General features: G+C 26.2%; 3 protein-coding genes across 3 annotated transcripts in view; 2 read left to right on the top strand and 1 right to left on the bottom strand.

The window, feature by feature from the left end:
• The window catches only part of LOC145837787 (pro-cathepsin H-like), a 10,634-nt gene extending 3,774 nt beyond the window's left edge, over positions 1-6,860 (top strand). The window contains exons 4-10 of the mRNA XM_082945231.1: positions 425-612; positions 1,033-1,190; positions 2,671-2,752; positions 2,957-3,025; positions 3,597-3,703; positions 4,318-4,446; positions 6,217-6,860. Of these exons, the coding sequence (XP_082801357.1) occupies positions 425-612; positions 1,033-1,190; positions 2,671-2,752; positions 2,957-3,025; positions 3,597-3,703; positions 4,318-4,446; positions 6,217-6,289 (806 nt within the window). The 3' untranslated portion in view covers positions 6,290-6,860. The remainder of the gene's footprint in view (positions 1-424; positions 613-1,032; positions 1,191-2,670; positions 2,753-2,956; positions 3,026-3,596; positions 3,704-4,317; positions 4,447-6,216) is intronic.
• Positions 6,861-19,923: 13,063 nt separating this feature from the next.
• On the bottom strand, positions 19,924-28,626 carry LOC145838488 (uncharacterized). The gene is made up of 3 exons (XM_082946092.1): positions 27,190-28,626; positions 20,867-21,031; positions 19,924-20,128 (listed from the first exon to the last, which is right to left on the bottom strand). Exons 1-3 carry the CDS (start codon positions 28,623-28,625, stop codon positions 19,936-19,938), a joined length of 1,794 nt encoding a protein of 597 aa, XP_082802218.1. The 5' UTR covers position 28,626; the 3' UTR covers positions 19,924-19,935.
• Positions 28,627-42,850: 14,224 nt separating this feature from the next.
• Positions 42,851-53,479, top strand: LOC145838000 (tyrosyl-DNA phosphodiesterase 1-like). Its single transcript, XM_082945515.1, has 4 exons — positions 42,851-43,225; positions 49,087-49,142; positions 49,210-49,333; positions 52,063-53,479. The coding sequence occupies exons 1-4, from the start codon at positions 42,859-42,861 to the stop codon at positions 53,451-53,453; spliced, it is 1,938 nt and encodes a 645-aa protein (XP_082801641.1). The 5' UTR covers positions 42,851-42,858; the 3' UTR covers positions 53,454-53,479.
• Positions 53,480-72,089: the final 18,610 nt, after the last annotated feature.

Raw genomic sequence — 72,089 nt, 5'->3', positions numbered from 1 at the left:
AAAGTCATACGAAGGTTTATTTTGCCATTTTAGGTTACTTCTTAGTTACTTTAACTCTCTAAGTTTGGTCCATTATACCTCAAATACTACTTTTGTTTTTTATAAGCAGTAGAAGAAAAGTTGTAGCTTTATCAAAATCTGCAAAATAAAATCAAGCTGTAAAAAAATTTTAAGGCCTAAATGTTTAAAGTATAATAAAATAAAGTGTATACAAACAAACATAACAACTTTACCATGTTTATTTCTTTCTATATATATATAAATTTTTTAATCAATTTTTTTCAGGTTTTTTGAATATGTAATTTTATAAAATTGGCTTCTAATAACTAAATAAATAGTACCCATATTTAATAAAAACTTCATATTATGCATCTTTTGATGTTGTTTTATTATGTTAAATATTCAAATGTATACTTTTTCACAGTGGAACTGAACGAGTTTTCTGATATGACATTTGAAGAGTTCAAATCTGCTCGCTTGATGGACCCACAGAAGTGTAGTGCAACTAAATTAGGTAACCATGTAATGTCGGGAAAGGCAATTGAAATACCAAATGGCAGGGCGCATTTCGATTGGAGTATGTTTGGTAAAGTGACCCCTGTAAAAAATCAGGTTTAAAGCTTTTTTAAGTCAAAATAAATCCTCCTCTATACTAAAAATCTTTTTAAAGATAAAAGTAAGTAGCTAATAAAAAAAAATATTTTATAATAAACTCACTGTTAAAAACTGTTGTATACATCTGTTCACAACCTTATTTATGATAGAACTTTCTATAACTTTAAAAATTGACATATCTCATTTTCATGTATTAAACATAACTATGATTAATGGATATCTTAGATAACTCAATAATGTGTTTCTTGTTCATCTACTTCAAAAACAATTATTTTTTTCAATTAATAAAATATTTGGGAATAAAACAATTTCTTAATATATTATTCTACTTTTGGAAAATAAAAAACTTAAAAAAAACCGGAATAATTATCAGTTTTTGTAAGCAACCTCTGGAATGTCTGTTTAAACTTGTACCAGGCATCGTGTGGATCTTGTTGGACGTTCAGCACAGCGGCTTGTTTGGAGTCAGCAACTGCCATTCACAAGCACAAGCCTTTCCACCATTCATTCTACACGTTGGCCGAGCAACAGCTGGTCGACTGCGCACAAAATTTCAACAACAACGGCTGCAACGGGTATTTTGTTGGTTTTACTTGAGTCATTTTTATAGATAAACTAAGGTAGTTTTCCATATGACTTTTTTGCTTAAAATAGTTGTAAGTATAACAAAAAATAAAAGTAGTTTTTAAACATATATTTGAGTTATTGCAAATAAAAAGTGATTTCGTACTAGTAAAATAGATAAAGCTTTTTTTTATTGCATTAAACACCATTTTAAATACAAACACATTTTTGAGTTACACAGTTTGTATTCTAAACAATTATAAAATTAAGCAATCTGTTTTCTATTTAAAATATATTTTGTTATTGGCTGAATATATTTTTTTTTAGTAGAAACGTTGTTTTGAAGACAACATCTTAAAATATTGGGATTAAAAAATATAGATGAAATTATTTAAACATCAATAGTTTATTATAACTTATATTTAAGTTTCCACAGTGGTTTACTTTTAAGAGTTAGTACGCAAATTAATATAAATCGTTTTTGAATTATTTTTAAGGGGTTAAAGGTTTATTAAAAAAACTGTAAGTATCGAAAAATATATATTCTTAATTAAGTTATGTTTATACATAATAGACCGATTTTGTATATGTTTAATAAATTTATTTTGTATATATATATTAAAGACATGGAATAAGTTCATTTAGTAGTTAAAGTTGTACAAAAATAGGAACTAGTATAAAGAAAACCCAATTAGTTATTTAATGGTAATGATTTAGTAAAAAGTATTTTAAATATATATCTTTTTCGTGATAGTTCAATGATAAGAAAGACAAAAGCTAAAACTATTTTAAGGTAAATGCGGTTGCTAAAGATAACATTAACTTTACAAGCTTTAATTATTTTAATGTATGCACTAGTATTAGTTTTTAAATAAAGTATAGAATTTTACAAAAAAAATCACTTATAGAATTTTTCGTTGACTGTGTAGTTGTGCTTATGAGTTACTTCCTGTATAAAGCTAGCTATTCATTATTGTTTTCCTTACTCGAAATTTTTTTTGATATAGTTAGTTACAATTGTTTTGTTTTTTTTTTATATATTTATCTTGAAAAATCCGCTTCAAAAACTTAAATTCTTAGTTTTAACAACTAGTAAAATCCATTTATAACTTAATGTTTACTTTAACATACTTAATTATGTTCTACTATTCAGTTTTGTTATGAAATGAAATAAAAAACTAATATACTAAAACAAAGTATCTATTTTGTCTTATTTTAAGAAACACGGATCTCGGAAATAGTTAATAAGCAAAACAGTATATCATTGAAAATTCGATTAATCTTATAGTAACAAAAACACCTTCTACATAGTTTTGGCACCAATAATATTTTAAAATCGTTGTTGTAAAAGACTTAAAAACTTAAAATAGTATATTTTGCATTCTTTAAATTTTCATAATCAAATGCTGTTCAAGCTAAAAAATAGTTTTAGTTATAAAAATAACAAAGACAGTTTTGAAACTAGTTGACAGTTTGCTGAATTTTAAACAGAGGTCTGCCATCTCAAGCATTTGAATACATCAAATACAGTGGTGGCCTTCAAGACGAGTGGGATTATAAATACACTGCTAAGGTTGTTATAAATAAATTATTTCAACTTAAATCTTCTTCGATAATAGTAATGAAGTTAAAGAACCCCAATGGTAATTTCAAATTTCCAAATCTATAATTAGTCTTTTTAATTTTAAACTCATATTTTCAGTGTTTGACTTTTATATAGCTTTTATATTGTAACAGTTTATGTATTGTGATCTGATAAACTAATATGCTTTTAAAGGACGGTGAGTGCAAGTTTAACAAGGAAAAAGCAGTTGCATTCGTCAAGGATGTTGTCAATATTACTGCTGTTAGTTTTCAATTTAGTAAAACATTCACTTTATTAAACTTCAATGTTTAATGGTAAATGTGTGTATGGAAAATGCAAAACTGCGGAAACATAATCACACAGATAAAACGTTTATTTTTTTAAGCGTTTTTATGCTTTCAATACAAACAAATACCATCAAAAATTTGAAAACAATTTTTTGTGTTAAGATTTTTTTGATATGTCAACAAAATAATAACTTGATCCTTTATTTCACATGGACTTTTTTTTAAACAAATATAGGAATTAGATAAAATAATAAAAGTACAAATTAACTATTTAATTTTTTACCAGGTTTCAGTAGGAAAAAAATTATTATTTAATTATGCTTATTGCTTTACAGTAAACTGAGCAATATTTTTAGTTGAGACAAATAACTATATAGGAATTTGATTAACAACTTACTTAAAACGCTAAAATACATAATTGTAAACAAATTATCAAAAAGAAATTTTTTTAATGTTCTAAGTTTAATACTTAAACTTTGTTAGATACAAAACTTAAAACGTTGTTAATTTTATGTCAACAATGAACTAATACGACAATATTTTAGGGAAATGAAATTGAACTAGCAGATGCAGTTTTGTACAAAAATCCAGTTTCAGTTGCTTTTGATGTAGTGGACGACTTTATGCATTACAAATCCGGTGTTTATTCAAGGTTTGTTAAAAATATTGTGTTTTTTGAGGTACTTATTCTCTATAAACTTTGGTATATAATCTTAACTGAATGATTTTACATCTATTAGGCTCAGTTAATTTTTTGTTGGTTTTGATGTTTAAAGTCTTGATGAAAATAAAAAGTAGGTCATAGAGTATTAGTAAAGTATTTAAGGCTTTTCCCTTTTAAGACAATGTTCGTGATTTTACAAAAAATGTATTTTAAATTTTCTGGTTGTAAAGTTGTATACATTCAACCAATGCCTAAAAATGAGCTTTATTAAGTATTTCTATTAACAGAAGGCAACCAGCAAAATATTTCTTAAACAACTTGTCATATAGAAAGCATTATTTTAGTCAAAACGTTTTTATTGCTAAAGATTTAAGCAATTTTTTTAATTGAAGTGAATATATATATTTATATATTTCCAGTGCAACATTTATGGCTGCAGATTTAACGCACTGTAGTGTTTTATATATTCGTACATTTCAGCCAAAAATATTTTTTTTAAGATTTAACTCACTAACCAACATAATATTAATTCATTTATTGATTAAGGAAGATTAAAGCAATTTATTTCCATGTCGTGATTATGTATTAGTATACGTTTTCAGTGCAAATTGCGGGGACACGCCTGCCATGGTGAACCACGCCGTGCTTGCCGTTGGATTGGGTACCGATGTCGATGGGGTCGATTACTGGATCGTTAAAAATTCATGGGGTACTCAGTGGGGTAGTGACGGGTTCGTTTCAGTTTGATTTGTAAAAAGATTAGTTTAAGTGTGTCTCGAATCCATTATTTTTAAGTATCGTATAACTATTGAAAAAGGAAGTTATTTGATTAAAGAGTTGTATTAATTTTATTTTGTATCTTAAACAAGTTTTTTTTTCAATTTTTTTTGTCGAATTATACTATTTAAAGCTGTGTTGAAATATGTATTCGTTAATATTTTTATTCGTTATGTTGGTGATTTTTTTAGTTAATTTTTTTCATAGTAATACTCAATGTAAGGTAATAGTCTTTTGTAAATTAGTATTTGTTTTTTATAAAAAACCTGCATATCAACAAAAACTGTGATTGTTAGTGCTTAAATATGTTTTTTTCTCTGATCCAAACTATAACTTTATTTGAAAAAAAAATAAAACTCATAAAAAACTTCTTTTTGAGTAGACAGTAAAAGTTCATAGCTCAACGTTTTTATTATACTTTTAAAAATACTATAAGAATTTATGTTTTTTTCCAATAAAAAGTATTTTTACTTTTAATGACCTGCTGTGTCCTTTTAATAAACAGTTTTGCACAAAAGTTTTGTTACAGTGACTTAGTTTCAAGTCATTTTTTTTCAAACTTTCTTTAAAATATTTTAAGTCAACATAAAGTTTTGATTATACCATTTGGATCATCAGAACACAAGCTCTCGTAAACTGAGCTAAGGTTTCGTTAATGTTTAAACTCGTCAGTCAGTCGCAACCGAAGAAAAACGAAACACGAATCTTAGTCTACGAAAGCTTGTGGTCTGATGGTCGAAAATTATGATCAAACGTTTATGTTAATTTGAGCTTGTCTCACAGCATGCAAAATTCCAGGCTTCAGCTCTGTTAAACTTACGCTGGTTTTTTTTTATATGTTAAGCTAATCTTTTAATACATCTTTAAAATTTTTAGATGGTTTAAATATGAAATAAATAAGTCGACATAAATCTATTCGAAATTAAATTTGTTTATCAGAATTATATTTTATTGCATTTTTTGTTGCTGTTACATAACTTACACATTTTTATTATTATATGATAATAGGTATGTTTCTAGTTTAAATTTGATTATGTTTAAGCAGTTGTATGGTACTTTTTTTTTTTAATAATTCATTCTAGTTTTATACGCAAAGCGGTTTTACAGTTAAAAATATTTTACCACATCATTGTTAAAAGTTTTTACTTTACCACTTATTATCATAGTTTTGTTTTCATAGCTGTTATTTCAGCAAAAACTGAGTGTAATAAAAGTTTGAATTCATTTACACACATTAAATGTATAATAACGTTATACGTCTAGTTAAGAGCATTAGTAAACATAATAAAAGCTTAACAACCGGTTTTACTGCACATACAACACCATAAAATAACATCAGTAATAAGTTTTGTTTATTATTTGATTTCACTGTTTGTTTAGCTGCAGAAGGATTTAATATAAACTATTAAGTGGTATAGTCATAGTGTACCATACTAATTTCATATCGTTTATTGCAGTACAATTGATGTATAATCATATATATGTAAATGTTTGTTTTTTTTTTGTTAAATTTAGATTTTTTTAACAGCTTACATATTTTTCTATATTTTAATTTAAATAAACACTAATGCATTATTTAATTAATTCTCAAAATAATTGTAGGTTAATTCGACTTAATGTGAAAATTAGTGCATCAATTATTGTTGAATTAAACAGTATGTATACTTGTGAATTTTATAGGTAATCTAGTACCAGTTTGTTTAAACAAATGTCATATGTTTCAGATACTTCATGATAGAAAGGGGATCTAACATGTGTGGAATATCAGATTGCGCCTCCTACCCTATTGTTGCTTAATCCAACTTTATACAAGACATTTCTAAGTTGACTTTATCAAGCACTGTAGACTTGATTTCTTATGTTTTAGCATTCATTAATGCAAATATTCATACTATGGTTTATAACTCATTATTTGAAATATAATTATCTTCTAACTTTTAACTTAAATAACAAATATTCTTGTAATCTATCATTATTTGATTGTTTTTGTTGGAAAAATCATAAATTTGATAGAAGCAATTGATTTATTTTAAGACTACTGTACTTGATAAAAAAAATTTATTAGTTTTTACTGTTTACTGCAGTTATTATTATTTTATTTTGAGATTCATTAGATTATCATTATTTAGCCTTTTTTATGTACATGTGGAAAGTGGCAATAAAATTTAAGTACTTTAAACGTTATTTACCATGATTTTAAAACGGATAACTGATTATGATATGTTTAATCAAGTATAAAAAGAACTTGCAAAAAAGAAGAAACTTTCATACTTTATTGCCACCCTTGTTTAGGAGAAGTCAGCAATGTTTTTCAGAAGAAAAGGCAAGATCTTCTAAAAGAATTTTATCGGTCACAGTATTTTTGAAAAGTTTAGTTTTAACAGCCGTATTAAGAGAGTAAACCATTGTTTTAAAGGTAAATTTGTTGTTTTATTTCAAATTATAGTATATACACGCATAACAGAAAGTATGTAATGAAATAAACATAAAATAGGTCGCACACTTAATTAACAAACAGAAAAATGCATGTTTGTAAACTTTTGTCTTGAAAAAACTTAATCTTTCTTCTTCTACATTACTTTTTAGCTAAAAAGCACGTGTGGGCTAGAAATTCATGCTTGTCACCTACATTTGACCCGCGGGTTGCAGCTTGCCGACCCTTTTTTAAGCCTTTTATTTATGTATTACAAACATTACGACAAACTATTAATTTAGATAGATAGAAAGACCTGTAGTTTTAATTACGTGCTTAAGACATAATCTACAAGTAAAACTGAATTTTAAGTCAAAAAAGTTTGGGAATTTAAGTTTTTGTTGTTTATTTAAAAACAGTATTTTTCGTAAAAAAAAACAACAAAATAGTTATTTTTAAACTTCTTCGACAACTTTTCAAAGAGCTTCTTTAGTAATTTATCCTTAGAACTTTCATGTGACTTCTAAGAAAATACAATATACCTTTCAATTTTACCAAAAAAATAATTAATGCCACAGTGTAGTATCAATTAAAAAATTATGTTTACTGAAAATTTTTGTAATAATATTTTTATTTTTACTGACTTATTTGATTATTTTTGATTAAATCTTCTTAAAAATTACTAGCCTCAGGCACCTCGTTTTTAATACTAAATATTTTCTATAATTTATCTTGAATAGTATTTTATCCAAACTTTATTACAAAGTATTTCGCTTTCTTTTCTTCAATAGTAACAAAAGTAGTTAGTTCATAGTTTTCATACAATCAATTAGCTAGCCCTAAATAAATAAAAAGTCTAAAGAAAAACTCAAAATTAAACAACTAATTTTTTAATTAAAAATAAACTTAAAGTTGTTTAGGATTGTTTATTTAACTATTTATAAGTACTGCTTGAAATATCATTTGTAAAAAAAAACACTGCTTATAAAGTTTATTTTATAATTTTTTTAAATGATGCTTTGTTTTTAAGTAGCAAAGAAAATAATACTTGAAAATTTTTCACTTTGTTTAACCATATAACTAAACTTTATGCTTATGTCTGTAATTATAGTACAACTACTCTTTAAGTTTTTTCATGTAATTTAGAGTTTACATATTTGCAAACACTAAGTTAATGTTTAAACTGATAATACAGTTGCTTATAAATTAAAAAAAATCGTCATGTAAAATATCCATGTACATAGTTTCCATCTATATTTTCACTTATGTTAAAGCGCTGTTTTTTGTTTGTTTTAAAAGGAAAAGGTCATAGTGAGAGAGTTTTATTTGTGTACTCTTTTTAAAAATCTACTAATGGAATTAATGTAGCGTACATGTGTAATTTTTCAAATAATTCCTGTTCAAAATGTCTTACAGATTTTTTATCAGTCCTATTATTGTCCTGAACAAGATGTTGAACTGTATCCAAGCGGTGTACGACTCGATAACCAAAAGGTTTTTTCGTGCACCAGGTCCTTAGACCAATTGTTTTAAACGCTTTTTTGTAGTTCAGTAAACATTGTTAAACCATAAAAAGTAATTTAGTTAAAAACAAAACTTACTTATGAAATTTATTTTAGACAAGGTAAATGTTTTCTCTCGTTTAATCACTAAAAAATTTTGTAAATTTTTAAAAATAATGTGGTACTAAGGTACAAAAGAAAAAAAACCTGAGTAAAAACCAATTAATATCTGTGAAGAAACTAAAACTAAAATCACAAAATGAAGATATGGTAATAGGCTATTCTGATAAAGATGATAAAACGATTATAATAGATTACGATGATTACATAAAAATAATAAATGATGCTCTAGACAAGAACTACATAAAACTTCCATTAAATGAACCAAAAAATAGGGAAACAATCAAGATGAATAAAATTGTAATGTGTTTGTGTGAAAACAACATCATTGATGAAAATATTCTGCATAGAACCACAAGCATAACAAGAATAAAACTTGTTATTCTTGGAAATTCCTCTGGCAGTAAAGCAAAGTTCTTTTCAAACATGAACTACGGCTACATTTATCCCCTTTGGAAAACACATAAGTTATCACCAGATCAGCTGAAAGAATGTAATATTAATGATATTCCAGTCAGAATAGTTACAGCAGCTGCAAACACCTACCTCAGCAGAATAACTGCTATGTTAAATTTAGTTTTAGATCCTCTTAGTAGAAAATACTGCCAATTTAAACTTAATGAGTACTGTAATGATTCTAAAAGTTACTTGGAAGACTTGAAAACCTGGAAGTCATTAAACAAAGATACAAGCTGCACTGTTGACGTATCCACCACTTGAAGTAAGCCTTATTGAAAATGCTTTAGAAAAGGCCCTAGCAATTTGTACAAGTTACAATACTAGTATGATCAAATGTATTTTCAAATTATGTAAGATGGTGATACTCAATAGTTTTATACAACTCAGAGAATGTTACTTCAAACAAATAAAAGGTATAAATACAGGGGACAACAATTCAGTGACAATTGCTAACATTGCATTGCATTTCATCATGGTAAGAGTACAGAAAACAAAAAAAGTATCTCTTAAAAATATAATTATTGATGACATTGTATTTATCTCAGAAAGCAAAGAAATTACTAATGAGATCATCAAAAACTTAAAACACACACTTGAAAACCATAGTCTTGAAATAACATACAGTATAATGTCAAAAGATAATAAAATAATTCCTTTCCTAGACGTAAAACATGTACTTAATAATGACAGTGAAATCAAATATTTTAAGACAATAAGTCTTATAAAGGAGACTGTAAAAAACGCAACTTTTCTAAATGGTAGATCATACCATCCACAAAATACCTTTAAAGGAATCATAACAGGAGAAATCAAACGCCTAAAAAGATTAAATGAAAACGAAAAATATTCCAAAGAAAGTTTAATGAAGCTTGGAAATAAATGCATAAGATCCAATTTTAGTCCCAAAATAGTCAAAAGCCAGTTTGAAAAAGTTAGTGAATTTAACTCCAGTGAGAGTTCAAAAAAACTAAAATTTCAAAAGTCTAATAATATATACTGGTCATCTCAATTTAAAAGTTCATTAAAATTCACGAAAGAAGAAAATAAACTGTTCCCAATTGCAAAAAACATCTTTCACTAAACATTTAGTTGTATAGCCAAAAATAAAAGCAACGTACCTATTAATAAGAGCAAAACTTATGCATTATGCGGAGAATACAGCAATTATAAAAACATGATAGATGAGAATAGTCACAAAAAACAGTTGTAAACAGAACAATAGACATAAAACCAAAATTAAACTGTAAAAATCATGGACTATATTCTGCTCAGTGTTAAATAAGCAAAAAAAATCAAACTATTTAGGTCAGACTAAAAATAATTTTAATGTAAGATGGAATGCAAATAGAAATAACTGGAAAATTTCCGAAAAAAAATTCACTTAGCTGGTAAAGGAGACGAATCTGCCTAATTCAAATACTACTTTGAGAATCATCAAATTTATATTAAAAATACAGGATTGGGTAGTGCCTACAAGATAAAGTTATTAGAACAACCTGAATTCAAAATGTTATACTACAAAGAAAGTTTACGAATAAAAAGATTAAATGTTTTAACTTAAGTAAGACAATTTATGAAAATTTAATATTTTAGAGCTTGGTATTTTACGATTTTTATGAAAAGAGCATTTTTGTACATTAAGTTTTAGCTTGTTTACTTGTATGCGTTTATGAGTTGTTAATTGGTAAAATCTTATTTTTAAAATTTATATGATAGTATGATAACTAATTGTGTTTTTATTATGGAAATGTTTTATAGATTTATATAGCCTAAAAGTTGAATTTTTAATTTTGTTTACTTTATAAATTTGTTACTATTTATTGTGTGTATATAATTTCAACCGTTTATCACTTGAAAATGTTCTAATAAACGAAAGTATTAGTGAAACAAAAGTGTGTTTTTGTTCATTTTTTAAAAGACGGTAGAAGCAATATTGTGTTTTTTACAATAACTTTAATTTCAATCACTAAAATTATCAGTACTCACAGTTACAACAACTATCATATGTACAACATATATACTTTACACGTTTATTATTTCTAACAATTTTCAATAAAATTAATAAACCTAAAAAAAAAAGTTTAATGACCATTGAAACTAGTTTTTATTTATTACACGAAACACATTTGTTATCACTTACTTTTGTTACTCTTTTATACTCTTTTTATTTTTAATTATATTTTTTCAAAAAAATAAAACCTAAGCATACAGTATAAAAACATTACTGGTTCTTAAAATGTTTATATCGAAATGTTTGAATTTCTTAAAACTCTTTACTCCCTTTTTAATCAACAAATTTCGAAAGCATTGAAATAATCTTATACAATTTTAAAAAAAGGAGTTTAATTTACACTAAATATCGAGCTATTGTATAAATTTTCAGATATTTTTAAACTTATCTAAAGTAACACTACAATATTTTTTATTACTTATAATAGTTTTGCAACCTATGGATACTTAATTTGTTGGGACTGCTAGTCATGATTTAATATTAACTTATCTAATTACTATGGGAACGGGTCAAATACGCACGAAGAGACTACTTTACCCGAAAGCATTTTGCACAAAGGGTCACTTTTACATGGAGGGTCATTTTTGCACAAGATTATTAAAAAAAATGAAAAGTTAATAATAAAATAAGAAAAAATAAGTTACCGATCGAGGGTAAGGGGTAACAGTGATACTAAAAACATAAATAAAAAATTAACTAACATAAATTATTAACATAAAAACTCATAAATTAAAAATAAATTTAAAATAAAAACAAAAAAAAAGTTACGGACTGAGGGTAAGGATTAGGGGTGGTCTTTGATCTGTAACTTTTAGCAAATAAAAAATAAAAAATTCAAACTTTAGTAAACTTTAAAACCAATACAAGTTACAATTTGTAAAACATCAACTACTTGGGTTTTTATTATGCTTGATGGATTAATTGTATTTTTTCAGAGAGCGTTTTGTTAAAAATTTAGTATTACTATTTTTTTAGATATATATGCTTTGTTTATAAAAAACTGTTTTCGCTTTTCAATTATATTGATCTTGATACTTTCTTAAAATCAGTATCCGTTATATCACAACACATTTATTACATAAACTCTAAAAAAAACAGATTTTAAGCACAATTTGAATTAACAAATAAATTGAATTAAGTTAGGTGAATGCTTTTATGGGCTTAAATTTGCAAAAAAAATAAGTTTGCTTTGTTTAACAAAACAAATAAGTCCTTATTTAAAAAGCTAACATTGGAGAACTAACATTAAAGTAAAAAATTAATAGTTACTTAATTTTACTAACAAAAACTGTTTCTTAAAATACCAGTAAAACATACGTAGACGTAAAATTTAAAAACTAAGTTTATGTTCAAAAATTATTTCAAATTTTTGTTTTACTTCACCTTTTTCGGTTAGAAATTAAAATCTTAAATAACAAATATCATTAGAAGAATAAAAACATAACTTTTGGTTAATTAATAATAAGAACATTTTTATAAACTATTAGCTTTTTTACTTGTCTTTAAATCTTTATAAAGTCTAAGTTAAACTGAACTACATGCTTTATTTCAGTTGATCATTACTTCGCAACTAAGTTTTTTACTTACAGTCTTCATTCAAAGAACTCAAGGTGTTTAATCACCTACTTATTCTCTTTAATTTAAAACAAAACTGCTTTAAAGTTAAAGCTATATTCAACAAATGAAGTGTTTTCAAAAATAATTATACTATATGTAAGAGTATTTTAATTCAATTGAATATGTACGACTGTAAGTTTAAAATTTGAGGGGCAGCTTTTGCCGTCCAACTTAGTTAGCAAGCTAAATTAAGTTTAATCGTAATGTATCTTTATTGATGTAATTATAATATATTTTTAGTGAATTAAATTTTCAATGATTCCTAAATTCAAAGACTGCATCAATTAACAGTGGCCAGTTACTTAAACTTCAGTACTTTAAAAAACTAGATCAGAACTTTCTTTTGATAGAGTATATTTAATCAATTTAAAAAAATAACAATCAAATACATTGTTGTTACTTTGTTAAAATTTTGTATACGATAAAATTCATATTTTACATATTTTTTCTATGATACAGACTTTACTATCATTTTAGTTTGTAAAAGATTTTTTTTAATATCACTGTAAGAAACATAAATTATAACCTTTTCAATTAAATTATAATATTTTGCACTTATTAAGATAAATGCTCTGTTAGGATTTTCTCAAAATAAGTAAATGTTTTAATTAATTTTAAAATAGTTTTAAAAAAGTTTATCAAAAAAAATTAAGATCTTCAACAAAATTTGTTTGTCAATACATTATAAGTTATTTAGCTAAGCAATTACTCTGTTCTTTTCACGAGTTAATTCTAAAGTTTCTGATGTTTATCAACTTTTTAAAGCTTTGGATTACTTTTATCTTATCCTTGCATGATTTATACTTCAGTAAAATTTATGACCATTTTTATTTTAACTGATAGTATTCAACGACCAAAATTTATTGAAATTGGACTCTTAAGAAATATTGAAATCTTAGAGCTGTGACAAATCTGTTTTTTTTATAAAGCAATACTTGAACTTTTTTTAAATACTTTTATATTTATTTTTATATACTTTGAATTAATAAGTGCTGAAAAGTTAAAACAGCTATGTATTTTAACAATACTGTGTTAATGTGAAAATTTTAATTTTCTTTTATTTACAGCTTTTTTTATTGAATTTAGACTATACTTTAAAATCTAAATATGAGTTGAGTACTTAAAACTTTTAGTGTCTTTATCTATAAAAACTTACTTATTGTTGCAAAATATTGCTTTTTCTGTAAAAATTCGCAAGTTTCATTGAAATGTTTATAGAATAATTAATTTTTAAAATAACTTTGAAGTATTATGTAATTATTAAGTATTTAGAAATTAGCTTTGCTTGAACACTACTTTTAAAATCATATAAATAAGTACGAATTTATTAATGTATCCTGTGTCTATAATTCAAATGTGTTTAGTCATTGCTCAATAAAATAGGTTTGAAGGAGCTAGAATAAGTTTTACTTAACCTTAACCATTAAAAGGTTTTTAATTATAAATAGATACCTTTTTTGATTTAACTATAATGTAGTTAGTTAGTTTTAGATTTTTATATAAGCCTAAACTTTTTTCTTATTAGTAAAGCAAAATTATAACAGAAATTTTGCGTTGAAGCTCTGGGATTGCAAAATTTTTGATAACTAATTTACTGTAGACTTTTAAATGGCATCTAATAAGTTTAACTTACTACTTCTAAGTTTAAAGTTTTATTAAATAAAGTTTGTAGTACCTTCACACACTAGTGAACTTTTTTATTTAAATATTACTAAAAACATAACGAAAATTTATATACAGTAGCTATACATTATTTAAATGTTTTTTTACTTATTTCACATGTACTTTTATTTTCATTTGGACAAACTTATTTTTATAAACATAGTACTTTTTTGATATTCTTTCTTAAAATAACTATTTCACTGAAAACAAAACAATAATAATTTACAGCTAAAGAAGTTTATATTAACACTTTCTGCAAAATATCTGTTTTATTTATTAGTTGTGTTTAAAAGATAGCTATCAAATGTTAATATTATATACAATTAAAAAATAAAGGCTCTTTGAAAAATTTTGACTTTTTTCTTTACACTTAGTAAACTTGCTAAACTTTGTGATAAAAATACTAATTTGTTGATATTTGTTGATTATTTGTTACACTGATAGTAAGCATGTTTACTAAAACTTTAGTTAAAACTCGCCTTTTAATGAGTCTATGTATTCTATATCCTAAATGCAATGTTAATTTTAATTAACTTGTGTATTTTTTAAAACTTGCTCAGGTTTAACTCATCGATAGTATAATACATATGTTTGTCTATCTATCTTGATTTTCAACTATGCACAATAAGCTCTAAAAATTAGTTTTAAAAAAATCTAACAAATGATACACTTTTTTAAATATCTATAAGAACTTTAACATTATTTTAGTTTTTTAAAGTACAACAAAAAACAAATAATTTATAAGTTTACCTTTAGTAGGATTACAAAAAAAATTAAACTTTTGATCAAGCAACTGCAAAGCTAATTCAATCTTTAGAGCTTTCAACTCGTGATTTACTAAAGATGAGTTCAAGCCTTTCAATGGAAACGTTTTTAGGGTGTTATTTCAAACAAATTACAAACTATATCATATATAACAACGGGTGAAATATGCAGGAAAGAATTTTTGCACGAAGACACTTTTGCACGAGAGGAAAAAGAAATAAAAAAATAAAGTTATAAAAGAAAACAAAAAAAAAACAAAGAGATAAATTTATAATAAAAAATTAACTACCGATCGAGGGCAAGGGGTAACAGTTATAGAAAAAAAAATTAGTTATTAATGAAAAAAACATGAAAAAATAAGTAGATAAAAATAAGTTCATAAAAAAATAAGAAAAAGAAAGTTACCGACTGAAGGGTAAGGGTTATGGGTAACAGAGTGATAGCAAAAAGAAATATAATAAATCTAAATTAACAACAAAAATAATAATTTAAATTTTCAACCGGTGCAAAAGTGTGTTTGTGCAAAATTGACGCCGTGCAAAAGTGTCTTTTCGCAAAAGTTACCCTTTGTGCATGTTTGACACTTACCCACAAATATACACTAACAACATATTTCATAAATGTCCTTTTTTCCTTATTTAAAACGTTACTAAATAAGTAACTTAGTTTTTTATTGTTACAAACTACAACAATAAAAATTAAACCTAAACTAGTTACACTATTCTACTTACATCATGATTGTTTTTTAAATAAATCGTTGTAACAAATTTAAAAAAAACTACCTTAGTACACTATTAAAAACTTAAAAAACAAAGTTGTTGATTTAAGATTAAAACTCCACTAACAATTTTTAGGTTCTTTTCTTAAGATATACTGTAGGTTCAATTAAAAAAATGTGTTTTAATTAGATTTTTAAAATTTGAAACTTTTTTCTAAAGTGCGCAAGGATCCTTACAAATACGGCGACCCTTGAGTTTTCACATTTTTTACACTTTGCAAATACCACAAAAACACCCTGTGCAAAATTTTATGTAATTTAAAGAAACTTTTACCTTTGCGGAATTCGTTTTTCTGAAATCTACCCCAATGCAAAATCTATGGGACTTTAAAAATTCTACCTTAAATTGTTTTTTACATATGGTCAATAATCACTAAAACATACTGTGCACAACTTAAGACGATACAAAGTAAGTTTATGAAAGCAGTTTTTGATTTCTGCAATTTCTATCATTTTTTGAAAGTTTTCTTGAATTTTCTTTGTACAGTAACCTCTCGCTTATTTACGCACATTGTGTCCACAGAAAAAGTGCGTAAAGATATGAGAGATCGTAAAGATACGAGAAGTGCCAAATATACATACTATAATGGCTGTTTTTTGATATTGCTTCTAGTTAAAAGCAGACTTTCCCACTTTAAACAATTTGTTTACTTTATTTACAAAAATAAAAACAAAAGATAAAACTATACATAAATTAAAATAAAAAGAACTGAAATTCAAATAAAATAATAATACTGGTAAAAAATTTTTACTTATTTTAGTAATAATTAGCTTTTATCTTTATCTTTAATTGTATGTGACTTATTAATCAATTTATAATTGAGCATTTGTTTACAATTTAAAAATGGTGTATTTTTGCTAGCAAGTTTCATCAGATTTCATTTTAGATGTTTATTATTCATATATAGGGCAAGAGTGCTGTATTGTTTTTTTGTGTTTTAAACTCTCATTATTTCATTATACTTTCATTATTTGAAACAGTCATATTTCTTTTAGAGTTTTAATTTAATCTCTTATTGTTAATAAAGTTTCTGATATACTGAGGTATAACTAAATGTTTATCAATAAGTCAAAGAACACAAGTCTACAAAGTCTAAAGATATAGAGAGGTGAGTTAGCATTTAAAAACTTATTTTAAATTTAAAAATATACAATAAACCTAATTTGTGCAATATTTAAAAAAACTAAATTTTTTATCTTTTGGTTTATTCGAATTCTAAAATGCTTAACTAAACGAGAGTGCGTAACGTCACGAGTGCGTAAAGATGCGAGAGGTTACTGTATTTTAATCAAAAAGTGCCTCTATAATTCTTTCTTTAAATCGTCTTAACTTGCGCAAAATGCGTATTTGTTGCAATTGTAAAAAACTTCCAGCTGAAAAATTTAAGGTCAAATTTTTTGGGTCCCATACAATTTGAATTAGTGTTCAAAAAATTCGAAAAATCGAATTCCGCCAAATTGAAAGTTTCTTCAAATCATCTAAAATTTTTCACAGGAAGTTTTTGTGGTTATAGCCAAGTGTTAAAACAAATTCTAGCTGAAAACTCAAGAGTCACCGTATTTATAAGCACCCTAGTTGGTATATTTACAGCGAGCGAAGCTACGCTTTATTTTTATTCTACTTTCTATTACTCTTTTTTTCTGTTGTAAAGTTTTAAATGATAAAAAATTCGAATAAAGTATTTGTTTTTAAAATTAGTTGTTGCTTTATCTTAACTAAATCCCTAATAACCAATACTAGTTTCATTAGAAACTAACACAAGTATTTGACATTAAAGAACTTTACTGCAAAGAATTTTTTAATAATAATTCAATAAAACTGTTTTGCATGCTAAATACAGGAAGATAAAAAAAATATTTACAAAAAAAACGATATTATAATTTATAAGGCATTAATAAGAGATAAAATAAAGTCGTAGAAAAGTTATACTACAATGCTATTTTTCAGCAGCGTACGAAGCTAATATCTCTTACTACAACTATTGTGTGCAAGATTAAGACATTTTCGAAGAACCTGAAAACCACAATAACAAGTTTAATCGTGAAGTTTTGGAAAAGCAAATTTTGTTTTTTCGAAGAATTAGTAATGGAATATGAGACAGTTGATGAGGATTAGCAAATGAATGTTTAACAGTTAATTGAAAAATACAAAATCAATGATATAGCTTATTATTCTAGAAGTAAAAATGTTTTCTGCAGAAATGCAAGTAGCTGTGGCAACAAATATGGCTATATTCCGCTGTAAATAACTTTTAGAAACTTTACTACAAATAAAGTGGCTGATATGTTCAAATGACAGATACAAACTTGTTTTCAAGAGTATTTAGATTTAAGTAAATTTTATTTCAAACACAACTTGACTTTTTTTTTTATTTAAGTATAATTGAAGAGGTATGTAAAAGTTGTATTAAAAGTTGTTTATTTACGTTATAAATTTTAAGAATGTACTTTGTGATTTGCATTATAGTATTTATTTGCTAGTATATTCAACATTTTTTTAAAACTTTGTATACTGTAAAGCTTAATTAAAACAGACTTTTACTATTACTATATTTTAAAATGTTAAAGTACAAAATTCAATTTGAATAAAAAGTTTAATGGCTTTAAAGTGTGTACTTAACCGGAAATTACTGTGCTGTTTAGTTATAGTGGTAAGGCCAAACTGAATTCAAAACTGCTTTTAATTGTCAAGGTTGCCATCTGACATACTTAATAAAATCAAGAAATACCACAGTTGAAAAATTTAAGTAAAGTTAGTGGTTAGCCGATTTCCAGAAGCAAAAATGAGTTGAAAACAATTTTAAGTAAAATCAAGTACTTAGAAACAGCATCTTGACATAATCCTAGTTCAATATTAGAAATAAAATGCAAAACAAAACTTTTTGAACAAACTGTGACAAAAATATTTTTACTTAAAAACAGTTCAACTTTTAACAAAACAGTTTTGTTTAAAAATTTAAAGTTGTTGACTTAATTGACTAGATTGCAACTATGGTCAATTTTTATTTTCCAATTTTATTAATGGTACAAACTTGATTAAAAATCAATACTATATCTTGATTACAATATAATAGTATTGAGTATTCTACACATAAAAAATAAATAAAACATAGAAAGTTTAAAAAAAGATAACAATCATAGTTTAAAGGCAATAATTATAGATAGAATTATCACAAAATCATATTATAGCTTTACACCTTCTACAGTAACTTATTATACAACCTTACCTTTTTTAGAATTTTTTACATATGCTTTTTATTTTTATTAACATTTTTTAAAACTTAAAAAATGAAGAACATTTGTTAAAAATATAGTTTTAAATCATTTATTTACAGTTATGATTTTTAGAAGCAAAACTTTTAATGTATACTAGTTACATGATAGTTTAATTTGAAACAATCTTAAAGTCATGATAAAAAGTATAAACAACGAAATGATAGAAAATCGTCTGAAATTAGCTTATACTAGAGTGTTCACTTTTATATAAAAAAATTCATGTTGATCAATTTTTTTCTTAATTTATGAAATACAACTATTGTTGATTCTCACAGATAAAATAAACATTTCCATTTACTTTTAATCAAAGTAGATCAATACAAAATATAATCAATACAATTAAGGCAAAATACTTATAAGCTTCAAAAAAGTTATAAAAAAGGTTGATAACAATAAAAAAGTAAAAAAAAAACATCTAACTAATGACACCTGTTTAGAACTTTCATCTACAAAACATGTGCATACTCCTAGCAAAAGTAAATGTTAATAAGAATAATAAACAACCTTAGATTTTCCCCATTTAAAAAATTGTTTTATTATTTGCAAAATAGAAGAGAAGGAATACTTAAAATTAAGCCTTGAAACTGTTATCGTATTAAAAAGCTTAAAGTGCCTATATAATTAAAAATATGTATATTGAATTGAATAAAACTTAAAGTTGAATAAAAATATAATATTAGATTGAATAAAACTTGGCTGAAGACGCGTATTAAACGCAGAAACAGCTGTCCCAAGCATAAGTTTATTTTGTGTATCTTATATATATATACTATTTAGAACTATAAACAAAAAGCTGTCAAGATTTAACTACTTTTTAACAAGCACAACATTAAATTTCCCTCAATTGAAATCAACCCCTCTCACCAGCAACTTCATTTTTGGCAGTTTGTTGTTGAACCTCTTGTCGTCCGCAAAATTGTTCTCAGAATGGGGATTTTCCCTGTTGTATGCGTCTCTTATGTCCATAATGATTCGCAGATCGGTCCCGTCGGCCAGGAGAGGCTCCAACCTCATGTTTCTGCGGTCTCTGTACCTGTGAACGGTTTGAGTTTGTGTGGGAACTTTTTATGTTTTATCTCTGAAAAAATAGTTCATCGTTCTACCTCGATAACTGAATATATTTAAAAATGGAAAAAGTTTCTAATCTGTTGTGTTGAAAATTTTTGATTTTTTTGATACTTAATAAACACTTATGTTTTTTTTTTCTAAAACATGTTATATCACACTCAATAATACTAAATTTTTACTTAATATACTGTTTTTTTTTCGATAATTTTCTGACAAAGTTTGAGTCTATTTATTTACATTTTTACAAATATATATTTTTGCACAATTTTTTTGCTGATACAATCTACTCGATTTTCAAAATAGTATTTTTAATAAGATTTAAAATAACGAAATTCTAATTGCTTAGTAAGTATATGATTTTGTTAAAATTTACTTATGTTTATGGTGTCAACTCCTACAGGTCTCACATCAGTGCAAAAGTTTCATTTATGCAATTTTTTGTGTAACTATTGAAAAATAAAAACTACTATGTTTTAAATATAAGTTACCCAAAACAAATCTTAAAACAAAAATAATATCATTGTGGTAACTTATATAGATATAGTTGGACCTATTAACTGAAACTTTTGAAATAGATACACAGTACAATTAGTACTTAATTGTTTATAAAAATAAACAGTTTCAATTGGCTTTTAGTTTACCTCTACCAGAATAAATATCAACCATTTAAATTTTACTCGTACTAGAAATAAAACTTTGTTACCTTTTAAACCAGTTCCAGCTGGCTTTGAACTCGGTGCAATCCAGCTCACTTGCGAGCAGTTTCGCCCTCTGAATAGCGGCAGTCGGGGACACGGGGAAGTTCTGCAGCCTCATCTGAACTATCCACGCGTACAGTTCCTCTTCTATCCTTTCTACAACGGGATCTCTGTTGGAACGTTTCGTTGGTGTGAGTTGAACTGCGTACTTTTCAAGATTGAATTTAGTAAACTATTAAGTTTTAAAATGAGAAAAAGGTTGTTTGGTGTGGATGAAGTTTGCTGATTATACTACTACTACTAAATAAAAGCTTTATTTTAAATAATTTATAAACTATTTTATTGAAACTTATTTGCCCAAATAAAATTATATACTTATGCTTTATTTATAGTGATATATGCTTACATATAATTATTTATCGTTTTTTTCTTTAATTATGATAAGTTTTAGAAAATGCTAATTAGATTATAGATTGTCTAAACTGAATACTTATTCTAACCTACCAAGTTTACTAAACAGACAATGCTTTTGTATGTCTTAAACTATAAATAATCTATGTATAACTAGTTCATACTTTAAGGTATTTTGTCATTGAAACTGGCACAAGAATCTCACAACCCTTAAAACAAAGTTTTTGATAAAACTTGTGCGAACTAAGTTATCTACGTGAGACCACTAATGAACTGAAGAGCTGCTCTCACTAAAGTACGTTTTTAGAGCAAATTTAGTTTTTAAAAGAGAATTTAGTGTTTGTTTTATTATCCTACTTCGCTACTTGAGTAATTTGGTGAGAGTTTGCACTTAAGTGCGTTGAATGCTGCTGCTTTTGTTTACTGCAAAGCTTACAAACTAAAAATATTTGTAACTAATAATATGTAACTTTACAATATGTAACTAACAGACAAACTTTCAAAAATTGTATCTGGAGACACAACTTTAAATATTAAAATTTAATAACTGTTTAAAACAATAAAGATAATCGCAGCCTATAATATAAAAAAGTTTTTTTTAAATAGTACAAACTAAAAAATAAAGTTTTTTGGGTGTTTTATTTAAAAGGATTAAAAAAATTAATCAAATTTTAAGCTAACATAGAAGATACTTTTTTCTTAAAATCAAAATTTGTTTTTATAGTGATTTAAAAAAAGTAGTTTTATTTTGTAAAACTGATTTTAATTGCAAACAAGTATAAAGTTTATAACATAAATAAGAACACCAGTTACAACAGCATATAACTGCATTTAAGTGCAAACTCTCACCAAATTACTCAAGTAGCGAAACAAGATAATAAAACAAACACTAAATTCTCTTTTTAAAACATAATTCGCTCTAAAAACGTACTTTAGTGAGAGCAACTCTTCATGCATGACTGAACTCACACAAATTGCCTACTTCACGTAAGTTCAATTGAAAGCTTGAGTTTTAAATTAAAAAGTTTTTGTGTTTTTTTTTTTTTCAATTTATTTCTTGCAAATAACTAATTTGTATAAAACTTTGTATCGAAAATAAAATAATTCTGTCTCACACAATGTAATTAGTTGTAACTGTAAAAAAATGCTAAGTAAAACAAGTCTGTTTGTAAGTAAATATACTTTAAAACACTTTTATGTAAACATTTTTACCTTTAATTATAATAAAACAAATAAGTTTGATCAAAAGATGTTTATTTTTAACCTTTAATATTTAATCATTTCTTTTTAAATTAATTATCAGTTTTTCTAAAAAAAAAATAAGTTTAAACGTAACTTTTTTGGTTTCTAATAAATAAACACTTTACACGTTAAAAAACTAAATGTGAAACCATCAAAAGTTAATAATTCTTTTTTTTTTTAATTTTTACTGATAGTTCATAACTTTTAAAATCAGTTAATAACTCACTTTAATTAAACTTTAATTTTAACTTATTTTAATTGTATCTTTATAATATTTCCCTGTCCTTAACTACTAAAAGAGTAAAGTTTTAAAATGACATGATAAATGCTAGAAAAACAAAAAGTTTCTGTTTTACATAGGTTATAAGAGTAAACTTAAACACTACATCAAATTAAAATAAAATGACGACAGTAAAACTAACTAAGAAAACTTTTCTATAATACTATATGTTTCACTTTTAGAAATTGTTAAATGTTTTTCAGAATCTGTCTAAAGTTAAAAAAACTAACATAGTTAAAAAACTTAACTAAATTTTGAAAATTATTTTAATTAAGATATTTATTATCATGAACAAGTAGAACACTCAAATACTATATAAAAACTTACACAAAAATATTTGTATACTAGTATAGTTTTAATTTTAAACTATATAATGCTTAGTAAATAAGTTAATGTCATAAATATAAAGTTTTAAACAAAACTTGTTTATCTATTTTCACGAAACTCTGGGTGCTAAGTTTTACAAAAGTTTAAAAATTACTAAAATGTAGTGTAAGTATTTAATTTTGTTTTTTAAAACTAATATTAGTTCCTATACAAAAACCTGTTTAAACACTTAAGAATATCATTAGTCATTTTAAAATTTGAGATGTAGTCAACTTTGTAAATTTTCGTACACAAACCTATAAACAGCAACTTTTTGATTGTAAATTATTTTACAAATTTTATACTTAATAATTTTGAGATACAAATTTTAAGTTCTAAAATAAAGTTTTTAAACACGCAGTTTTATATTTCTTAATGCCATTTTTTAATTATAATGAGTATATTTAATAAAGAGTAAATATAATATTAAAACTTTAAGATCACTAACTAAAAGCTTTGGTGCACAGTATATTTACTTTTACGCATACTACTGTAAGCAAATTTTGATAAGCAGTTATAGTTTAAAGCATATCGATTTCTTTTTTATTTACATGCAAAACTATAAAATTGTAGTTTTAAATTATTTTAAACTTTCCAAAACGTGTTAGTCTGAATACACTTTATTAAACCAGTTTAATATTAGTTATTATATATCTTATGTTATATTTATTAGGTATTTTGATAAGAGAACTTGAAGCTATTCAAGATAGTACAGATTGCCTTTGTAAATTACTAAAAGCATCTATACTTAATTTGCAAAAAAAAATCTAAAATAATTGTTTGTACACCTGCAATTGAACATTATGTGTAAGAACTAAAATGTAGAGTCTTGTTGTATACCACAGGTTTACTTTCATACTTATCGAGCATATTTTGGTAACTAAAAAAGAATCTTTAGTGTACACATATATTTTTTTTTTATACAAAAACTTAGTGAGTTATTGAAGTAGTTACAAATAGGTTTGTATAATTAAATATGTGCTTAAAAAAACAGGTTTAGCAAAGGAATAAATTCAATAAAAAAAATTATATTGAAAAATATTTATTACAAACCAGATAGTTACTACAGGGTTCGTGCGCGATTTTTTTTTTCATTTAGCCTAAATGAGACCAATTTAGCCTGACATTTTTTTAAAGTAAGGAAAATCTCCTTTAGAAGTAATTTTAGGTATTAGGGGATCTTGATTAGTACTATTGTAGTATCCGAATTCAACCAGCTTTATCTCAAAAATATTTTGAGCTTTAAAATCTGCAAAAAGCAACTTATAGCTTAGTTACAACTCAATAAATAAGACTAAATTGTGAAAAGGTGATTTCCCCCCTATGCCCTTGACATAACAAATTCAGTGATAAGTTTTAAAATAAGTGTTATATCTAATCTACTACTAGTGTAAAAATTTAATATATATATCACTAAACACAATTGTTCAATTTGATTAAGCAATGAGTAAAAACATTATAACCAGAAGATTTATAACAAAACGACGTGAATTGTTGTGTATTATTAAAATTTAAAACAAAACGCTTACACGAGTACTAAAATAAGTAAAAAAATTAAAAAATGTCTATTACAGTATTTAGACTAATACTTAAAATTGATACATAATTATAAATCCTAAACTCTAAATAAATACAGTGATTGTTGATTGCATATCAGATTTAAAAAGCTTGTACTGAAATCGCTATTTGTCCCTGCGTTGTGATAATAGTGAATAAGTTTACAAACTAAGTAGTTGTAAAAATTGAGAAGTTTAAATTTATTAAAGCACTATGACGTTTGCTTAACGACCAATTTTTAATACAAAATGCTATTCTTGTTGTAGCAACGGTCAGTTATTGATGAACTCTGATTGATGAAAGCACATTCCACTTTTGAATTTAATTGAATCTCTGAGTGGAATTCAGTTAAGCGTTTGAACTTTTGTAAATTTGTTGCTTTAAAAGAAAGTACGAAATTATAGATTAAACTTTGTTGCTTATTAAAGAAATTACCAAATTATTAAATTATTCTTTAGCTTTATTAACTTTTTGTACAATTTCACCTGAGTTAATACGTATTTTTTAAATTACATTTGTTATTAAGTATTGTATATTAAATTGGGCTGCGTAACTTATAACCAGTTGTTTTTAATTTAAGTTACTATTTAAGTGATTACTATACTATTAGAAATGATTAAGACTAAGAAGGGTTTAAGGCAAAAAAAAAAAGTTAGCGGGTCTTGCAGATACTGAGCCATCAGTATCTGCTGACTTCAATGGCTACTCTGACTTGATATCGAACTCACAATTTCCCAGCAATATTCAAGCGACCATAAACAGCGCTCATGACACAGAAGTAAGCGCGCAGACTAGGGAAAATAATAAAATTGTAGATTTTAATGCTTTAGATGAAGTTGATTTAGATGTTGAGGATTTAGCTCACTTATTAGAGCAAGCTAAGGTTTTAGAGAAAAAAATAATTAAAAAACGAATTAAAAGTTAAAATAAGCTAAGAAAAACTTATTGTACTTAAAATTTGTACTCCCACAAAACTTAGTACTTATATCTTAAAGCTAAGTTTTAGTGTTGTAAATATCTCTAATAACCTTAAACAAACAAACAGTAAAATATATGAATAAACTGCTAAGAGTTTTAATCTAAAAAGTATTTGGTATAAAGCCTTTAAATTAGAAATTAAAACAGTTCAACCAGCTAAGCTGTGAAAAACATAGCTGATGTAAACAAATTTAAACAAACAGCTAAGCTGTTGAACTAAACGGTAATGTTCATACTGTATTTTTCTTATGAATTTTCATAATTATGACGTATATAATCTACTCGAAACAAAATAATGAAAATTCTTTAATTTTTTTTAGAGATTCAACAAAAGGTTTTATGCATTTATTATTACAAATACTGACTGATTTTGTCTTTAATAACTAAATCTTTATTTAAGAATAAATTCACATCCCAATTTGATCTTAAAAAGATTTCTTAATTGTTTTTAATCAAAAATTTTCAAGCATTTGAACTGAGAAAAACTGAGATTCTCAAATTTTTAAACAAAAAAACTGATTTAGCCTGACGTTTTTCAACTTTTTTCAAAAAAACTGATTTAGCCTGACTTAGCCTGATTTAGCCTGACGCGCACGAACCCGTTACTATGTTTCAACGATGAACAATCATCAAACTATTATTCTTTATAAATTGAAACGAATGTTTTTAAATTGTTTTTAGGCTTTTATAATACTGTATATTAGAACATAACAAAAATATTGCTCTTAAAAGTTTCTATAAAATTCCATTTGCATCAACTAAGGCAACTTTAGTACTATATGTAAGTATTAGTCTTAAAAACTAACATTATTAAAAATCTAGTGGACATAGGTTGTTCTGTGGCGATATTCTGTGCTAAGTTTTAGCAACTGTTGTCGCGTATAGTAAAACGGTTTTTTTCGACTCTTCCAGTACAAAAAAATATATCCTACTCACTACTAATAACTAAACTGGTACATTATAGAATGTGCAAGTTTCAAATGTGAAGTACAGTACCTTATCAATAACGTAAAATTTCCAAAGACACTTAACCATCGTGTTCAAATGTTTACATTTTATTTTTAGTAATTTTTCATTTTTAGAAAGAGCCTCTTGTTTAAAAAAGATCTTTTTCTGAGAGTATAAGTCATATTTTATCTTTTAATCTGTTTAATGTCGTTTAGTACTTTTAATAAAGTAGTTTGAGGAATACTTCCTAAAAGTTTTAGTTTTTGAAAAATGAGATAAAAATAAAGTTATTATCTTTTTTAATTTCCAAGAAAAGTGATGATACAAAAAAATTGTCTGCACTTTTATTTGAAAAGTTATAACAACCTGATTCTATTTAAAAATTTAATATAATACAAAGTTATGTAAAAATTGACAAATGAATTATAGCTCTTATTTTTTGCTTTCATATAAAATCCAACATTTTTGTTTTAAAGTGTTGACCCAACACTTCCTATTGCCTTTATAATTAAATAAAACTAAATAAGAAAAAACAACTCAACATACTTTGCAGGTGTGAATTTTGTTCTGGTGTTCTTAAACTCGTCGTCTACCAGCTTTGAGTTGGCAATTATCATGTCCTTGTCCTTCATCACCTTCCTTATGCTCCCGTCGGTCACTCCAAACATCTTGCCAACCTTCCTCATACTCAGCCTCTTTCCCTCGCAAGGCTCGCACAAGATCTTGATGATTTGCAGTTTTTGAGCAATTGTGAGCCTGCTGTAGTTTGGTTTCGTTTGAGGTTTGTTTAAATCTGGCGTTTGAGGTGGTGTGAAGTTTAGTGAGGTGTTGCAAACGTGTGATGGAAATTGCTCAATACTAAATTTTTCAATTGCTGATGGTAATGAAAAGGGCTGACCAAGGGATGGAAATGGCTCAATATTAAACTTTTCAATTGGTGGTGGCAATGGTAAGGGCTGAACACCAAGGGATGGCAATGGCTCAATATTGAGTTTTTGAGTTGGTTGTTCATTTATAGAGTCCAAAACATTATCATTATTAATTAGTTCGGTCTCTTCATCTACATAAACATTAGTTAGCTTCTTAGACGCTGTAATCAGTATTTCTTGTCTCTGCATCCAAATTTTGTTAATGTATTGTTCAGTTACATCAAACTGACTTGCAACTTCAGCCTGTGGTTTAGAAGAAATCAGTAGAGAAATAACTTCAAGCATTTTACCTAATGAAAGAAATTGTTGGAATTTAGCACTAAGTGATACTGTAAAAGATTGTTCTGCTGAACTTGATCTTGTATCTAAATTATTTGTTGTTATTTTTGTATCATTTTTTATGTTTTTATCATTTTTTTTGTTTGTATCATTTTCTATGTTTGTATCATTTTCTACGTTTGTATCATTTTCTATGTTTGCATCATTTTTTTCAGAACATATTTTTTTGTTTAGTTTTAAAATTTCCTCTTTTTTCAACAAAGTTTTTCTAATTGTTGCGTCTGAAACGTTGAACATTCTTGCCACACCTCTCTTACTGGGTGCATTTTCCTGCTGGCACAATTCAATTATCTTCATTCTCTGACCATGAGTCAAGTACCTCGGGCTTTTATCTGTCTGCAAACTTTCTGAACTTTTCACAACTTTGCTGGGAAGTGGTCTCTTTCTAAGGCGTTTTCTTTCTGGCTCTTCAGATTTCATGGTTTGACTCTGTATCAAACCTTGAAACTCATCAAAACTTATCTTGTTGGCTTCAGAGTTAGACTGCGACTCAAGTTGTGAGCAAGTATCATTTTTTTCTGTTTTTGTATAAAATGTAGATGACACAGCATTTTTATTTATATGAGTTTTAGGAAGATCAACATCATTTTGGCAAGTATCTGAATCGGAACTTACTTTTATGATGTTGTCTTTTACATTTCTGTCTTTTGCTTTATTGCAACAATTGTTTTCATCTTCTTTTAATTTATTGCCTAAATTAAAGGCAGATGACATTTGATCATTAGTACTCGTATTCATAATCTACACAAGTATCTGTCACATTAACTTTTTTTAAATTTAATTTTTATAGATTATTTTAACCTTACAAATTAAGTGTGTTGAATACTAATATACTTCAAAAAAGATAAAGTTATAAGAAAACAGAGTAACATCTAAATATTATTAAGCTTTACTGATCAAAACCTGAAACTAAGTTCCTATTTTTTTCTAAAATTGTATATAAAATAAACTAGATTGTATTTAGTTTAAACATAATTTAAATCAAACTATATTAAAATTTTTACAGTTTATTGAAAAATTTATGAAAAACTAAACAGCAAGTTATTTTAAAATGCAAATATTTTTGAAATATAAATACTATAAAAAAAATGCAAAAAAATTACTGAATTGTTGTAAATTGTTACCCCAACAAATACGTTTTAAACAGTAAAAAAACCTAAGTCAAAGGGGAGGTTTAAATTTCGTTCAAAAACTAACATTTGCTTACATTTTAAAGCTTAATATATTGTAAAAATTTCATGGATAATTTTGTAAGATATAATTTTTTTAGGCTTTAAATACTACCTTATAGAACAAAAAAAATTCAGGCTGATCTTTTCATAACTTTAAAACTTTACTAAAAATTTATTTTCTTCTACTTTTAGAATACAAATTATTTTAAAATTTTTAGAAACTTTCTCCTAAATATTACAAACAGTTTGTGAGAAGTGTTTTTTTTTTTAACAGTAAATTTAATTTAAAATAAGTTTCTCTAAAAACATATATTATCCTTCGACTTCACCCTATTTCTTCAAATTTTTACAATTAGTCCATTACTATTATTTAAGCAATTAAACTGGACAAGATATTAAAAAGTATCTGTGGTGAGCAACTTGATAACCGAAGGGTTTTTCCGTGCACCAGGTCCTAGAAACAAAAATTTTGAGCGTAAAATTTTGATGTTCAGTAAACTACACCTAAAATAGAATTTTTATTTTGAAAAAGAATAGTTATTTATCAAAAATCCATTCTTTTTTCTGCAGTATAGCTATAATCTTTGTTTTACAGTATTTCAAGAACCAAATTTGTCATTTCTTTTGAACTATTTAACTTTTTTCATAGCATTTTTTTTTTCTTAAAACTTGAGTTCTCTAGGTTTGTAATTTAAAGTTTTTTCAAAACTTTTAAGGATAGTTTTAAAAAAAAGCTCTGTTTTATCTGTTAGCAATGAAATTTTTTTACAGCTTTTAGTATGTATATAAATTTAATTTAAACTTTAATAATATATATAAAAAGTAATACATGGTTTATACTTTAACTTCAACCATTACATAAATGAAAACTTTAATTTTTTGTAAAAAATAATTTTGGACTTCCACTATGACTGTATCTGTAACATAAATGTTGTACTAAAAACAATTTACAACTCTATACTTAAAATGACTTTAAACCAGGGTTTCCCAAAGTATACCAAGTGGACCCCTTGGGACCAAGATAGAAATTTAGAGGGCCATGAGCAGTAAAGGGGTCACAGGGGGAGGCATGAGTTAATAATATGAAACTTACACTAGAAATTCCAGAGTTGATGATGAAGAGATAAAAAAGGTTTTAGGTGTTTTTAATGGTAGTTTTGAAACTTTCACTAGATATTCTTGGGTTAAGGGGCCATAGCCTTTTTAATATCTTTAAGGGGCCTTTTTTTTAAGTTAAGGAAATCCTGCTTTAAACTATTAGAAAAAATTAAATTTTTCTCAGATAGTTTTTAGATAATATAATATTGGTATGTATCATGATTTCAGATCATTAAAATTTACAAGATAATTGCTTTTATCTAGTAGCTTATAAATACAACTGACTAATCCAGTTGTGGTATCCGGAACTATATTAAATACATAGAGGCAGAAAGATAAATATAAACTATTTTTCTGTGCATAGATCTAGAGTAAGAAAAAATATCTTAAATAAAGGATGCTTTATCTTTTTCTATAAGAAAATTATAATTTGACGTAAAGTAACATGTTTGAAATATTATTTGTGTTTATTATGTCATTCAATACAAGTTTAGGAGGGCCATAGTTACTCCCACACTTGACTCACATTGTTTGAATTTCTTAGCTAGGCAGAAACCACATTGCCACAACAACACAACGTGAATTAATCAATTCAAATTTAAATTTATTTTTTAACTTCTACTTGATTTTTACTTAGGTTAGTAAAACAATAATTAAACTTAGTATTTTTGGTTCACGAATTTCAACCATGCTTAAGTTACAGCAAAATCTCTGTGCATCAGTGACTCTTATTGCATAATAACTTTTGTTTATTATGGCTCAGTTGAGCTTATCTATAACTAGATGAAATGATGTAGCCTAATAGTTTAGTTACAACCTACTAATAATAGAAAGTTTTTTTTTACTAATTTGTTTTTTTATTATGAAAGAAAGAAAATGTGAAATCTAACAACTATGGTCATTTGATTGGTTTAGAGAAAGATCAAACAAAAAATATAGTCAACTCATTAAGCCTGTTTTAACCTGATTTTGTTTGACAATTACAAACCGTAAACAGCATATACTATTTAGCTATGTTAGCATTGGCCATAAACTACTTAATAGAAAATATTAAGTATAGTGGTACAGTTTAAATTATAACACATTACTTACACACATTAAAAAAGATTTTTTGGCTTAATCAACTAAAAACAATAAGGTAGGTATGGAATTAAAATTTGAACTAGAAGACAAATAGAGTTAAATTAAAATATAAAATTAATTTTAAAATATTTTTTTATTCAAAAACACTAGGGTAAAGTAAGCATCAGCAGCCTATTATGAGTAACAGGCAAATTATACTAGAAAATTGATCACAAGCCACATTGTATAGAAAATATTATGTTTTTGGGGGGCCAGATACTTAAAATAACTGTTATAACTAATACCAACCAAAAAGAAACTAATTTAAACCAAACATTTGATAAATCTTCCATTAATAAGACAGTGCAAGTTGTAATTGTTTATTACAAATTTAATAAATTGATTGTATGTTTTTACTGTTTTTTTTATTCAAAAAAAAAACTTTTACAAAAAGTACACCATGCAACAGAAATTATTAAATATGAAACAATTGTAACCCATAGATTTATAGAAATTACTTTTTTGTTTTTTTTTAGGTGCAATTTTTTGGTGGTTTTTTGATTACTGCAAGGGTAAACTTAATTTTACACCATGTTTTTTGAAGCACATAAAAAAGATCTCAAATTAATATTTCCTAAGACCTGATGTGCAAAAAAACCTTTTGGTTATCAAGTTGTACGCCACATGGATACAGTTTAACCTCAAGAACTGTAAATTAAGAAGTAAACATAAAACTAAGAAGTGGTTTTGTTAAGGTTTTCAATAGTAAGGAAAAAAAATTACAAAACTAAGAGTCAAAACTCGTTCCCCGGCAAGATCTTTGCAATTAAATTGACAATGCATTAAAAACTAAATAGCAATACACTGCTTTCATGTATCAAAAAGTTAGGCAACACTTCAACACTAAAAACAAATCAAAGCATTAAAAATTAAATTTTTACATTTAGAATTAAAAAATTTATCCCATAATAAAAAAAATGTCGTGCTATCAATCAATTAAATTGCTAGTATACAAAAAAAAACTATAATATAATTATATAATATTACTAAACAACAATTATTTTTTTATACTGTTGCTATGTTGTTGCATGTTCATTGTGCCTTTTTGTTTAGTTTATTTTCCTAGATTTTTTTTTCTTTTTCATCTTTTGTGGACAGCATAAAAAGACATTTAATATTTTTGTAGATGAATACTAGTTATAAGTTTGTTAAATTCCTATTTCCTTTAAGTGTTTTGCCTGAAATGAATGAAAATATATTCTTTGGTGGCTTTTTTCTTTTTTTTTAATTTCCTCTGCAGTAGGCTCTGGCTTGCTGATTTTGTTTTTGTTTATTTCTTCAATAGGTTTTTTTTTTTTTAACGTGTTCTCAACAGCAGTTCATCAACCGGTTGACTCTTCACTACAAGATGACGGTAGCAGTTGCATTTCATCAATTGGTGGACAGTGTGAGGAAGCAATCCACTGTAAGACGATGGCAGCAGTCCAGTACTCCAAACTATCAGCACAATAGAAGACAACTAATCTACAACTATGGAAATGACCTGTGGAGGAGCAACAATGTTGAAACCGTCAGCAGGTTACTGATCTAAGGAGCAGCATGATTAGGTGCAGTGTTGATTGACACTTTTCAATTTCAACATTATAATGAAAGTACTATTTTTTTACTGTGAAATTAATTTTGCTTTAATCCAAGGGTATAAATCTAAATTTATTAAAAGTAAATTTTTGTTTTGAGATTAGTGTTAAAATGTTACTTCAGTTTTTTGGTACATGAAAGCAGTGTATTCATATTTATTTATTGGTCCCTTAGCAATTTAGTTGATTAACTGCACCACTTTTTTTTGTTATGGGATTAATTTTTTGATTTCAATTTTAAAAATTTAATTTCTTATGCTTTAATTTTTTTGTGTTAAAATGTTACTTAATTTTATTTTGGTACATGAAAGCAGTGTATTGCTATTTAGTTTTTGTTGCCTTAGCAATTTATTGATTATATAGCTCAGATAAAACTCAATAAAATAAGATCAACTTGTAGAAATCAAGGTGGATTTCCCTATGCCCTTAAGTACTTAAAAAGTATCAGACCAAGTGGAAACATGTATTTTATTTTAAATTTTTGGTAAAAACTCCCACTCAACATGGACATTACTTGAGATCGGAGTTTTCAAAAAAATTTCGACCAGACCTTTCTCAAAAAAAATGTTAATTACACCTAAAACCTTTTTTTTTTTGCTCTTCACCATCAAAGCTAGAATATCTAGTGTAAGTTTCAAATTATGGCCTTGTGCCCTCCTAAACTTGCAGCTTCTTATAGCCCCCTAAAGTTGTAATCTGACTCATTTTTAAAAGCCCTGGTCAAGTTTAAGTTTCAGAACTACGCTTAATACACCTAAGAACTTTTATTTGCTCTTAACCATTAACTCGAAGATATCTAGTGTAATTTAAGGTTGCAAATAGTTTCTGAGAAATTTCTTCAAGGTTATCTGATTTTTTTTCAAAATTTTTAAAAGTTTAAGTTGTTGGGTGTATTTCTGGTATGAAATTAAGTTTACGGTAAAAGTCGTTTTAATTAGTGTAACAACATTTAAAAGATATTGTAAATCTTCTTTAAATGTGTTTTTTTTTTTTTTTTTTTAATTGATAACAACAAAAAAAATTGTCTACATGACAGACTTTTTGTGTCAAATCAAAGTTTCATTATTTTTAATGTATATATAAAACTTTACAATTTTAAAACCACGGTTTTTCTAGGTTTTTTAGTGATTTTGTTCAAAATTGCAGGTTTTTACTTTCAATTTTATTCAATTTTTTTCAGATTCCAGATTTTTTTAGCTTAAATTGTCAAACTTCAGGGTTCCAGATCGCTTGACAACTCTGATATTATTTCAAATTATGGCCTCATGGCTCCTTTACAGCTTATGACCTTCTAAATTTCTGAAATGGCCCCAAGGAAAACGTATGGCCCACTTTAGGAAACCCTGCTAAAGAGAGAGATTAATGATCTTAATTTTTTTTTTTTTTGCATGATATTACTATAACTTAATTGTATATAAAATATGTTTTAACTAGATAAAATTAAAAAGTTTTAAATTAGGGGATTTACCAAAGTTTAAAAAAGTTATGCCGTAAGAAGGGTTGTCAAAAATAGAAAATTCTGAAGGCTTAATAAAATTTTTTTATTATTATTTTATTGTCATACTTGTAACATTTTTAAGCAAAACATTACTTGGGTGAAAATAAACTTTATTATAAAAACTCCAACTTAATGCTAAAATTTTTATTTCTATCTTTAAAATCACAAATACATTTCGAAAGCCTAGTTTTTGGTCGGTATTTACTGTAGTTAAAAAACAATTATGCCAGGTGTATCTACTTTTAAACGATAAACCTGATAAGTTAACATACTGCTTATTTTTTCTGATGTTATTACCGTCGCTTACTACAGATTGATGACCGAGAAGTCTTTCTAGTCATTAAGAATATAGGTTCTTTGAGTCAAATGCTTTGACAAATTTTTAGCAACGATTACTTATTGTTCTTGAATCAAGAACAATAAGTAATCGTTGCTAAAAATTTGTCAAAGCATTTGACTCAAGAATCAAGCATCAAGAATCTTGATAAACTTGAAAGCCAACAATTTTAAAAGTTTATAACAGAATTTAAATCTTGTGTGTTTTAACTTTTTGTCTTTTTTTTTTACAATAGTCGTTTATAAAACGCAAAAAAATCAGAACAAAACTTTATATTTAAAACTTCCGTTCAGTACACTATAAAAGTTCAAAGTTTTTCAAAATAACATTTTTTACGTATGAAATTTACCATATCTTAAAATTCATATGAGTGTGCTTTTTTAGAGCGTTTTAAAACAAAATTACTTAAACAATGTATAAAAAAATATATAACAAAAAGGAATAAAAGATTATTTTACTTACCAAGAGTCTCTTTTTCTTAGCATGTGTGTAATGTAAAAAAAAAAACTTATGTAATGTGTTTATATAATAGTGTTTCATTTTAAAATCTGTTTTTTTTATTTTAGTACGTACGAGGTTGTTAAAGTAAAAGCAAAGCATAAAACTCATATAATTAAAAATTTTAATTTTTTTTAAATTCTAAAGCTACTTTGGCACCCTTTTCAAACAAAATCGGATAACATAGCAATTCTTACTCATAGTAGTAGTTTATACACGTTTCAGATAGAAACTTTATTTTTATTTCTAAATTTAAGTATGTGTATAGCCAAAATTTTTCTAGAATTAGTTAATTACTAATTTGCTATTTTTGAGATTACTTTAAAACATTTCTTTGACGTGCGTTTTATTGTTAGTTTTTTTGTTTAAAAAGCTTTTTACTATGCTACTATCACTTTTCTTCAAGTTTTTTTGAAAATAAATAATTAGACAAAAAGTTTTAACAACTTTACTTCTACTGAAATCGTGTTTGATAATTTTATTACTTGGGTGTTTTTAGTTTTTTGTTGTGAAAAATAAGTTTCAAAAATGTAAAAGATTCAATTTATTTTTTTATTTACATTATTAAAAACAAAACAGTGAGTGTTTTGTAAGTATTTCCGACTGTTAAGTATTGGTTGAAAGGCTTAAATATAAAATTCCAAAAGTTTAATAAGCATGCGTTTTAATTCAAAAGTGATAGTTTTACAAACTTAGCGTTTTCAATTGATTAAAAACACTTATAGTTTTACATAAAAGCTAGCCAATTAAATTAGTATTGCATGTTTATTATAACTATTTTTATTAATCATTACAACTAAAAAAAACTTTTAGATAAGAACATATCTATGTTAATTTTTATTATTCTGCCAATTTTTATTGATGTATTACCGTTGTTTGACACTTTTTAGTTTGACATAATTTTGCACTTCAAGTTTATTTTAAGAGCAAAGTTTTCAACTTATATCTAAGGAGAAAAATAAAATAACAATAAATTTGCAATAAAATAATTTACAATTTCAATTAATAATTTTGACTACAAAAGTTCGTCATGTACAATAAGCACAGTCTAATAAGTACTGATCTGTATTTTAGTCTGTTATAGTTTCTGAATAACCACCAATGTGTTCAGTTGAAACCAAAATTTCCTGATTACTTTCTTCTGCAGCTCTGGAACTCGATATAACTCTTTCAAATTCTTCAAATGATTCACCGTCCATGCTTCTTATTCGATTTACACTACGACGAAAATCTTTAACGTCAAAATGAATATATATTAGAAAATCAACAACTAGGTAAAATGCAAATAACATACATATGTAGGAAAGCATAACAAAGCAGTGGATATTGTTCAACGAAGCTGAGTATAAAACAAAAAGATTAAGTAAAAAAGATAAAATATCCAGCAGAAGAGACATAATACCGTATATTGTATTTTTCCTACAAGTTTTGAACATAAGTGATATTCTGATCATTTCAATTCTCTCAGAAGTTGTCAATTCAAAAATTTCAATAACGGGATAAATCGGTAAAATTAATGAATATATTTTAGTGTTTAAACGTGTTGAATATTTTTCTTATTTCTTATAAACTAAAATTTTCTACTATAAACTAATGAACTTGACAAAAAAAGCAAACTTATTCTTATATTTTCTTATATAAATAATATTCGCTTATTATAACAAAAATATATTAATCGTTAATTTTAAAGATAAAGTTTTTAATATAGAATTTATACGTACTATCTACTGTTTTTTATGCTTTTATCTATAAATAATCATTTTAAGATGTTTAGAGTAAATATAAAATGTATTAAATAAACAGTTTTAAGAGCAACTATCTAACTTCAGCTAATAGTTTTATTACTAAAAGACTTTTAATAGATTATAATTATAAAACTTTCTTTAATTAAATTTAGTAAATACGCTTTTTATTATACGGAATAGTTACCTTTTTTGGATTAGTGATAAATAATTTTTTTATTAAAAACTTCTTTTTTTTTAAACCACTCTGTTAATATTTTTGAGATTTAAAGACTAAACTTTACTTTTAAACAAATAAGACTTTTAAAATAAAACATTTTCATTTTAAAGCTAAGCCTTAAAACTTATAAATAATCAGCTAAAATCATATATTTCAAAAACGTTTAGGTAGCACTAATTTAGTAATCAAAGTTTAACTGTAACAGCCATCATTAGTGTCCTCTTACCGATAAATGATTATGTGTTTACTGATTAGAAATTTTTCTTTGATAATTTTACTTTTGCGCTCTACCTACTCTTTTATACCTTAAAATATAAAGTTTTTTAGTCTAAAAATAAAGTATCACTATTACCCAAAAAGTTTAATAATTCATAAATTTTAATCAACAGAGTAAGGTAATTTTGACAACCCTAAAATAAATATAATAAAATATAAATCATAATATAAATATAACATTTCAAAGTCGTTAGTCACTACGTATAGTAGCTTTGAAGTTTTGTATTTCATAATGGAGTTTAATTAATTTTTTTCTTTTATTACCTTAAAAAACGTGTATGTCTTTAAAACCAAGTAATACTTTTATAAATTAAAAAAGTATATATTAAAAACCTTCACTATTAGAGTAAGTATTTTTATAACCTAAACTTTTATTTTCACAGTTAGTTCGTTCAACAAAATGGATCTTTTGTTGATTTTACTAATGTATACATAGCATAAATCTAGATTAACATAAACATTGATAAACTTTGGTGTACGTAGTTATTCCATTTGCTTGTATTTACATACTTTTATTTAAGTATATGAAGTAAGTTATTAAGTTTAAATGTACGTTAACTTTTTATCAATTTAATCAAAAATGATTCAGTTTAAATTTGTGTGCTCTACAGGCAAAATTAATAAACATTATAAAAATTAAAACAAAAATTATGTGTTGTACGACTACACTTACCTAACCATTTATTCCTGCTTAAAAAATATTATATTTTTTTATCATTATTCTCTGATTGCTAATGTAACAGTAGCAGGAGTAAACTTGAAGCTGAATGATAAAAAATTGTAAAAATTTAAAGGTAAAGTAGAACATATGGTTGCCATTAAAGCTATAAGCCTGAAAACTCAGTACTTAAAACCTATTCTTATGTTAAAAGTTCCTAATGTAACTTTTGCTTAATTTTTGTAGGTTTTAAAAGAAATTAATTACAATATAACAATTTATATTCAAGTTATGTGTTTTGATGTTCTTTGTTGTGAGTTTCATCAAACTAAACTAAGAGGTTTTAGTTTCTCATTTCAACATTCTTTAATCGAAATTTGTCTAGATCTTAAAAGATTGTGTATATCAAGTAAATTATCTCTACGTTTGATGTCGATTCTAAAACAAAATAAATATTACTTTAAACAGTAATACTGTGAATGTATAATAAAACTTAAAACCTTCATAAACTTATTAATAAAAGCATTAACTTAGTCATAGCATTTTCATCACAAGTCAGCCGAAAAAAAGTAATGCTTTTGCATATATTTTTTTTATTTCCTTGCGAATTGGTTAAAACTTACATAAGCAAAACAACTCTGTATATATATATAGTGCAAAAAAATGTTCTACGAGAAAAAAATACATATATAAAGAGACACCTGAGTCTCAGTGGGCTGTGTATTTTGGATAGTTGTATTACAAAAGTATTTCTTTAAGTACTTAAAAGCCAATATTTTAAGAAAATAGTCACTTAATTAGCAATAATGCAATTTGAAAACAAATTTAAGAGCTTTTTTGGAAATATTTTTAAGTAAAAATTTTGATTTTATTTGAGTTGTACAAATTTTTTTAACTTAAAGCATGCCGAATCCGGCCTACGTTGCCAACCCTAAAACCACTAAAATATACATTTTTTAAGATAATTGATAGTTTTTTAAATAAATTAACATATATTTCATAGAACTAAAAAATTATTCTGTTAAATTTTAAAATAGAAACAAATTATTTTTGTAATCATGAGTCTAAAAAACTCCAAAAATTTATATTGTAGTTTTATAGAACAAAATCAAAGTAATATTTCTCTATGTAAGGAAAGTACCTAAGTTAAAAACTTATTTATTAAATTATAGTTTGAATTGAACAAGCCTACAGTATTTACTAACAATATATCAATTATAAAAACTCTCTAGAGCAGGATGTCCCAAATTTATTCTCTTCATAACCTTCAGAAAAAATTAAAAAAAAAATCGCTGTTCACCCCAAGATTTTTGAAAAATCTGTTGTGCACACTCTTTTTTGCACTAAGCACTAAAAGAGTAGATATAAATTGCTTCTGTATGTATGTTATATTTCTATAGAAATTTGATATATGTTATATGTGCAGCAGATTGTTATGTGTTTTTTTATTTATGAATATTTGCTAATGAAAGTGTTAATGTTTTTTGAAATAAATTTTATCTGTTGTTTATTTATTTTATTTGTTTTTTTTTACTGTGTTAGATTTAAGACAATTAATTTTATTTTATATTTTTTCTAAATTCGAGATTAAAACCTTTTTTTTATTTATTATTATTGATATATGTATTTTTTTTTTTGCGTTTTGTGACAAGTTAATAATTACAAATTTAACTAAATTTTTTTATTTTATTGATTTTATCATTATATATTTTTTAGATGCAAACATTATTATATTTTTTTCTACTTACAGTTTTTTTTCTTTTGAACAAACTTAATACCTTTTGTTAGATATTGGTTTATTTAAGTTTGCAACAACTGATTGTGAGTTCAAACTAGAGGCAGTGATGATCATATGATTTAATTGTTGATATGTTTTTTTGTTGCAGCGTTGGCAGATACTTGCTAGGGAGTTTGTGCTTTATGATTTTCCGCCGTTTATGGTATTTAGTGTTGAAATTCTAACATTTTGAGTGTTTTTCGAATGGTGTGTCACCAAGGGACCTTTTTTTCAGTTAAGTAGAAAGTTTTTTATAATTTTTTTGTTAGTTTAATGTTAATTTTAAAGGGGAAGGTTGAATTACATATAAAATCAAATTAATTGCTCGATCTTCATAATATGTTTATTGATGTAGTGGTAAAACTAAGTTTTTCTACAGTAAATAAAATAAGAGTTATTTTTAGACCCCGTCTTTGGCCCCTTTACTGTTTATTATTACCTGAGCTGCAAAGATAGCCCCAATGAAGCCATATTGATCATTTTCGGAAACCTTGGTCTAGAATTAGTTGTATAACTATCCACTAAACTAAGTTAATTTTCTTGAAAATACCCTTTTAATTTTTTTTTTATCTTAGTTATACTGGAAAAAAAAAAAGTGAAATCTGCATAATTTTTTTTTATGTTTTGGAAGTTCAAAGTGTCTGATAGTGTAGAGTGAAATTGACACTTTGTAAACTATCTAAGGTGAACTTGCAAGATTAACCCCCAGTGATTAATACATAGACATAAAAATATACATAATTTGTCTTGAAGTTTTTATTTTTATAAAGATTTAAACACTAAAACATGTAATGTAATTTAATAGCTGTTTAAATAAGGTAATGAGTTCTTCATATGGAAATTTTCAAAATTTTGCAGCTCAACCAAATTTAGTTGATACTTCCCTGGTTCTTTCTCTTTTTTTTTTTTGAAAAGATTATTGAAATTGATATTTCTTTGTTGTCCATTTTTTAGTATCTAATTTTGTAATTAACTTTGTTGTTGTAAGGTAAAGTTTAAATGCTGTAAATTTAATTTTACATATTTTAGAACCAAAATTAAGTAGTACCATTATGATTGTACATTGGGGTGCCTATAAAAAATAAAACTTTGAGTTTTCAGCTAAAAGTTGTTTTCATATTTGGAAAATATCACAAAAACACCTAGACCTTCTACAAAATTTAGCTGATTTTGAAAAACCTTAAATAGTGCTATTTTTGATTATCTAAAAACAACTCCAATGTAAACTGTATGGGACCTTATAGTTTAAAGTTGAACTTAACATAAAGTAAAACTGCTAAAACTAGGGATCTTGCTTCCCTATTAAATAAACAATTTTACAAAAAAAAATTCTTAGATAAGATTGAAGTAGTTAAAGAAAATACTGAGTTTTCCTAGATTTAACTTTTTTGCTAGTGCTTAACCAAATTTTAGTTATATATATAACTGCTTATGATTAGTTTTTTTTAAATTTTGAGTGACTAAAAATACTATTAATTCTTTTAAAAGTAATCAGAAAGGCTATGATAAATTATTCTTTTTTATTCATCTACTAGAATACTGCTACTGCATTTAAGAGTATTTTTACCATTTTTACATTAAAAGCAGTCTTGTACAGCAGTGTATCAACAAAGCCCTTTTTTTGATACTCAAAAATAAATCTAGACTCTACATTGAAAATTACATTAGGCATTTAAACTATAAATAAAAATAATTATAGATGTATGTTGTTACTTTATCTAAAGTATAGTCAAAGTTTTAATTTATGTCAATTTTTTTAAGCACAAAAAAAAAGTCATAAGAAATTTTTTCAAAGTTTCTTATGTAAATATATCTTTGTTTTTTGGATTGATACTTTGTGAAATCCTTTGTGTTTAAGTACAAATTAAAACTACTATTTTTGATACGATTTAAAAGTTTAAGATACTAGTTGAATAATACATTATTTTTTGGAAACTCTGCCAAATTCTGGCAGGCTTTTTTATTCTTTTTGTTAATTTAAGTTTTGAGTAACTTGGTTTATTTTTATTGTTTTTAATTTTAACTAAAACTATAAAGTAAAGTTTATATACATATATATATACTTGCTTTTTAAATTTTCACCTCAAATTTCTATAGTATATATATATATATAAGATGTAACGTTAAAAGGCGTTAAATCCTGATAAGCTTAGCTTATTGGAATATATATCACAGATATTCTTGTGTTAAAACTTTATTTCAACTAACGGCTTTTCACTTCTCTCAAATAAATTTAAGAACAGAAAGTCTATAAAATATTAACCCACATTAGAAAAAAAGCAAAAAAGTATGTATACTTATGTATAGCGTTTATGTAGGTAATAACTATAAACAAACTTTATGGTTTAAAAACAAAGTTTGGGATATAAACATAAAATTATAAAATTGTCTACAAAAAATACAAATTTAATAAAAGTAAGCACTAACCTCAAAAAGCTTTTTAAAGGCTGTGCTTAAAAGAATCAACAGCCGTTATGTATGTGTTAAAAAAGGAAGGTTGTTTAAATAAGAGGAGTGAATTTATACGGTCTTGTCAACATATGAAAAAGCTCCTCTTAAAATACAACAAATTTTGAAGTATTTTATAGTCACTTAACTGTTGTTTTTTGTAAATTTTAGTTGTTTGATTAGTTAGATGGTAGATTGATTTTTTTTCTGAATATTTGTAATGTACAATGTTTAATTCTTAAGTCATATTGTTTTTGTTTTTTTGTAAGCTTTTGCATCTTTGTTTACCAAAGTGCTTTTTATTTTAAATTTGAACTGGCTGAAGATTAAAGACAATCTTTTTTGTGTTTCTGAAACATATGTTCCAGTATTTTTAAATTTTTACATTTCAATAATTTATATATATATGTTTATATATACCTTAGATACCAGTAATTTAAATACCAGATAAATATAACCAGTATTTAATTTTTAATATTAGTTAACTCTTACTTGATCTTATATTTAGTATTTATTTTTAACAAATGTCTAGTGCTTGGGTTCTTTCCAGCAGTGAGGATGAAGACGAAAAAAGTTTGCTTCCAAAAACAAATAAAAAATTTGCTAGTCCAGCAAAGATAAAAGCTAAAAACAGTTTTTATAATTCACCAAAAAATAAAATAGTGAATGTAGAAAAAGAGGGTAAGAAGAAAGAACAACAAGCTGATAAAAGTAGCTCTGTACAAAGTACGACATCTTCAACAAGTAGTATGAAAAGAAAACAGTGCAAGTATGGGGCACAATGCTACAGAAAAAATCCTGATCATTTAAAAGAATATTCTCATGTTGATGCTGATGTAGTAGCTAAAAGAATGAAAACAGCACAGAATATCAAAACTTCAACATCTAAAGGTTTGTTTTTATAACTCATGTATTTTTTCCAAAAAAGTAAACTTGAAGCAATAAGTTTATTGACTTAAGATAAGTATTGGTACTTATTAGAAGTTTATGTTTAAAATTGTTTGTAAAAAAATAGATGTGTTTGTTTTATATAAGATAGAACTATACACATAATAATAAAAATTAAGTACTAAGTGTATATACTAAAAAAATATTTTTCTACAAAATGCATAAAAAATTTTCTGTAAACAAGTGAGAATAAGCATTTTTCCGGATAAGTACTTTTTTTTAATCAATTAATATAACTGCTGTATATTATGCAATGCTTAATAAATAATAAAAGCCAACTCCTCTTTTTCTGCTTTAAACTTTTCAAATAGTCGTATAAAACTTCTTTTTTTTTTTTGATGTCTTGTCTATTTCTAAAGTCTGGTACATTGAGTATGTCAAATTTATATAACTTATGAACAAAAATTATAAAAAAAGTTGTTGTGCACCTCTTCTTAAAGAAGGTGTTTGATTTGACAACATTTATAATATAGTTTTAAATAAAAATCAAACATAAAGGAACTGTTATACATTAACTTTCTAAAAAAGCTTAGAACTTGATCAACTATTGAAAAAAATTTAAAAGTTGAAGTATAAAACTTTAAGTCATAATTTAAATAAAATAGTTATAAAAAAATTAAACTGACTTACTTTACATACAAAGGTTTTTGATAAATAAACTAGTTTCAAACAAAGTTTGAATGTAAGCTTTAATAGTATTATTACGTCATAATAATAATCTAAACTGCAAAATCTATAAAATAACTTAAAATTATCATACAGCATGAAAGCTTAAATATTTGTATTACACAAAAATTTTTGGTTCATTTTAAAAACAATTACAATTTAATCAACTATCAAAAAAGTTTTAAAGTTTAAATAAAAAAGTTTAAGTCATATTTTAAAAAGTGTTGTTTAAAAAATATTTAAATCAGTTTAGGACAGGTAAGGTCACTCAAGACAGTTCTTTCGATTAAAAGTATGGCTACTGTGATTTTGTTCCTCATAAATTAGATAGTTAATTACTTTTTTTTTTTTAAGTTTAGTTTAAAAATTAGTGAAAAGAGAGTTTGTAATTTTTAAAGAGGTGAGTATATTTGTTGGTGAGAGAGGAATATCATAAAGTGAGTGTATCAATGAGCTGTAGTTGAAATTATTTTAAAAAGCTTAAGTTTGAGTGAGCTAACACTTCTGAAACAAATTGTTAAATATGTCTGTAGCAATTGCATAGTAATTCAAGCTCCAAAGATTTTTTTATAGATATTTTCCAAGAACCATATTTAATTGAAATATAAAATAAAACCTAAAAAATACTACTATTTATAGGCTACACTATTACAACCAAACTAATAGACTACATCGTTTCATCTGGTAATAATCAAAACTGAGCGCTTACCAACAAAGTTTAGGGAAAATATTAGTCAAAATCCAAAAATTTCAATTAAAATTGCAAAAATTTGTTTACAAACCTTGTAAACTATATTTCACATAACATATCATTTCTCAATAGTATACTTGTTGTGAAATATAATCTACAATTACTTTATGTTTAGTTAGATACCCAAAATGTTAAGTACAAGTTTTCACAAAGGTGTTTTATCAACCAACACAAACCATCTTGAAATGTTCATTAAAGGGAGTTGGACTTATTTGTTTTGGTTGTTCAGGTTTTTTTTTTGTTGAGCAGGTAAACACAAGTTGTACTATCATTCAATGTGTGCAGTTTAACATGATCATATGGTTTATAGAATCATCAAAATTCTAGTGAGACAGTTAAAAATCCAATGTATATTAACAATCAATAAACTAATATTAGTTTTGATAAAAAATTTGGTTGTAGGTTTGCTGATTTACACATTCCTATTGTTTCTGATAGGTTTCTTATCATTCAGCTCAAATTCCTTAAATGGTTGCAAGGAATTTTGTTGACAGTTTGAATTGCAGCGGTTGCACATGCTTAGTATCTCTTACCAAAACCAGCTTTCTGAAAATTTTTAACCCAATAAATTTAATCACGTGCCAGTATCACTTAAAGTACTCACCCATCCAGAGTTGTTATTATTCCAACCAGTTACTGACACAGAAGGATGACGAGCATTTTCCTTGCAAGATAATCTTGTTGAAAGCTATATCACTCAACCAAATACCTTAAGTACCATGTAGTGAATAAGTATGGGTGTACTGCAGGTTGCTTTTTAAAATATATAACCTCTAAGTGTTAAGCTCTTAAAAATAGTTAAGCCGTTTTTACATAAAAAAAACTATCACAAAAACACCCTTTGCAAAGTTTTAGATGATTTGAAGAAAAAATACAATGTCAAAAACTATAAAGATTTAGCTTAAAATAACCTGGAAACATAAGTTTTAATAGAGATATCTCATAGGACACAATATTTTTTCTTTTTTACATGGCAGATCTATAATAAAGGTGTTTTTGGTATGTAAATCTTAAATTGTTTGGATAAATAGACTGAGCATATTTCAAATAATTTTACTCAATTACTTTATTCAAACAAAAACTTCTTTACACCAGTATTACAAGCACCTTTCCAGCTCTATGGAATTCCTACTGCCAGGCTCATTTTTTATAGCACTTGAATTGTTGTGCAAAATTTTCCTTTTAACTTTATACGTATGCCTGGCATTACTATTAATTTAGTTCTAGCGATGCCAGAGACTATGATTTCCATTTGTTTCTCTTTGTAGCTACCAGCCAAAGCTTTTATGGTATTTCCGTTCCAATGGCTAAGAGACTCAAAAGGTACAATCAAACTGAGTTTATACTGTTTAATACTTCTCAGCTATTACTTAAAATCTTTTATTACCATTAAAATACCCTAAATTATGATATGCAGGATTCCTATACTAATCTTTTTCAAAGTTTCCAATAATTGCATAATGGTTTTGGTGCACTAAACATTGTATTTTAGAAACTTTTTTTTGTTTCTTTTTATTGAAATTTTTTTAGTACATTTTGTCTTGGTGCACAACTATTCAAATTCTAAAAACTCAAGTTTAAAAAAAAATTGAAAGGGCCACGACTAAAAAAGTAATGTATATTTGTCAAATGAAGAAAAGACCTATGTAGGTCCAAAAATATCTACAAGTTATTTTTTTCTTTTTGCCAAACATTAAATGTTTTTTGAGATATGGCTTAAAAAAAGTAAACATAGTTGTTTTTAGTAATTTTGAAATATCTTTAAAAATATTTAAGATTTTGCAAAAAAAAAAGTGGCTTTTAAATTTTAATAAGATGTAGATTTTTTTTTCAAAATTGTCTTACTTTTTGAGATATAGTCTTTTAAATATTTTTCTAAGAACTTGAATTGTCTGAATTTAAGTTGTCCAAATTTGAATTGTCATGTAACCATTTTGTCCAACCTTTTAAAGTTTTTTACAACAAATTCATATGGCTTAAACTTTTCATTTTTACTATCCGTTCTGGTTATCTGAACTGCCTGAATTAAAGTTTACAAATGAATATGAGCATTAAGAAACTTGGTCAGTTCTTTTCAATTAAAAAAAGTTGTCATGTTTTTTTATCCAAACGTATTTAATTTCAAAAATACAACTCTATCAGTTACATACTTCTAAAAGTTGTAGGGTGATCTGTTTGTAACTTAATTAGTTTTGGTTTTTTAACTAAAAAGTATATACTCTATTTAAGGACATAGGGGAAAAGGCTTTAAACTAAAAATCCCTTAAATATTGATCTGCCTATGAAAATATAAAAATTATTGTGCTTTTTTGGTATTTTGGGTTGAAATTTACGATTATGTGTCATTTTTGGTGTTTGTAAGCTGTTTATAGAAAATTGGTTTAGGCATCAGGAAAACTTTTTAAAATCATCTAAAATTTTGCTCAGGGTATTTTAGTGATATATGCCAAATAAATAAAAAATAGGGCTGGAAACTTGAAGGTTAATAAGCACCCTAGTGTATTGCTATAACAGATTAAAACATAGATTTTGTTATGAAAAGCAATAACATTCTCTTATCAACTGCGCCAACTAGGCATGAAGTATTTAAAAGGTATTTTTGTTTTGATCATCTTTTTTTTTTGAAAGGCCTGGCAGAGAACATCACTCGTGTTGGACCGTTCCTTTTATAGTGTTCCAAAAAAAAAACTGCCTATATGGTGAATAATAGGGTTGATCACGCCAATTCGATCATCAGACCACAAGTTTTGGTAGACTGAGACTGGTTTCGTCCTTATTAGGACTCATCAGTCAGTCACAACCGAAAAACTTGCAGTCGTCAATCTACAAACGGTTTATCATGCTTTCACATGAATCAACAATTTGCTAGCAATGATCAGTGACGTCAGCATTGTTAAACTTGAGCTTGTCTCACGGCAAACGAAAGTCCAGGCTTCTGCTCTGCTGACTTTCGCCGATGTTTTTTGCCTATATAGTGTTTATTATTGATTTATTTTTTGCTGCAATTCTTTGCTTTTAAAATAAAAGTTATCTCAAGGATGACTAAAACAATCCTTCATTCATGTAAAAGACTTCTCACCTAATGTCAATTTGTTCCACACCAACAAATATGTTATATTGCTTAATACCTATAGCTTACCACATAATGCTGCTAACACAAATTGGTAATTTTTTGCTTTTTTTCTGGCGCCAACCCATTAACTCTACTCTCCACACCAATTGCAACTTTAATAACAACAATTTATTCTGTCAATTTTGCAACATTATTTTCACACAATGTCATTCCAGAATTTTAGCAAGCATCACCTGTCTTGTGCTCATTAAAATAACTTAATTTCTGAAACTCTTGTGCTTATCCAAACAAAATAAATACTCACAAAAATTACTTAATCAAACAAAATACAAGAAAACTATAGAAACAATCAAAATATGATTAATCAAATTAATCATAAAAACTAAAACAGATAATTAGAACAATAATGGACTATTTATCTTGTGCTTATGTTTTATCCTACCTTGAATGCTTCTCAACTGTAAATTAATAATAGTCAGGTTTCTTGGTAGATTAACAAGTAAGGGGACTCTGAATCGACTGAAGTGCACTTAGAACAGCTACATGATTGGATGATCTAAACCACTGCTCATGTTTATTGAATAGTTTAAAATACTGCACAACGAACCTTTTGATTTGTTATTTTTCTCACACTCTCGAATTGGAGACTTTAATACAACCGTGCCAACTTTTAAGATTATATTTACTATGTTACAATAATGAATAACATAACTCTAAAACAGTCATTCCTAAATGTCATTATCTTGGGGCGATTTTAACTATCAGGGACAATACTAGTAAAGGGGCAAAAACATAAAATAGTAATTAACTTGTAAAAAGGATTTTTAGTCTCTACCAAGTGGGCGATTATGAAAAGGAGTCTGGGAAACCCTGTTTAAAAGAGTTCTAACACTTATAAAGTTTTAATATATTCAAGTAGTAATTTAATTTATAACAACATGAAAAGGTTAAATATGTAGTTTGCATTAAACTCAAAATATTCTTTATATATACTACATGTGTGAAAACATTTTAGATCACATTTAAATAGTATGTCAGTTAATTTTTAGTGTTGATTTCTATTAATGATTTTTAATATTAAATTTTGTTTATAAAAACTTAATAGTATATGAGCATGTTTAAAATTGTGATAGTTTGCTCTAAATTTCCTCAAAGTTTCAAAATTATTATCTATTCTAAGTAAGCATTTTTTAGTTACAGCTTAAAAACAATTGATTTTTCAAAAGTTTAACTTTTTATTGAACTGATGAAATGTCTCATATTATATATATACATTTTAAAATACTGTTTCATGAAACACTTTTAAATTTACAGATGCATCATTAGAAAGAAGCTCTTTCGTCTCCCAAGATCTAATCAAAGCTGTTCAAGTGAGTTTAGCTTACATCTAGTTGAATTACAAATGAAAGAAAAGTGACATAACTAGTTTAATTTTAGGAGGTGTTACCAAATACAAACAAGAACAAAATTTCAGAAGAACTATTAAAAAACAATTTAAGCGTAAATCAAACCATTAATAACTTGTTAAGCGCAAATCCAATAAAATCTTTTGAAAAGAAAGGTAAAGAAGTTGTAAAATATACTGTATCGTTTTTTTTTTTACTTTTTTAGATATAAAAACACTTTTACATCATTTACATAATACTAGTTATCTAATAAGTATTTTTTAAAAGTTTTTTCTAAATTTTGTATAACTATTTATTGAATAAAAAATAACAAAAATAATTTACAAAATAAAATATAAACAGTTTTAAGTTGTTAGAAACTGATTGAAAACTTTAACTGTAAAAAAATATGTTTTGATAACATAAACTACATGTTTTGCACTAGGTTATATTGTGTGTGTATATATCTCAGATTATGATAGTCTTTTCAAATTGTAAAGCTTGAAGTCTTAAAAAACTTTTTTACAAAAACTTAATTTTTACATAACAAAATATAACTAATTTTCCCCCTTTTTTGTTCTTTAAACTTAAGTATTTTTTTGATACTTATATACTTAAATCTTTATCTAATTAATAAATCCTTAAAAGTTTTTTTCATAATACTATTGTACAATAAATACAAAAATACTTTTTATGACACAGAATGTTTATTTTTTTTTTCATTTTTTAGATAAAATACTTTTTAATTTGTCTACAAGCTTTTTGTTTAGAACGATTTATAAAGTTTGGATATTTGAACTTTTTTAACTAGGTTTTCACTTGTAGTTTGTTAACTCATAATTATATGCTAAAACAATGATAGTTTATATTTGAAACTAAATTGTGTCATATAAAAAACGGTATGAAAGTTTTATTTGATAGTTTTTTTTTAATTTTTATGGCAAAGCCTAAATGATTTGAAGAAAATGACTGTTAATTTTAAGAGAAGGCCTAAATTTAACTCTTTTAACATTTATCAAATTGTAAAAGTAAAGTTTAAAATGTTAGTTATAAAAAAACGATATTGCATTTAAATATTTTAATAATCAACTTGTTTTCTTTGATCTAAGCCAAGTTTTTTTGATCTAATTCAAAAATATAAACCGAAACCTGTTTGATGAGTACATATTCAAAAGGAATTAACTTGAGATTCTGGTTTTAAAACTTTGGCTATCACTTGTAAAATAAAGGAATGCTGTATACATTTTTTCAACAAACAAATAAAAACTATAACATTTTGATTTTTTTTGCTGTAGGTTAAAAATGCAACAAATGTCAATGATGTTTTTATATGGAAATATTTTTCGATACAAAAACTAAAAACTTTGTTCAAGTAAAAAGATCAAAAAAACACATTGGTATATTTTAAACATAGTAGTTTCTTTAATTCTTTTTTTTCTTGAGTATTAGTAGTATATTTATAAAATAAAAATACTTTTCTGTGTTTTAATGATTAAAGAAAACATCGGCAAAAGCATTTTGAAGCCAAACCCTGGACTTTTTTTTCCAGCGAGACAAGCCCAACGTGATATTAAGTTTTGATCAAGACATCATAACTTGTAATTGCAAAAAGCATACTATTTATTTTTTTACAGTAAGTGAAAATGTGCACATAAATATTTATTTTTTACTTATATAAGCCCCTTTGTATAGTCTGTTAAATTTTGTTAATAGCGTTTGTCCAACCTGTGTCTAGGATTAAGTTTACAAGACTTGTAGTATGGTAAAAAAGTATTTAAATTGTTCTAGTCTTTTTTTAAAGATCTACACTATTTTTTATAAAGAATCTCTGCTTAAAATAACTTGAGCTATTTTACTTGACATTTGTCTTATTTATAACCAAGTAAACTATTAAAAATTTATGATTTTCGACAAAAAATATATTAGAAATAGTCTTTTTAGTTTCATATTCATTATTCTTCAAAGCATATATCAAAAAATAATTGTTAAACTTATTATGCTGAAAGAATAATTTGAAATATATAACTTAAAAGTTTAAATTTAATTTACTCTCCCACTTATTTTTTTACAAACACCCAGCTTCCAATTGTTATAGCATATTTCAGTTACTTTTCTTTAAGTTTCTACGAAAATAATAGTTTAAAATTAAAAAAAAAAACACAAAGTAATCTTTTTGTATATGGTTTTTTTATTGATTGTTTTTAAGTTTTAAACCCGTAAAAAGTTTTAATAAATTGTCAAACAAAAGCTTTGTGTTAGTCAGTGTTTTCAAAATAATCCACTTTTGTTTTAAATATTAATCTTGTATTAAGTTTTAGTATTTAATATTTAATTTCTTATATTAATTATTTACTTATATTAAATACTCACTTATTTTTAAGTAGGGTTAGGGTTGCTGTCAAACTCTCGCTTGTTATAATGTTTATGAAAAACCTATATGCTGACTTACGTTTAATTTTTTTGCAAAATTCAGATCAGCTCTTTTGACTTTAAATCTATTTTTTAGTTGTGTTTTATGTTAAGTCTTTTTTGGTATTTTTAGGTATTTAAGCTTGAATAACCGTAGTTTTTTTTGGCTCATATTAGTTATTGTTAGAACTTTCATATAAACTTAGGCTAGTTTTTGGTTACTCAGACTGACTTTTTTGTATCAAAAAGTGTTTTAAACAGTTTGAGTAAAATCTTTTCATTAGTTCGTGGTATCAACTTATTCTTACATTGTCTGCCTTAAAAACAATGCTAATAAAATTAGTTCGTATAGGTTTTCAAGACTTTACAGATTTATAATACTTTAAACAGACTTTTTTACTAAAAGAAAAAAACGTGATTACAAAGTTTATAATGAGAAAATTAAGTGCACTACAAGACACAACAAAAGTTTCCTAATCAAATAACTTTCCAACAGAAAAGAAAGGAGTGCACTCGGTGTTGGGGGCGGCCCGGCCCCACAACTTTCTCCTCACTACGGTGCGCGGCATCGAGGGCAAGTACAACCACTCGTGCGTGCAAAATCCCGCCAATCAGAACGCTCCTCACTCCCTGAGCTGCAGGGACTTGCTGAGCGAGGCGATGGGCGAGTTGGAGCGGAGCGCCCAGTTCAACTACTGCATCGACGTCCACTGGCTGATGGGGCAGCACCCGGAAAAATTCAGGGGCCTCCCCCTGCTGCTGGTGCACGGCGACAAGGGCGAGAGCGAGAAGCAGCTGGAAGACCAGTGCAAGGAGTTTCCCAACATTGAACTTTGCAGGGGGGAACTCCCCATACCGTTTGGCACGCACCACACCAAGATGATGCTGCTGAAGTACACCAACGGGATGAGGGTCGTCATAACAACCGCCAACCTCGTCCAGCAGGACTGGCACCAGAAAACTCAGGGGATGTGGGTGAGCCCGCTGCTGCCGCCAAGCGAAAGAACCTGCGGGCTGCAGAGGAGCCCCACAAACTTCAGGGAGGACCTGGTCGAGTACCTGGCAGCTTACAAGAAGGTGAAGCTGCAGGAATGGGTGGCCATCATCAACAACCACGACTTCTCCAAAGTCAACGTCGCCCTGGTGGCTTCCGTACCCGGCTCCAAGGAATCTTCAGCCGCCAGGTGGGGCCATTTGAAGCTGAGAAAGCTCCTGGCTAGTCACGTGATCAAGACGGACCCTTTGTGGCCCGTGGTCGGACAGTTTTCCAGCATCGGGTCGATGGGAAAGGACAAGGATCAGTGGCTGTGCGGGGAGCTGCTGACGTCGTTCGCGGCCTGCAAGGGGAATATCGGGCCCCGCAAAAAGCCCCAGTTCAAGTTGGTGTTTCCATCAGTCGACGACGTCCGATGCTCGTTGGAGGGTTACCCGGCCGGTGGTTCCATTCCCTACCAGAAGGCCACCGCCGACAAGCAGCCGTGGTTGGCAGACTTCATGCACAGGTGGGAAGCCCCCCACTGCGGCCGCACCCACGCCGCCCCGCACATCAAGTCCTACCTCCGGTATTCCCCGTTTGCGAGCAACCAGCGGTGCCCGTGGTTCCTGCTGACCAGCGCCAATCTGTCCAAGTCGGCGTGGGGCAGCCTGGACAAGTCGGGCAAGAAGCTGATGATCAGGTCGTACGAGATGGGCGTCCTCTTCCTACCAAAGTTCGTGTTGGGCGAAAAGCACCTCCACTTCAGGCTGTGCGATCGGGAAGGGGGCTTTCCCGTTCCAATGAAAGTTCCCCCGACGCCGTACGTGAAGGGGGAGGACGAACCGTGGGTGTGGAACGCGCCCCATGCGGAAGCCCCCGATCGCTATGGCAACGTGTGGGTGCCTTCTTGAAAAATTTTGTTTGTTTTATATAGACAAAAAAAATTATAGCTATAAACTTTTGATAATTCAAATTACAAATTTTTTTTATATAAATTGTTTTTTTACTTAAAATAAGTTAGTTTTTATTTTTTACAAGAAATATTTTTTTGTTTTCTTTTCAAAATCGCAACTCTTTATGAAAATAATCATCAAATTTTAGTATAAAATATTTATATGATAGTTATTTTTGATCAAAACTAGCCGAAAAATATAATTAGTTACTCTTTTTAATGTATGATATTGTAATCAATATATAGTTTTATCATATCTGTTTTCGGATACTATAAAAAAAACTTAAGAGTTTTGTAATAATTAAATTTTTATAAGTTAAACATTTGTTTTATATTATGCATTGCACATTAACAACTTTTAAAATTTACTAAACAAGTTTCAAAAGTTTTAAATTTTTAGATACAGCAGCTTAAAAGGTATATATTTTAAATTTATAGTTGGTTAACATGACAACTAAGTTTTCTAAAAATAAAATTAAGGGATCTTATCTCAAAAAATAATTTGAAATTTAAAAAAGTGAGCATTTAGATCTTAACTATTAAGAGTATGATGGTTAAAAAATTTGTTCCAAACAAAAATCTACAAAAAAAAAAAAATTTAGAAAAACTAGTAAACAATGAACTTCACCACACGACCATCAACAACGGTAATCCGAGTAACATTGAAACGTGTCGTAGATTATCTCGTATCCTGTTGTTGATGTGGAGTTCATTATTTGTTATTGATGGCGCGAAACATGTTGTCTTAGTTGGTGTGGCCAGAATAAATACTGGTTAATAAAAGTAGCAAATTGTACTTGACTTAAAACTTTTTTTAGTCATGTCTCAAAAGTGTTTATGTAGGTCTAGTAGTTAAGATTACAATAATATTAAAAAAATTATTTTAACAATAACTCGTAAAATTGACCTGCACCCTATATGGCTAAAAATATTAATTATATAGAAAAATTTATCTTTTTTTGTTTATACATAGTTATAAGTAAAGTTTCTAACTTTTACAATTAAAAAGTATAGAATTTTAAATATTAACATCGAGTTTTACCTTTTTGTTTAGTTGTAAACCATGCTTAATGATATATACAGCTGTTTAGAATTATACACACTGATAAAATAAGTTTAATTAAATCTTTTAGTATAAAAAAAAACTGCTTAGAAATGATAAAGATAAAACTAAGTTTGTTTAGTTTATAAACAAACTTTATTTAACATTACCTCACTAACAAAGTATGTCAAAAACACAATTTAGGGACCTATTTGTATTCTCGTTCAAATTTAATTTTTTGTTCTAAAACTAATGAAAACATTTCAAATGCCAATAAAAGAGTCTACCTACACCTTTAATTTAAAAAATATATCAACATTATTTAACTTGAACGTTCTGCATATGCCTAAAATATATTCTTGAAACTAAATGATTTCACTTTCAGCTTTATAATGATAAAAATCCCTAGTTCAGCCAAAGCTCGCTATGCGTGTTGTGTTTTGAAAACTAGTCTTATACAAGTATACAACATTGTTTAACAAGACAAACGATGCGACAAAGTTGTAAGCTAAATCATTCTGATTCTAATTGATCGGTCTGCTTCGGTTTCTTAAAGTGTTGCTTTTCTAGTTTTTAAAGAGTTTTGCAAACAGAAAATCACCATCTGTCGCGGTCATTATCAAGCCCTTCCACTTCATGAGCGCTGAAATTAAAACTATATAGGTCGCGCTTGCAGACGTTCAAAACGAAATGTTGACCGCAGTTGCGTCTGCCAACAAATATTGCTGTACAACCAAAGTTTTATGAGTTGCTCGCTGCCAGTCCTCGGAACATGACCAAGCCAGCGCTCGTTGGGAATAAAGTGCGTAGTGGTGAAACGAGTATGTCTCAACACTTCCTGGTTAATAATCTTTTGTTGCCATCTAACTCTAAGTATACGACAAAGGCATCGGTTACTTTTAGATCTGCTGGTTATAAAACCCGTTATATTAAAATTAAGCTTTTAAGAAACACTTACTTTGGTTATATTATTTTTGTAAAATTTTAATTTAACTCGTTCTTTCACCTAAAGTGTTAAAAAACTATAACTTAAATATATTTTCATTTTGTTCAACTGATTTTTTTATTAGTAAGGATCTAAATGATAAAAAAAACTATGTGTTTTTACGTTTGCAAATTTTGCTTGCATTCTACTGTTACAGTTTTAGACTTGGACAAGTATTCAAAATAAAAAGAATATTTTAAAACAGAGGGAAATTTGTTGTTGTTAATATTATTATTGTTACAATTATTATAGTTTTTTATCTTTTTTTTATTAAAAGCATAAATTTTACAGTATTTATCTTCATATTTTATAAAAGTTAAGTTCAGTTATTGTAAAAATCACTTCTTTAAAGTTCTTTAAAAAAATTTAAAATAGTTTATTTAACTATTCAATTGTAAAATTGCTTTACTGTTCAAGCTAAATTATTTAATAAAATAAAAATTACCTTTTTAACAAAAATACTTATATAAAAAAAATTTGCAGAAAATTTCAGCGTATTACATTCTTTAAAGAAGTTGTAACCTATAATTCAAGTATTCACACATTTGTTATAAGTGTTGATTATCTTCTTTTAAAAGTTAATTTAAAGTTATATATATTTTTTAGTTCATATGTTACTAAACAAGATTCATGGTACATTATTAAACACAATTTTTAGTTAATTTTCGTTTAGTTTTATTTACTTTCATTTTTCTTTTCGTTTAATTGATTGTTCATTACTAAAAATTTAAGTATTTAAATGATAAAAGAACTATGTGTAATAGCTCGTAAGCAACTTTATAAGCAAGTGGTGTACGACTCAATAACCAAAAGGTTCCTTTGTACACCAGGTCCTTAGACCAAACTTTTTGAGCACTTTTTTTTATCGTTCAATAGACAATATAACTGATTAATTTTTCACTCAATCGAAACAAGCTGAGGTAAGAACAGTGATTTTTTGCTTATTTTCTAGTTTTTGCAAGCGTAGTTGCAGTTGCTCGAATTAGGTAATACCTTGAAGCCTGTGGAGATATTAATTTGATTACTAAGCTAGAATAAGAAAGCCAACTACTTCAACAGTTAAGACTATGTTTCTATTTTTTAATTTAATTTTCTTTTTGAGAAAGTGATATTTTTATTAGTTTTTTTTTAATTAAAGTTAATATTTTTACTTATTTTGTTATAGTTTAGGTTGTTTAGTTTTTGTAAAGTTTAAATTGACTCATTTTTGTCATTTATTAAAATTTTAGTTTCATTTGAACTATATATTTTTTATTGCTTACTAAAAAAAGTACTCATTTAATTGTTAGATTTAATATTTATTTAGATTTTTATTTAGTCAGTTTGTGGTTTTGATATAAGGTTCTAATATTATTAGGCGTTGTTCTAACAATACACTGAAAGTTTATTTTGTATTTTGTTCTTTTTGTACTTTGGGTCACTGACTTCATTGCAGTAAGAATTTTAAAAAAATTAAGTGTAAGACAGCTTTATTACCTACTGAAAAAAATGTCAAAATTAATTTCTATTTTTAACAACAGAAAAAGAAGCTAACTAGTTTTAAACACTTATTAAAAATATTTGTTATACATATCCAAAATATCTCGCTGCTTCACCGTTTTAAAAAAACTATTTTTTATGTAATCTAAAGTTTATTTAGTTCAACAGAAAAATAAAAAGATTATGACTTGGACGATATTATTTTTTAAATAGTATTTGATGAAAAAATAATACAAATGATTAAACAGTGTTAACTATTTTAAAACTAACTTCATTTTTGTCGTTTAAAATAATTCTTTTGCATTTATGTTATTAAAATATTTTATTTATGTAAACTATCAATTTTCACATCAATTTTCACATTTGTGAACAAACTCATCATTTTTCAGATTTTTGCTAATTATCTTTTCTGTAGAATCGTTTTAAGTTTTTTTATAATTTGAGTTCAAAAAATGTTTAACAAACATTTCAATTTTCAAATAACTTTTGTTACTGAGCTAAAAAAGTTAGTTAATTGTATCAATTATTTATTAAACGAAATAATACGTTCAAAATATTTGGTCGTAGGACCTGGTGCACAAAGAACCTTTTGGTTATCGAGTCGCACACCACGGATACCTTTTAATGTCTTGTAAGTGTTTTTACAAGTATATATAACAATTGTACGTATTTTTGAAAATATCTACGGTGTTAACCAGTATAAATCCAAGAATGACAGTTATTTCTTTTTAAGCACTGTATGGAATTGTTTTGTACCTATGAAATATAAGATAACTGTCAGGTATATGACAACTTGATTCAAGGAATAAATTATACAACTAAGATCAGCAACTTCAACATTTTACAGTTATAATTAAAAAGTAAATAAATTCATACTAAGTAGTGTTTTTAAGCACTTGAGTGTTTTCAGAAACAAGTTCAAGATCTTCATTTTGTTTTAAGTCTTACCTCCTTTTTCATCTAGAAACTAAAGGTACAAACTCAATGTAACACTTTTTTGTTTTTGTATCATGTATACATTTTAAAATCGTGATTTAAAATTATTAGCTTAACGTAAATGTTGAAAATAAAATAATACAGTTACAACGAGTTTGCGATTAAAGCTTAATATTTGCTGCTTATTAGTTAAAATTATATTTTATGAGAAAATTTGCTATCAGTTTCAAAACTACATTTTAGTCAAAATTTCTGACTGGTTAGTTTTTTGACTCTATTTGGATTTTGTCAAAAAGTGTAAGCTTATATATAGCTAATACAACAACAAACAAACTTCAAGTATGAAAAATATTTTATTAGACTTTTGTGAGTTCATAAAATTCAGATTACGAAAAAAAATTGTAGAAGTTATTAAAGCAAAAAATAAGTTTTTATCACAAGAGATCTATACAAATCTTTTAAATTTTTACTTTAACCTTTTGTGTGCCTAAAAAAACACTTAAAAACTAAGTTATGTTAATAAAACTTTACACCAAAATTTAGTTGTGCTTTTAAGTTACTAGAAAAAATGTAAAGATCACACAAAAAAGCTTCTTTTTTTTCATCGAACTTTCTTTCTTCTACAACTAAGCTCAGAAAAGTCCTCTACCGTCTGTGTTAAATGTTCAAGAAACAATTAGTTGTATAAGTATGAAACTAATATCAACTAACTTTTTTAGCGTATGAAAGTAATAACTTTAGAATTAAATGTTTGTTTAAAAGCTAAAAATATAACTGAATTTAAAGCTTATTTTGTAGTAGAAGATTCTTTGACAAAAATTAAATATTTGTCAATATTTTAAGCAAAAGTTGCTTAATGTTCATGTTCAAGATTTTTTAAGATTTTATATAATTAATTTAAAAAAATTTAATCTTTTAAAGAGGTTTATTCTAAACAAGTCGTCAGTTTATAAGAATCAAACTAAAGAAATGTTTTCCTTAAAAATTTTCCAAGCACATAAATCAAAAACTAATGTTTAATTTTTTTTCAATTTACCTCCTATATTGTAAAGCTTTTGTGATAAAAAGTTTTTTATACTCAGAAACTTTTACTAAAATGTTCTTTTAAACTACCTCGAAGTATTAGCAAACAATTTCATAAAATATTATTGCTTAGACAAACTAATTTCCAAAAGAACTTTAAAAAAAAGGTGCGCAAGATAAAAAACAAAATTTTACAACTAACAGTTAGGAATAATTTTTCTCAGATGCTCGACTTTCGCTTTCTTCATTATCACAGCGTGTATCTCGTTCAGGTCTCTGAAGCTGCTGTACATTCTTTTGCACAATCTTTCTCTCAAATAAGTCGAAGTTCCAAAGCTTTCCTTCGGCAAACCTGCTAAACTTCTCGGTGCCAAGTTTTCACATTTTGCATATGTTTTCTGCACATCTCCGCTGCTTGCATTGGAGTCTTTCTCGAGGTCGGAAATTTTTTTCAGCATATCTGTTGTGTTCACTACTTTCCTGTCTTTCAAACTGACAAGAATGTCTTTCAACATTTTGAGAATGTCCTTGAAGTCTTCATTCATAACTCCGTTTTCAATTTTAGTTGGAACTCCATCTGGGTCTACGTGAGAAAGGAAATTACGGATCTGTCTCATTCTTTTAACTTCATGTCTTGATATTTTTTTCAGTTCGCAAACACTGGCAAAATCTATGAGACTTTTTGAATCTAGCAGCTCTACGGACTTGTCGAAATAATCGTAGTCGTAAACTTTGCTGTAAAACACACTAGTTATTTGAAAAACAAGTTTATCATCAACACTTTCTTTCGACAACTCCTCTCTCCAATTCAAAAAATCATATCTATCTTTTGTTGTACCTGCGTTTGCATTTACAGTATTATCTAACAAATTTTTAAGGTAACTTTTTAGTACGTGGTCATGATGCTCCTGATCATATTTGCCGAACTTGAAAGTGAATTTTTTAAACTGATTCTGCCAAAAATCAAACCAGGGAGTCAAGGATATCACGCCTTTCTCTTTGCCTTTTAATCTTATTAAAAAACTTTTGCAATCGTCTAACAATTCTTTTTTACTTTGTTCGATACTTTTTTTGAATCTATGGTCATTGTTTTTCTTTTTGTCAAAATCAAACTTAATTTCGCTAACAATGCCACGCATCCCCTCTTTTATCAGTGGTGAAACTAACTCCATGGTTTCGGTGAAAAGCGCCAAAAGGACCAACAAGTTTTCAATTTTCTTAATAGAAGAAGGAGTTAATTCAGGTAATTCCTTCTGTAGATGTTTGCTAATGTAAAGTCTAAAATGCTAAAAGTAGTCAAGCTAAACGTAAATTAAATAAAAAGTTCTTTTTAGTTTTAAACGGCCGAGATAAAAGCAATATAGTAAATAAGTGATAATAATACAATTTTTATTTTTTTTTAACGAATTTATTACAAACTGTATGGTTGAAGCAGAGTCTTATGAATTATAACTTCCTACTAAGCAATTATATTGCTTAAATTAAAAACAATTACCGGCAAAATGCCCATTTCAGCTTTACTGAAGTACGGAATTTTGTCATGATAGACGTCTTCAATAAACTTTTCAAGATCATACTCTTTATGAGCTTCAGGTCCATCTAAAAATTTTTCATTGTAAACACTTTGATAAAACAATACAACCTCTGGCTTCATTATTAAAAAAAAGGTACTCGAAAGTAAAGCATAAAAGTTATAAAAGCAGCGTTCAAGACTAACTACTTTAAGAAAATTGAGCTGAAGTCGTAGGCTTACGAATAAAATCAATATAAAAAACACCAAAACAGTTGGCTCAAGTAAAAAAAAGCTCTTCATGGTTTTGGTAAATTTTAAATATTTAGTTATGTAAGTGTTATAAATAGCTTGAACCAACAAACCCACCGATTAGGGTCTAGCTAGAGGTACAAAATAAAAATAGGGTAGTGACATAAAAGTTTACATAAAGGTTGAAAGTTAATACCTCAATATATATTTTGAATTTAAAAAATATTTTGTAGTGACTATATCCTACTTTTAACAATTAAAAATTATGAAATAGCTGAATAGGTACAAAATGTGAATATTTTATGAATTTTAGCAATCAGTTTAAATTAGTTTCACTAAAACTTAATGCAGTTTAAAATTTCTGGCTTTATGTTCTATTGTAATATAGGTAGAATTGTTATTTTTTAAATATTTTTTAAACGGCCTTACTTATTCTTCATTTTTTTAAATGTTTTAAGAAATCTAAATTAATTAGTGAAGAAGTGAGTCAATTTTAAAAATTGCAGTGTACTATATACAAAAAAAAATAAAAAAAGGGAAAACTTTACGTTTAGAAACCATAATAGACGAATAAAGAAGAGTCAAAATGAATTTAGTTATTTCAAATTTATTTATCATTTCTTTGTATTTATATTATTTTTTGCATTACTGATTTCGTTTTTTTTTTTTTTATTATTGTGTACCTGCACATGATCAATTTTTTATCACAATACGCATAGCCAGTTTTTACTCATAACGGACCTATAATTACTTTTTTTAATTTATTAATTTTAAATCACACAATTTTTTTGAAGCTTGTTCAAGAAGTTGCTGAAATAATTTAAATAGTGTAATAGTAACAGACTACAATCATCTTACCTTTATACATCAGTAAACAAATTAGTATTTCATTATTAAATTATATGATATAAACATTAGTTAAATAGGTTAAAAAGACTTAATTGTGTCTATGAAAAAAATAATCATTTGTGTCGACAATATGTTGAAAGTAAAAAATTATAAAAATCTTAAATGCTCAAAAAATATTTAGATTTTTTTTACATATCAATTATTTTTAACAACAACAAATTTAAACTGGAAGAATATATTTTCAATTAAACTTTATATCAATTATCCTTTTTTTAAATCTAACTCATTTCAGAAAATTTCTTTTCAGGAACAACAAAATCGTAGGTATCCGAGTCGGAATAATCGGAACTACTCAGTGACCCAGAACTTGATGTGGAATAATCATCAGATTCTTTGAAGTCCGACAAGCCTCCTTAAATTAATTATACTTATGTTTAACTTCTTTTATAAAAAATTAAGAAACTTTTGCTAGTTGTTTTATTTAATTACCATTTAATTTGCTTTTTTAATTACTTTTATCAATAACTTTAAATTTATAACTTTCTATTTCAAATTTGAACTACCTTATAACTCTTAAGTTTTTTAGTTCGGTATGCTTATAATTTAAATAAAAGTAAAACTTTACTTCGTAGTATTTTATTATGTTGCTTCAACATTACTTCAACAAACTAATTAAATTTTTTTATAAATAAGTTCAATATAAGGTTAAAAAAACTAAAATAGAAATACAATCAAATCAGATACTTTTTTCAAACATAAAATAAATAAGTTATACTTAAGTTAACGTCAAATTAAGATTTAATTGAAACTAAGTCAACAACAAAACGAAGATAAGGTAAAATTAACTTAAATTAAAATTAAATTAGTATCAAAGTATTTCAAAAAACTATTTTTTAAAAATGAAAATTACAAACAAAGAAACTAATAATGGAGATGTTAAAAACAAATGATTCTAAATTAGTTGAAGTATAATTTTTATTAGTTTTAAATGAAGTCTAACTTTTTTTAAGTAACTTCAGTTGAGCAAGCTTCATTTTGAGGGTGGCTAACTCGGAATCATCAGAGTCAGAGGAGTCCGAATCGGAACTACTTAGTGACCCACTTGATGATAAATAATCATCATACTCTTTAAAATTTGACTTGAAAAAGTCTCCTTAAAATTTATCATTTTTATAAGTATTCGTTTATTATTTTTAATTAAAAAATTTAAGTAAATAGTATTTTAAATGTATAAATAGTTGTTAAACTAGTTTATTAATTTAAATAGAAACAAAAATTACCGTACGTAAACTTACATTTAAAACCTACTACGGTTTTTAATTAAAGTTTTGAAAATTAAATTTTATGAAACTTTTTTTCTTTAATTTTTTAAGTATAAACCATAACTCACCCATAACTTATCAATACAACGGTCCTTTACAAAAGTTTAAACACTAAAAATGTATTCTGGAAAACATTTAATTTATATTCACTTAATAAGTATAAGCTGTTTAGTTTTGAAAACGAAAAAAACGACTGCTATCTACAAAATACTGTCGCATATGGCTGAGTGAAAAACGGACTTGTCCCTAAAGTTACAGAAGACAATTTTAAACTCTCATATTGTAAAAATGAGCAAAATACAACAGTAATTAGTTTTGCTTATTGTACTGTATTGTATAATACAAGCTCGATTTTTAAAGCTCGTATTTCTAACTTACTTGACTTATTTGCAACAGATTATATTGTTGTTTTTTTACAGCTAAACTACTACTAAAGCAGCGAAACATGTATAATATTTAACAAACTATGCTTTCCACTTCAGAAAAAAATGAATAAATAAGTTAAATATTAAAAGCTTAAATAAACATATAAGCAGAATACAAGTATAGCGTGTTTTGTTTAAAATATAATAAATAAAGAACCTTTGTATCTAAAACGACTATTACTGCAAATAAGTTTAAAAGCAAATGAATTCTTTAGAACTCCTAACAATTATAATAGAATAAGTGCAATTTGCAATTAAAACTAAATAAATTTAAAAGTTACAGTAGTATAATTCATTATAAACAGATAAAGTGATTTTGTAAAACATCTTACTAACTTAAAACAATTTAAAAAGCATTCAAACAGTTATTTATGTAGATCTTAAGTCCCTTAATTTTTTATTATCTCAGTTTAGTATCTAAGTAAATAAGTAATTTTAGTAAACTGTTTTTAATTAAGTTTGACATGTTAGTTTCATATAAGTTTATGAATAATACTGAGATAAAAAAAAACTAATACTTTTAATACCTTCAATTTTTTTATAACTAATGAATAAAACAAATACTAATAGAAAATATCATAAGCTGTATAACTTTTGAAAAGTAAACTGTATAAACATTAAATTATCTTTGTACAACAAAAAATTGACTTATTTGTTTATTCTAAGCTTCAAAAAACATACAAAACTAATCTTTTCTTAATTCAAATTTTTGTTATCGAAAAACTCATTTTTTTACAAAAACAATTTTGGTATTGTTAAATTGCCTAATAAAAAACTTTTTTAATCCATCAACTGACTTAATATTTAAACAGTCCGCTAAGCTGACAAGTGTTTAAAAAATACTAAGCTTTAATAAATTTTATTGCTAAAAAACTGATTTAAATAAACGTTTTTAGTACATTAATGAACAAGTTTACGTTTATTTTAGTTTCCGATAATTTGAGTTCTTTAACGAATGATAAGAAGCAATATCTAAAAAAGTAATATATTTGTAGTTTAATTATAAAGCTTTGGTCAAAAGTAAAAATTGGAGTTAAACATTTATTTAGTTATATAACAAAACACAATTTTTTACATATGTTTCCTATAGGTCCTATATATGGATTATATTTAAAAAAGACTTTGTTTTGTAACACACAACTTTTCAAAAAATTCAAGTTAAAAAGCCAAATAGATTTGAAAAACTTTAAAAAGCGCTTGTAATCTTGTACCTACAAGAGCACATGTTATTTTTGCAATAACATTTTACTCTCATAATCTTACCAAATAGTTATAAAACTGTTTTATTTTTCAAATACATAACACTTTAGATATGGCATCTCGATCATTATTTTGAGAATTTGAATTGTGGTGTAAACTAAAAAATTTAGTTTAAACTTTGTCTTTAACATACTTATGATAGTTTTTGACTATCTGTTTTTATCTACAACTGTTACTTTTGTTTAGTTTACCCATTTGTAAATTTATATATATTTTGTCCTATATTAAACTGATCAATACTGTTTGCACCTTGTAAAAAAGCTTAATAATAATTAAACAGGGTTGCTACTGACTTTTGGAAAATTTTCTCCAGAATTTCAAAATTTCTTTCAGGTTTTTAAAAGTACTTGGGTCCATTTTTAGTTTAGACCTAAGTTTAAGGTAAAAAACTGTGTTAAATAGTATAAAAAAATTGAAAAGATACTGTAAAGATACTTCAAATGTGTTTTTTTATAAAAAAATTTTGATGATGACAAAATTTCTTAACTAAATGATAGATTTTTTGTGTCAAATCAAAACTGTTTTACTTAACATGTAAAAACTATTTGAAATTCCAGGTTTCAAGGTCACAACCATGAATTTAATTTTTACCATTTTTTAGTCAATTTTCAACTTAATATGAAAACTTTTTACATCAGTCAACTTCATTAAAGTTTATCAAATACTTAATGCGTTAAATTAAATAAGAGTTTCTCAAACAAAAACTGCATTAAAAGTGGTAAATCCAAAATTCTCAAAAAGCTGTAGCAGTTCCAAAAGCTTTTTCAAATCCAAAAATCCAAGCTGAAGTTAATTTAAAGCATTCTAAATAAATTTAATAATTTTTTCTAAAGAAGTGTGTTTACAAAGCTTAATTTTAAGAATAACACTTTTTTGGTTGAAAAACAATAAAAAAAGCCTATAACAGCAATTAAAAATAAAAAAAAAACTTTAATAATGTTTACTTATTTATGCATTTTAAAAACTGTACTTAATACAATGAATTAGACAAAGTTAAATTAAACACTATATAATTAGCTTATCATTTTTTGTATGATTTTTTTAATTAGTAATCACTAAAACTTTACTTATCTTAACAGTTAAGTAAAATTTAACTATAGTTTTAAGTGGTTTCAATTTTATAACTTGAGGATTATAATTTACTACACTGTTGTTGATAAACTAAAAGTAACTAAATATTCCTTCAAATGAACAAAGGTCCTATTTACAGTTTAAAACTTTAATTATTTCAAATAAAATGTAAGTAGAAACAATTTAATTAGAAAATAAACCATAATTAAATATATTTAGTTTACTAAACTTTGAAAACTAGCAGGTTTTAAAAAACTATGTGGTACACTTAAACATTTAACTACAACTGCAGTATAAGTATGCTAAACTTGTTTTTTTTAGTATAAAAGTATTAATCTCATTTTATTACCAACATTTAGACCCTTTATAAGTTATAAGTTACTTAATAAGTTATAAATCAGGGGTCCAAGAACTTTGAGTGATGTAGCATATATTTTACTAATCTTGTAAAAAACTGATAAATAAATAGAAAAAATACTTAAAAAAATAAAATAAAAACTTTAATTTATAAAAATATTATATGATATTAGTAACAAAAAATATTTAAATGTAAATAAAACTAATAGTAAGATGGTATCAACATTTACTTAAGTTATAAATTTTAAATGTATAAAGTATTTTTTTTAATTTCTATGCTTTTATTCTTGTAGTCCCCTAAAAACTGCATTTAATTCAACCATTAAAAATTAATAGACTTTACTTTAGCAACATTTTAGCTCTTTTTAAACCTTAAGTTGTAACTTTCTTATTTAGATATGTTAATCAAATAAAATATTTTTAGCTTCAAAAAAAAAAAATAACTCTGATAAAGTTTAATGGTTTCAACCCTAGTAGTATAAAATTATCTTTATATAATAAAGAGTCAAACATTATTTTAGTCAAACGCCAACTTTTGAGCAAGGTTGAAATGGTACTTTAATCAAGTTGCTGAATAGTTGTAATGACTTTGAAACTATTAAAGAACTGTAAGAATTAAAACTAAACTTTTCAATAAAATACCATGATATGTGCAGGAATAATTTTTAATATTTTTCAAGTGCTATATTCTTAAAGTAAGTAAAATTTTCTGCTCATTAGCTTATCTTATGAAATAAATAAAAAAAAATCTGTAATAACAAAGTATTAAAAAAACCTTAAATAAAGTTTCAGTTCCTAAATCTATGATAGTGCATTATTCTAATTTGTAAAAATATAGTAAATTTTCAACTGAAAGAGTTTTACTAATTATGGCACTGCTACTTTTCTCTCTAACTCTATCTAAAGACTCAAAATGTTTTTGAACTTTGTATGACACCCAAATGAATTTCTAATTTAAAACTAGTACATAGCGAGCTGACGTGCAGAAATTGACTTTTTTGGTGACTAAAAATCCAACTAAGGACTTATTTGTTTTGAGCTGAGGTTCTTCCTGCAGGCTGCAGTAGTACTGCTTAAGTATGACTGGCAAAAGCTTGATGAATTGCTTGCAACCGCTAGATTTACACCTTACTCTTGTTATAGCAACCATGAGGGGTAAGTTTGTTAATGTACTGTTGAATGTTGATAATTAATATTTCTCAAATGCCTAAATAGACTGGACTGGATGAAAAAAAGGTCATAACAGTAATACTGCAGTCATTCTAGTTTTTTCTTTCAAACCTATGTTTTTATTTCTTTAAGTTTAATACAGGGGTCGGCAAACTGCGGCCCGCGGGCCAATTGCGGCCCGCGAAGGGTAAATCTGCGGCCCGCGAGCACGTTATTTTTTTGAATGGAATGCGGCTCGCGAAGGAAAATTTTGTGGCCCGCGAGCATGTAAATGTGGCCCGCTGAGCAAAAATATATAATCAAGTCAATTTTTTTTTTTGGTAAGTTGATTTAATTTGATTAGTTTGGTTTTAAGTCTCTGTTTAACATTTTAAATAATTAGAAGAAATTACTGCTTTAGTAATTTAGTTTAATAAAGTTTGAAAATGTGAAAAAGACAGATAAGCATTCTAACAGTATATTTTTCTCAGTTTCATAATAACTTCTTTTTTACAATAGCAAGTAATTATCTGAAAAAAGAGTGTAAAGAGTGCTTGAATATAATAAGTTAGCTATATAATACCTATTTGTTAAATAAACTAAATGCAAATGTTTTCTATTTCGTACAAAAGTAATGCACAGTAATTAACTAAAGTGTCGTTCTTTATAGCTTAGATATTCTTTTTAAATTTTTTTTATACCTAAGTTTCTTTTATAGATGTTTTATTTGTAAATTTTATATTTTAGTGTGCAAAAATTTAAAATAACATAGTAATAAGAAATAAGGTTTATTTGATTTTTGTTTTGACACATTTTAATTTTTAGGATATTTTCTCTACACTTTAAATTAATTTCTATGCAAACCAACTTAAAAAATGCTCATATTTTAAACCACTTTTTATTTAATACTTTAGTTAGTTTAAGTTTAGTTTATGCATAATTTTCTTAAATTGTTGTTTCTACATGTAGTATCTAAATTTGTACAGACACATTTAAATTAATATATATGACATAAATTAATATAGTTTTTGTTAGGTATACATTTTTCATTTTTCAAACATCTTTTTGTAAAACTAAATTAATTTTTATGCCTTGCATATCATTGCACACAATTGCTGTTTTTTGGAGCTACCTATTTAATATAAACTAGATTTAAGGATAGTAAATTTATTAAGTTTGTACATTGTAAATCAAAATAGTTTAAATTTAAGCAAATAAACTACTAAACATTGACACACACTTAAATTATCACTATTTGAAAACTTCAAATCTCAGGCCAACTAAGTCATTTTATAAGTTTTTGTATAGAATTACTTTTTGTATACAAAAATATCAGGAATGTTTTTGTTGACTCAGGCTGGCTTTTTTGCTTGAAAGAGTGGCAAATTAAACTTATGATGTATGTTTTGCTCAATCCACAGTGTTAGTTTTAGTTATAATATATGTTAAATTTTAAGTCTTGCAGCTGATAAAATTCTAAAAGTTATTAATATTGTTGTTAACATTTGAATATGAACAATCAGTGTTGCCGAAAAACTTAAATCCCGGAAAAGCTTTGAATTTGAAAAATTATGCTTAAAAATTCTGGAAAAAAACTTGAATTTGAGAATTTTTGAAAAAACCTAGAATTTCAAACAATTTTTACATGCAAAGTAATGAAATTTCGGTTTGACACAAAAAATTTAGCAAATAAACATTTTTTCATTATAAAATATATTTAAGTAGCTTAACAGTATTTTTTAATATCGATATATTTTTTAAGACATTTTTTAAACTTTATACTAAAAATAAAAGAAAGAATTGTACTTCTAAAAACTTTGTACTGGTTCATTGCACCTGTAGTTGTAAAATTTCACCGATTGTGTGCTTCGCGTTGGAACTAAACCAAAAATTCTAAAATGTCAAAGTTAGTAAAAACATCTCTAATAAAAATTATTAGATGAGCAATAGTTTTTCTATCAGTGCTCTAATGTTAACAGATTGATTAAAGTCCTAATTTGATTATGGGACTTTATAACCTTAATGCATTTCCTGAACACGACTTCTTGTTGTCGTTGAAGAAATAAACAAAAGTTTTTCATTACCGCCAACATAAATTCTTTAAAAAGTTTTCAATTATAAACGGTATCTCATTTTAAGTAATAAATTTTGCTACTTAATAACTTGCCTTAACGAATTTTTCTGATAATTCTGTAGTTACTGAAGATAATCATGTGCTTTGTTGGAACTGACTTTGGTGATTTGTTTTTTTATTGTTTCTCGCAATAACTCCTAACTAAAGTTTTTTTTTTTGTAGCTCATCTTATATTTTACAATAACTATTTTTAAATGCAATATTCTTATTGCAGATAAAGAATTGCTATAATGCCTTATAAAAAATTAGTCTTTCTACTTCGCAAATGACTGAATAAAGTTTTATACTTTTCTTAAATTTATTTAAAAAACTTAATTGTCTATTCCAGCTAACTTATATTTTTTTGGCAAGTAATTTATTTACTCTTAACAACCTTCTTTATTTCTTTATGTTAAGAACTTGATTTTAACTGGGTTGCTACACAAAAAGGCAATTTTAAAAGCTTGAAAACTCAGGTTTGTGTGAAACTTTTATTTCAAACACTTTAAGAAAATCTTTTTATTCTCAGAATAGTTTTTATGACTGTAGTGTAGTAAACTTATTGTAATTTTTTCTTGTTTTCTTACACTTTTTGATAATGATGATATTTTAACAAGATATTTAAGCTTTATTAACAACTATTTATTAGCTTTTTCAACTTTTAATAAACTTAGGCTTGTTTGATACAACTCTGATATTTTGCTTTAAAAGTGGCAACCATGTAAAAGACTAATCAATCATAAGATATTTTATTAAAGTATAATGTTAAAGAATTTGTCTAGCTTTCTGGAATGCAGGTATTAATTTTATAAAGTTAAGTAATTACTAATTTTTTTAATGAATGTAAACTGTTTAACACGCAAACACTTTTTTTGAAGTAAATGTTCTGAGAAATATGAAAAAGGGTTGATTAATGACAATATATAAAAGTAACCCAAAAATTGTCTTTCAAGTTTAGTTTTTATAGAGAGTTAGGATGTAAGTGAAATTACATCAGTTTAACTTATTAAGTGCTTATGAAAGTACATAGTTTATTAACACTTAAGTATGTTAGTCAATGTAAATTCTATTCTATCAAATATTAATTTAAATAGGCATTCTATATATACTTAAAAGTCATTTAAAATAATAAGGTGAACAAAAGTAAAAATTTTTTCTAGTGTAATTAAAACTAAAACAAAAATATTATTCAAGTGTCAATAAAACTAAAACTGCGGCCCGCGAAGACTTTGGAATTTTGAAATTTGGCCCGCGACCACCAGTTGCCTGCCGACCCCTGGTTTAATAGAAGCTGAGCTGTGTGAGTTTAAATCAGGGCTTCCTTAACTCTTTTTTATTAATAGCCTCTTTCAAAAAAGTAATAAAATAACCGCTCACATTTGTTAGATCCTGTCTTTCATTAGTTAATTACAAATTATCCTACACAAGACGTACAAAGGTATCCAAGTGGTGTGCGACTCAGTAACCGTAAGGTTTTTCGTGCACCAGGTTCTTGGACTAAAACTATTTAAGCGTTTTTTTTTTCGTTCAATAAAAAATGATTCAAAGTAATTGAGAAAAAAATAGTTAAAATGGCAAACAGAACCTATGTTTTAGTTAATCCTAAAATTCTCTTTACGTTGAAACCAATACTCCAACGGTCAGGAAAAGACCCAATGTTACCAGAAGAAAAAAATCTTGTAGTCTAGAAGTTTAAATGCTACCATTGAAATAGCTACATTGGACAAACTTCCCGTCACCTAAAAACAAAAATAAAAGAGTATGTTCCAAAATGTATTATTTCGTACATCAGTGACAAAAAAGATAAAAAGAAAGTAACAGTCAAAAACGCGATGAAAAAATTAGCTACAGATGAACATTTAGTAAACAACACTTGTTGTGGAAACAATTTTGATATTTCAAAAAATTTAGTATTATGAGACATTGTTGAAATACCTTAGAATTATTTCAGTAAGCTAGAACTTAGAAGCCATTCTAATACATTTAAATAAACCTAACTTATGTAAAAAGAAAGAATTTGGTTACACTTTAGCTTTATTTACTTAAAAGCTGTTTAGTGTTAGTTTAGTTTTCAATTTTACTTATGTTGATTACGCTTAAATCTAATTACTTGATTAACTAGTATTTTATGTAAATATTTTGTTTGTGATTTATCTTAGTTTATTCTTTCAATTGTGGTTTCCCTGACGAAAGTTGATGAAATATATTGGAAAAGAAAAAAATTGAGCAATCTTATTTATTCAGTAAAATTTAAAAACAAGCCTGATGTTTACGCTGTTAAAATAATAAACAATTAATTTTGCGCCGCCATCCTATTTAACGCCCCTAATAGCTAAAGTAACTTCTAAGGCAGCGATATTGTTCATTTTGGGAAACCAAATTTTAAAAAAGTTAGTTTTTTTTTAGTTTAAAAGTTTTCTTGGACAAGACATTAGTCTGATTCTGTATTGTGTCTCACGATAACTAAAACCTTTTTTTTTTTGTACACCAGCTTCATAGACAGAGTAGGTATACTTATATGACATTCGCGTCAAATATTTCTAAACACTTACTTTTGATGTTAAAGTATTCAGACACTTTTTAAAATCCTTAAAATCAGAAATTTAATTTTTTTAAAGATAGAAAAAAAATACTGGTAAAAATTTTGAAATCGATCAATGTTTATATATTTTCAAATTATTTACTTCGAAAATTGCTTTTTAGCATTTCAAATACGAATATGAATTGTTTTTAAAAACCACAGTATAAAAATAATAGCAGCATTTAGAACACAGAAAGTCTCTAAATTTTTTAATATTTTGAGCAAGAGTTCAGAAATATTT

This window comes from Thalia democratica, chromosome 6 (genome assembly GCF_965202585.1).
Source record: "Thalia democratica chromosome 6, ktThaDemo2.hap1.1, whole genome shotgun sequence".
NCBI lineage: Eukaryota > Metazoa > Chordata > Thaliacea > Salpida > Salpidae > Thalia > Thalia democratica.
This window is presented reverse-complemented; position numbering and strand designations above follow the sequence as displayed.

Bases quoted from the DNA above. Each gene is read 5' to 3' on its own strand.
- LOC145838488 (XM_082946092.1), bottom strand. From the start codon at position 28,625: ATGTCATCTGCCTTTAATTTAGGCAATAAATTAAAAGAAGATGAAAAC. The intron at 21,032-27,189 runs GTATGTTGAGTT...ACGTTCCAACAG, and splicing joins ACAAAATTCACACCTGCAAA to AGATCCCGTTGTAGAAAGGA. The intron at 20,129-20,866 runs GTAACAAAGTTT...AACCGTTCACAG, and splicing joins AGCTGGAACTGGTTTAAAAG to GTACAGAGACCGCAGAAACA.
- LOC145838000 (XM_082945515.1), top strand. From the start codon at position 42,859: ATGTCTAGTGCTTGGGTTCTTTCCAGCAGTGAGGATGAAGACGAAAAA. The intron at 43,226-49,086 runs GTTTGTTTTTAT...TTAAATTTACAG, and splicing joins CAAAACTTCAACATCTAAAG to ATGCATCATTAGAAAGAAGC. The intron at 49,143-49,209 runs GTGAGTTTAGCT...GTTTAATTTTAG, and splicing joins ATCTAATCAAAGCTGTTCAA to GAGGTGTTACCAAATACAAA.